The sequence below is a fragment of the Pongo pygmaeus genome, chromosome 14 (assembly GCF_028885625.2).
Source record: "Pongo pygmaeus isolate AG05252 chromosome 14, NHGRI_mPonPyg2-v2.0_pri, whole genome shotgun sequence".
In the NCBI taxonomy this organism is placed as follows: Eukaryota; Metazoa; Chordata; class Mammalia; order Primates; family Hominidae; genus Pongo; species Pongo pygmaeus.
Window position 1 is genome coordinate 67934398 of NC_072387.2, and position 72089 is coordinate 68006486.

The 72089-nt window shown below is 37.2% G+C and overlaps 1 long non-coding RNA gene across 2 annotated transcripts; it reads left to right on the forward strand.

The window, feature by feature from the left end:
• Nucleotides 1-43540: 43540 nt before the first annotated feature.
• Nucleotides 43541-53446, forward strand: LOC129011779 (uncharacterized). Of its 2 annotated transcripts, none has more exons than XR_010123504.1 (4): nt 43541-46132; nt 46902-46952; nt 49750-49802; nt 52964-53446. It is a non-coding gene; the product is annotated as an uncharacterized LOC129011779 (long non-coding RNA). The 2 variants fall into 2 exon arrangements; XR_008493434.2 differs by having other exon boundaries at nt 52967-53438.
• Nucleotides 53447-72089: the final 18643 nt, after the last annotated feature.

The following is a 72089-nucleotide window of genomic DNA, read 5'->3' on the forward strand; positions in this document are numbered from 1 at the left end:
ATTTCTTAATTGTGAAAAAATTAGGATGACATGACTCTGAAATTTTTTTCTAACTGTAAGGATTTATCGCTTTATATTTTACCTGATTCTTGGTATATATAATAGGCCCCAGGTAAATATCTGCTCCCAATTATGCTCTTGTAAGTACTAATGAACATGTCTCTTTTTTTTGAGGGACAGACCCTCAGATCTTACACCTCTGTTCCTGCTTGGTCTTTGTATCTATTCCATAGGCTAGAGGTATTATCAACACAAGATACTAAGAATATCTTAGCAACTGATAGACTCCCTCCCTGTGTAACCAAAACCAAAACAAGACGAACAAAAACATAAGAAACAAATTTGGAGTTACGTGTTTTCTAAAACGTGTGTAACAGTTTTTCATACTTAGGAGACTAAAAGAACAGCCTTTTTCCAAGTTGATAAGGAAGTTTGGAGGACAATGGTTTTTACTCCAATAATTCCTTTGATATTCGCCCTAACCGAAAACCATGTCAACAATGCATAGAGCCAACAAATCATTTTACATGAAACAACCAATGCCCTTGGCTATTTTTTTCACTTCCAAGATTATCTGCCTAAAGTTTCATATTCCTCAATGCTTTGTCAGTTTTTAGCATTACTTCCAAACTCTATGTTCCATATTCTGCAATACATTTTTTCCACTTATTCTTCACTGGCAAACTCCTACTTAACTCTCGCTACCTTGCTTAATTTTCCTGTCTCCTACAAAGTTTTGCCGAGCTTCCCTGGGTAGAAATGCTTATTCCAGCTTTGACATCAATAGCTTCCTTCAAAACTCTACTATGGCACTTGTGATGCATTATTCACGTGTGAGTCTTCCCATCTAGGTTAAAAATGTTTTCTTGAATACAATTTCACTTTGTTAATTTTTATGTCCTCTTCAGAACCCAACATGAGGGCACCTAGGACACTACAGGCATTAAACAAAAAACAGGAGAAATGACTGAAGCAATACATACAGTAGATGAGTAGATATAGGAAGAAATAAGAAAAACTACATATAGGAATTATGAACTTAAAATTATGGCAAAATATTATTACATGGAATAAAAACACACCTAAAGGAAATATGGTACACAGGATATCTGAAAAGAAACTAAATTTTTGTGCTCTGCTATTATCCACTGTCACTTATGGGAGTAAACATTAAATGATGGATATCTTATCAGCTAATTTGTCTAATTCTAGGGAAGGTATTCAGATAAGAGAAGTACGCAGATAATAAAATTTTACTTGTTTTATCTATTAAATTTTCATTCTTTCCCAACAAGAAAATTATAAACAAAACTGAGTAATTTCAATCACTTTAAGGCCACATGTATGTTTGTTCATCTTTGCATCTGAGTCCATATATGTAGGAAACAACAAATACTTGGTAAATGCATTCATTGATTATTATGCATTCTGTGACAGGTTTCTTCTCTCCTTTCTTTAGCTAGCACTTCTATTAAAAATGTCTTCCTAGGCCGGGCATAGTGGCTCATGCCTGTAATCCCAACACATTGGGAGGCCGAGGTGGGCAGATGGCTTGATCCCAGAGGTTCAAGACTAGAATGGTCAACATGGCAAAACCCTGTCTCTACAATTAAAAAAAAAAAAAAAAATGCAAAAATTAGCCAGGCATGGTGGCACATGTCTGTAGTCCCAGCTACCAGAGAGGCTGAGGTGGGAGGATGGTTTGATCCATGAAGGCAGAGGTGACAGTGAGCTGAGATTGCGCCACTGTGCTCCATCCTGGGCAACAAAGTGAGACTCTGTCTCAAAAAATAAATAAATAAATATTTTCCATGACCTCCTCTTTCAAATTACTGTCTTCATAGATGAAGAAATTAAATAATATGGTTACAATTGTGTGTGTAATAACATTTTTTAAACTCTGAATTTTGTGCTTTTCAGTGTATTAAAGTCAGAGTTTTACTTGGATGTTTTCTTGATGGTTACTAGTATTGCTTATTTTTAGTCATTGCTACCTCTCTTTTGTTTGATATTGTTTGAAATCTGACTGAAGCATGAATGTTTTCAGGTATCTATTGCAATCAGGTACCTACATGAGAAGAAAGTATTGTTACTGTAGTTCTTCAGACAGAATCTTCTGATTTCTGCATAAAAGTGTTGTTGGTGAATACCAGTATTTCTAGAAAGTTTAACTCCTTATATGTAGATTTGAAAAATAACCTATTATTTTCTCTGAATGAATACAAATAAATTTTAATACCATTGAGCATAAAAAACAAGAGCCATACATAACGGTTAACAAAATTTTTGTGACATTACTAATTAAAGTTTCACATATTTCACTGCAAATATGGGCAATATTATGTGATGGGAATATTATCTATAGAACTATGCTGTGGTGGGTATATGTTTTCTCAGAAAGAACGTTGCCTAGGCTGTATCACTTAGCAGCATAATGTTATTTGAAATGTAAATAGTAGGTGCTACACGGGGTACTTGTTGAACTGGACACATTCTTATTTGAGAGCATTTTAATCAGTGAAATTCATGGAGTAGCGGTATAACACCCTTATGATACCTATGCATTTGGTGTTATACAGGCAGCAGTACTGTTGTATGCTTGTTGATTGCTGAAGTGAGAGGTATGCCACACGTTATGTGTTACTTTCTTAGCAGCTGAAGAACACTCTAAACGCTATACTGGAGATGAAATACTATGTCTCCTGAGCAAATCACATGACTCTCACTTCCTTAACACTTATAACACATGTCATAAACGGATTTCAACTATATCTCACACTTCAGATGCGCTTTATAATTTTGTTTATACATTCAAGCCATAAGGTGTTGCAAAACAAGTTAAAGGAACTCTTCTTATTAAGGTTACAGAGATAACTCTTAGGTAAGAGAAAATCTACATAAGTGAACCAAAGAATTCGTCTCTATTTCATTCCAGGTCTAAATTCAGTGCCATTTGGAAGTCATTTATATTTTAATGGCTTTGCATGTGCTTTTATTCCTATGTATTTGCACTATATTAAATTATTTTAGTAGTTGCAAGTGAGACCCTGTGTGTTTGAAATTATTTGCCAGCTTCTTGGAATATAAAGTTAAACACAGGAAAATTAATAACATGATCAAAAAAAGAGATACGTTGTTAATTGAGTGACTTTAGATGTGCCAATGCTATTCATTTCTTGTCTACTTAATCCTAACAACAATTCTATAAGATACATAGTGTTATCTCTAACCTACATACAAGGAAACTGGGCTTTAGAGATGAGTGGCCTGCTCCAAATCACAAGGAGTTGTACAAGGATTTGAACCAGTACTACTTTTCCCTACATCACAAGGCAATAATCTCTGCCCAGTGCTATGCCTGAGAATAATATAACAAATATGTATGAAAATATGTTTCATTCTAATGCTGCTTAATATTGATTTAAAGAAAAGGCTAAAAATATACCCAATTACTTTATGTTACTCTAACGTGTGAGATTGTTTGTTCCATATTTATTGACAGAGAAATATAGAAAAACAGTGAAAGGGGAGACAGTAAATGTTAATCCTGACTTTATACCCATCTCGAGCCAATACTTTGTCTAGCTTTAAGATCTTTTGAAAGTTTGAACAATGATCAAATGACACTCCTCAACCAAATTGGCAGGAGCTTTCCTGGATCATCTTGTTAGTGTGCTCTTGAAGGGCATCCTGACCTATGTTGCTTCAAGTGTCCAGAAAGCATCAATTTTCTACCTTGATTTTCTATGATTATTGGCAATTTTCTCTGCTAGGGGCGTTCGGGTGATGAGACAAACTTAATGTGATTGGCCATGTTAACAAAGTGAGAACATTCCAGTCACTCAGTATGTACCTCATTAGTATCACTCTTTCGTAATTCATGAAACAATACCTTGAAATATACAAAAGAACCTTATCATAAGGTAGAAAACACTTGCTTGTTTGTTCTCACCCAAATCATGGTCTGTAGTATATTATTTGATGATAAAAGTCTAAAAAGACTTTTTTCTTTATCTTTATTCCTAGGTCCCTCTGCAATTTTTTTTATTATCCTTTCATACTTGGAAGTCTTTATTTCATCAACCAACATAGTATAAGTATTTAATATTTAAATCTCTTTTAGTTATATATTGCTACGCACAGCAAAATAAAGAGCCACAAAAATCTTGAAAAAAGATTTCAAAGGCATAGTCTTCCAATTTATTTTAAAATATAGTTACTTATTTGTCAATAAAACAGGAAGCTGTATTTATAATTTGGAGTAACTAGTAGGAAATATTGTCATTTGATAACAGCAGAGAGTATTTATTTCATTATAAATTTTCTAGCTTTGGCAAGAACCCTGGTCTTAAAATAGCATTAAGCTTTGAAAAATGGCCAAGAATGTATTTAAAAGCATAGAGAGTATATACCTAAAAACAGATAATAAAGCTTAATGTAGACTAATGCTTGACTACATAGTCAAACTAGTATACTGTGTATCTGGAATAAAATACCATTATTCATAAAATGGCTGTATAAGTAGGCTCCAAGTAGAGTCAGATAAATGGCACTATATAAATTCATAAAACCTGATGGATTACTATTGACAATTATCATCAAGCTTTATTTTACCTACAAAAGAAAATAATTTTTAAAAATGGCATGCTGTTGGTTGCCACAAATGTCACCTATTTTTCTTGAGAAATGTAATCGCAAATCAGCTTTTAATACTCATCAAACATCTCTACTTAGTTTTACCTATTTAGATGATATGCTAAAGGATTCTGGAAATTTTAAATAATTGAAAAAGAAGAAAGTGTTGCAGAGGAGAGGTCTTTATAAGAGTAATAAACTAAAAAATATTCTTTTTTAGACCTTATCATCTTTCATGAAATATTCAGAAAAAATTTTGATTAAATAAGTTTACAATTAATAGTTAAATATTTAGGGACAATGTACTAACTAAGCTGTGGAAACAGTACAAGTATTTAAGAATGTTGACTGGTGGTGAGGAAATGTCAGCTGCCAATAAATATTAAAAGGCGAAAGAACAGGACTTTAAACAGAGCTTACTTAGCTATGGGTCTCCTCCCCACACACAAAAACTCCCTGACTGGCAGATAGGCTACAGTTCCTAAGACTTTGGCTCTTCACTCTAAAAGAGTTAGCTTTCCACCAGAAAAGATCCTCAGGACCCACAATTCATACTGCCAGCTGAGAATCCACCCTGGGGGACAAGGTAAGCAGACACTGAGGCAGCTGGGCCATCCTGGCCCTAATTCCCCCAGCAGTGTCCACACTGAGCACTGCTGCCATTGTAGAAGGCAGTCATTGGCTCATCTGCAGGGTGAGTCTTGTGCTGCATGAAGTGAACAGGAGGGTGTTCGCATTGGGGACATGGCTGGGCAGGACAGTGGACATTCTCCTAGGCAGTTGCTCTCCCAGGCAGCTGCTCCCCCAAGCACATTATCCACTTCTTTCAGCTTTGGATCCTTCCAATTTGTGATCTTATAGGTGATACTGTACTGGAAGGGCAGGTGTTGTAGGTGGAGCAGTGACAACACTGTCCCTCCTCCAGGATCAACTCATTTTCCCAGCCTGGGCAAAACAGCATTATTGTCTCAGACTCCGACTCACAGGCTCCAGCTCCCAGCCAGAAAATATTCTTTAAATAATTTTATAATTCCCTGATTGATTGTATTCTAAAAATTTTATAGGAAATATTTTGCTCTCTAGTAGAAAGTCAGTCATTAGATTGAATGCTGAACCAAAAATTCGAATATCTATTTGTGTTATCAGGATGGCTGTCTATAATATTTTAAGTTAGGTTAATTCCTCTTTCATTGTATTATATACAAAATTGTGGTGTTTATAGTTGCAAAAATTGTTTTAATATTCTAGTTTATAAGATTATGATATCTATGAATTTTAAAAATATTTAGAAGTAGATAAAGCTTATATTTTATTTGACTATATTAATTATTTTAGAAGAAATATTTTAGAGATCATAAATTTAATTTTGGAAATATATTTTTGAAACACATTTTTGACAGGTTTTCTCAAGAAATAATACTTGAAAAAAATTAGTTGCTTGCTGGCATTAGCACATGGGTTGAAAGCTGTGTGAATGTTTATTAAAGTGTAGTAGCAAATAACAGTTTATCAAGTTGATTGGAAGGATCCTGTATGTGTCACTGGGATTGTTGTTAGGTCCAGTTAGGCTCTTTTAACAGCTTCATCAATGATCAGGCAGAAGAAAGAGACAACATGTTAATTAAATCTCTGGAGCTATTACGCCCAAGTATCAATCTATAAAAATTGTCAGCCCAGAGTGCTTAGTTCAAATATGCTCAGAAATAAACTTTAAAACAAAAGACTGCTACAGAATTTGTATTTCAACAAAAATGTAATGGAATAATGTTTTAAATTTTGTATTGCAGAGATACTTTCTAAATTATCAAAGAAATTGGACAAAGGTGACTTTTTGTTTAAATGTAATCAATATCCTTAATGTGTTTTTATTTGCCCATAGAGAGGAAAGTGAAAATTTTATAAGAAGGTGTGCAGAGAAATTGCAGACAAATAATCACATGCAGACTTAGACCACAAAACTCGTTTGTTGTTGACCATCAGCTTTTCTGTATAGCTAAGGACTATGAACCCTCACGGCATTGCCAGTTTTGCTTCACTCTTTGAACAATGCTGACTATAGCTCATGGGCCTGGAAGAAAGTAAGTCCTTCCAATAATCTAGAGCAAGATGGACAGCCCAGAACCTCTCAGCTAATCTGGGCTAATGTAGCAGCTCAGTTATAAAATTGAGTTCCTGCTGTCTTCCTGAGTCTAACTTGAAGCTCTTTCTTTTCCACCTTTCTCCCCTGTGCTTGCTTTAGTCCCATCTTTATAATATGATGGCCCTCCAGTTGCTGTGGCATGAGTGAGTTTTTCCTTCTTCCTACTAATCATACATCCCCTTCTCACTCTAGGAACCGGAAATTTCTGTTTCTGCATCCCAGTCTCTGCTTCATGCTGACAGACACCTGTGACACTATTTACGTGGCTGCCTATCTGCTTCCCTGAATAGAAATATCTCTAGCTGCTCCAACATTCCATTTTCTTGTGTTCTATCTTCATGCTTGTTGAAATAGTCTATTATTCAATCTTTCTAATAGCAACAATTTACTACCACAAATGATGAGTAACATATACATAAGTGTAACAACTAATAAACAAAATTACAAAGAAATGTTTCCTTAATTTTAATACAAAATAGCAATGTGAATTTATTTCACTATTATCATTAGACGTACATATGAATTTTAAATGGAATATTCCACATTAAAAAAATCCTAAGTGAACGTAACATATTTATTTGCTATTAGGCCAGTCTCATTTACTAATTTCATTAAGGGAATACATGTATTGTTTTAATCTGAATAAATTTTCTAATATTTGAAATTTTTCTGATTGGGGCAATTTTCCATTACATCCAGGCTTTTTAGTAGTAATTAATTAGAATTTTGCACTCAGTAATATGCTATGTATCAGTGCTATTTTAAAAGTGATAATCTAATAGTACTAATTCTTTTGTTGGGAAATAAGGCAGAAGAAGTATCCTATTGCTCACCAGTCCCTGCTCCACATAATATGCCTGGGCACCTACCAATTTATTATCATACTTCAGCCATGCTTATCTATCCAAATGGATCTTTTCTGGGCATGAAGCATGTAAGAACTCTTCAGTTCTCTATTAAGCTATCTTCTTGGCATCCTTTGCCTATTGTCCAAATGCTTTATAAGGCCAGTTACCCTTCCTTCCCAAATATCCTTCTTGAATTTGTTCTCATATCTTACTATCTATGGGAATCCTGCTTTCTGACTTCCACAATTCTGAATTTTATATGCATTGCTGTGAGTGTAAATATTTAACAACCAGCTCTCCTAGAGAAGCAAAAGCCCCAATTCATACCATTTAGTAGTTTTAATGACAGAAACGTCCACCACCATGGACAATTTCAAGCTACCAAAGTGACTTCCCTAATTAGGAGTTAGGACATGTATGTTATTTATTGCTGCCTAAAAAAACTAGTCAGCTAGTTTAACAGCTTAACAGCTTAAAAGAACACATATTTATTATATCACAGTTTCAGTTGGTCAGAAATCCAGGGTCTCTCAAAAGACTGCAGGCAAGGTGCCAGCCAGGGCTTTCGTCTCAAATGAAGGTTTAAATGAGCTAGTATACAGTTTCAAGTTCACTCACGTGGTTGTTGGAAGAATTCAGTCTTCTTAACGTCATCATTTCTATGTGCTTATTGCCCACTTGATGAAATCCTCTTCCCTGGAACTCTTGCCTACCTGAGTTAAAAACTGGTCAGGCAGGGGACTTGTTCTGGCAGATCCTGTACTACCTGGACTGGGTTGTCCAACTCTCCCTCATTATACCTAAGTCTCAGCAAGATGACAATGAGTCCAAACACCAGGGTAGAATCCCATCCTTTTCCCCACCACATACATACCAAGAAAATCTTTTCATCTCAAGGCAACTGTTTAAACCTGAAGCTATCTGTATTAGTCTGTTTTCACACTGCTGATAAAGACATATCCGAGGTTTAATGGGCTTACAGTTCCACGTGGCTGGGGAGGCCTCACAATCACGGTGGAAGGCAAAGAGGAGCAAGTCATGTCTTACATGGACAGCAGTAGGCAAAGAGAGCTTGTGCAGGGAAACTCCCCCTTATGAAACCTTCAGATCTCCTAAGACTTACTTATTCACTATTATGAGAACAGCATGGGAAAGACCTGACCCCGTGATTTAATTACCTCCCACTGGCTCCTTCCTACAACACAAGGGAATTCAAGATGAGATTTGGGTGGGGACATAGCGAAACCATATCATTCCACCCCTAATCCCTTCCAAATCTCATGTCCTCGCATTTCAAAACCGACCATGCCTTCCCAACAGTCCCCCAAAGTCATGACTCATTTCATCATTAAATCAAAAGTCCACAGTCCAAAGTCTCATCCAAGACAAGGCAAGTCCATTCTGCCTATGAGCCTATAAAATCAAAAGCAAGTTAGTTACTTCCTAGATACAATGGAGATACATGCATTAGGTAAATACCATTCCAAATGGGAGAAGTTGGCCAAAACAAAGGGACTGCAGGCCCCACGCCAGTCTGAAATCCAGTGGGGCAGTCAAATCTTAAAACTCCAAAATGATCTCCTTTGACTCAATATCTCACATCCAGATCACACTGATGCAAGAGGTGGGTTCCCATGGTCTTGTGCAGCTCCACCTGTGTGGCTTTGCAGGGTATAGCCTCCCTTCTGGCTGCTTTCACAGGCTGGCATTGAGAGTCCACGGCTTTTCCAGGTACACAGTGCAGACTGTCAGTAGATCCACAATTCTGTGGTCTGGAGGATGGTGACCCTCTTCTCGCAGCTCCACTAGGCAATAACCCAGCAGGGACTCTGTGTGAGGGCTCCAACCTTACATTTCCCTTCCACACTGCCCTAGCACAGGTTCTGCATGAGAGCCCCACACATGAAGCAAACTTCTGACTGGGCATCCAGGCATTCCATACATCTTCTGAAATCTAGGTGGAGGTTCCCAAACAACAATTATTGAGTTCTGTGCACTGGCAGGCTCAACACCATGTGGAAGCTGCCAAGGCTTGAGGCTTGCATCCTCTGAAGTCGTGGTCCGAGCTCTACATTGGCCCCTTTCGGCCATGTGGAGTGGCTGGGATGCAGGGCACCAAGTACCTAAGCTGCACACGGCACGAAACTACTTTTTCCTCCTAGGCCTCTGGCCCTGTGATGGGAGGAGCTGCCATGAAGTCCTCTGACATGCCTGGAGACATTTTCCCCCTTGTCTTGGGGATTAACATTTGGCTCCTTGTCACCTATGCAAATTTCTTCAGGCAGCTTGAATATCTCCTCAGAAAAAAATGGAATTTTCTTTTCTATCACATTGTCGGACTGCAAGTTTTCCAAAGTTTTATTCTCTGTCTCCCTTTTAAAACTGAACATCTTTAACAGCACCCAAGTCACCTTTTGAATGCTTTGCTGCTTAGAAATTTCTTCTGCCAGATACCCTAAATCATCTCTCTCAAGTTCAAAATTCCACAAATCTCTAGAACAGAGGTAAAATGCTGCCAGTCTCTTTGCTAAAACATAACAAGAGTCAGCTTTGCTCCAGTTTCCAACAAGTTCCTCATCTCCATTTGAGACCACCTCAGCCTGCATTTCATTGTTCATATCATTATCAGAATTTGGGTAAAAGTGATTCAACAAGTCTCTAGGGAGTTCCAAACTCTCCCACATTTTCCTATCTTCTTCTGAGCCCTCTGAACTGTTCCCACGCCTGCCTGTTACCCAGTTCCAAAGCTGCTTCCACATTTTCAGGTATCTTTTCAGCAGCACCCTACTCCTTGTACCAATTTACTGTATTAGTCCATTTTCACATTGCTGATAAAGACATACCCAAGGTTGGGCAATTTACAAAAGAAAGAGGTTTAATGGACTTACAGTTCCATGTGGCTGGGGAGGCCTCATAATCATGGTGGAAGGCAAGGAGGAGCAAGTTACATCTTACATGGATGGCAGTAGGCAAAGAGAGCTTGTGCAGGGAAACTCCCCCTTATAAAACCATCAGATCTCATGAGACTTATTCACTATCATGCAAACAGCACAGGAATGACCTGCCTCCCTGATTCAGTTACCTCCCACTCGCTCCCTCCCACAACATGTGGGAATTCAAGATGAGATTTGCATGGGGACACAGCCAAACCATATCACTATCGTTGGTTCTCCACATTAAATTATTTTAAATTTATTTCATTGAGTAATAGCATTACCCAATTCAATTCACCACCGTTAACTTTAACTTGGCTTTTGCTTCAAGAGGCATTTATTGCATCATTTTCATTTTATTTTTCTCTTTTTTATATTTTTTAGAGATAGGGTCTCACTCTGTCACCCAGGCTGGAGTACAGTGATGAGATTATTGCTCACTGTAGCCTGGAACTCCTGAGCTCAAGCCATCGTCCCACCTCAGACTCCCAGGTAGCTAGAACTATGGGCATGCACCACTATCCCTGCCTCATTTTTTAATTTTTAATTTTTTTTTTTTTTGTAGAGATGGAGTCTCACTATGTTGCCCAGGTTGGTTTCAAACTCCTGGGCTCAAGCCATCCTTCCACCTCAGCCTCCCAAAGTGCTGGGATTACAAGTGTGAACCAGCACACGTGGCCTCTGTTAAGTTTTTAATTTCTATATTTATTAACATTATTCTGAATATACACTCAAGGTTGCTGAAGCAGAAGAGATTATTAATTACTTATCAAAAATAATACATGTGTAGTTCTCTTGTGCCCCAATTCTTACCTCTGGAGACGTGTTGAAAGCCACATGTTGTCCTGCACATAGGAAATCAATATTGTAGGTGAGAAACAAAAAATACATAAATCTGGACATTTACATAAGAGAGAGACAGCTGCTTCCTCCTTTCCTGAGAATGTTTCCTTAGAAATATAGCAGAAAGGACTCTGGATTCTAATCTTTTGGACAGTAAATAAATTTTCCAAAGGAAAGGTAAGACCAGCATATTTACAATCCAAGAGTATCTCCACAGTCTCAAGTCTCATCTCCTCTTAAAATATAAACTCATGGCTCTGGGGAGGCAAATCTCTCTGGATAGTCTCTCATTATCTACTCAGTCATAAGATAAGTTAGGCTTGTCTTATAATCTAGGTCCCAAGTTCCAGAAAAATTTGCTCAGAACTCCCTGCCTGTGCAGAAACATAAAAATATTTTCCCTACAGTCTCCCACACTTCTGTTTCTCTGGAACTTTCAATGCAGGATTAGCAAACTTTTCTGAAGCCTCACACTCCTCTGAGTAACTCCTATATCCCTTGCCTTAACCCTAACCTGGATATTCTTTGAGGTCACTCTTTCTCCTTTAGTCCATACAAGTAAAGGATGTTCTTTTTCTTAATCTCAGCAAGATCTCATCCATTCAGGAGATGAGGGTAAGTGTCCTTCTTGCTCTCCTGTTGCTTTCAGGTCATTTCTCCCCCTTCCTTTTTGATAAATTCTGCACTGTTGAAGTGCAAGTCATTTTAGCCATCTTACAAATTTCCCATCTCAATCCTGCCATTTTCTTACTTCCCAACTACTTCTCTTCACTCAACAAAAGCCTTACCTTCTGGCCCACAGCCTTTCTTTCCATAGCAACTTCTGTTGTCATTCTCAATAACAGTATCACATTCTGGACTCCCAGTCCATTGATCTATTCACTAGAAACAATGTTTTCATCCCTAATCCAATTCAGTTATCCATTTTCATGAGTTTATCGTGAGTAATATCATGAGTTTGTCATCAACAAAACTGTGTCACTTCCAAAATAATTCCAAACATTCCATTCTCTGTTGACCTGTTCCTGCCTTTCCAGCTCACGTTTCATTACACCAAGTCCAATGTTCTTCCAGTTCTTCATGACCTCCAATGCACGAACTTCCCCAAATTTTCATCATCTATCATCTGTGTGTCTTCATTTCTCTCTTTACTTAATGCATACTTAATAATTCACTCAATCACCATCTTACCACATTCATTTGATGTTTCATCTCAAATTTAATAAGTCTACAATTTCGCTCATGATAGTTCCTATACCTAGGCATCCTTAGAATCCTTACCTCAATAAATGACACCATTGTACTTTAATAAATCTCAAAACGTTTCTCTATTTCCTGTATCAAGGCCATTCATTCACTAATTCAAAAAAATTTTCCAATCCACTTTTAAGCACCAGAGAAACCATAGTTGAGAATCGGAATCCAATACAAATCTCAAACCAACTCACTGCCAATGTTCTCTCTGTGGCCCAAACCTCTATTATTATTTAGTCTGTAATTCTGAAATAACTCCCTAACTAATCTCTGCTCTTCCACTCCTGGCCCATCCAAACCATTCTTCATGTGGCAGCTAACATGTCTTTTTACAGAACTACTGAAGACTTCTGTAGCTGTTCCTTGCACTTATAACTTCATAGACACGTGTTCCCATGAACTAAACCTGTGTAATTTAGCCCTTGGTCACCTTTTCTCCTCAGTACATGACACTTGCTCTCTGGGTCTCCATCTAGCTCCAACTCTCTATGCAACAGGGTAGCACAGTTTTTCAGGTCTCAGAACTCAACAACCTCTTTACTTCTGCTGGTCTTTGGGCTTGCTGTTCTCTCTGAACAGCAAGATATTTTTCTTTCTGATCCTTGCATGAATGACCTCTTCTTGTCCTTCAATTCTAAGAGTAGATATTTCCTCTTCCAAAAGGCCTTTCATAAAGAATTCTTCAGCTTTCCCTTATTACCCTCAATTACAGGACTTTGCTTATTCCATCCATTGCATTTATTGCAACATATCATTTTATTTCACGTTTATATATTTATATATATATAATTTATTTGTATAAATTCATTTGTTTGTTATTTATTTCCTCATGGCAGTGCAAGCCTCATGCAGACAGACATAACAATATGCCATGGTTACACCTGCAGTTAATATGCCAGTAACTGCATATTAATTGGAATATATGGAATATGGTGACCCTAAATTCCACCAACATCTGTGGCATGAACAAAGGATCTCCCTCCTTTCAAAAACCTATAATCTCCATTCAACCAATAGGAGGACAATATGTTTTTAAATGGTTTCCAGAGCTCAACAGCTTTCTGAAGTCAGCACCACATCTCAAAGGTAGAGCACTTTTCCACATATCCTAAAAATGATTATTAACTGGACAGGGCAGCGAGAGGTAATGCCCTCCTGTCCAGATATATAATTGAACTCTTCTAGGTACGTGGAAGCAGAGGCAATTTGAATAAATCCCCAAAGTCATTCTGAAACATCACCTCCTACCTCCATCCCCACATTATCCCACTGGTGAAGAATCAAGAAATTCTAGGCAAAAATCTGATTTTGAAACTTCCTTGTTGAAAGCCCACAAATGGTTCATTAAGATGGCACACGTGATTTTCGATGATCAAGTCTGTGTTCGTGTCACCAGCTTCAACTCACCACTCCCTGACTCATGCCGTACTACTCTGCATCGATGAAAGACTGTTATCTTTCCTGCACACTGTGTATACACACACACACACACACACACCATATATATAGTATTTATATTTAGTTACGTTAAATTTCCAAAGATACACAAACACACACCTTGAATAATTTAATGGTTTTGAGTGGTTGAACTTTACAATCATTTGTCATCCAAGTGATTCAGTCTCCCAAACATTCACATGAAGAATATTTTGTTCAATTAAGCCAACCCAAAGCAATGAATTTCTCAGTTACTGAAATACAAAGACTTGTATAAACCATTGGTTCTGGAGGCATCATGCTACCTGACTTCAAACTATACTACAAGGCTACAGTAACCAAAACAGCATGGTACTGGTACCAAAACAGAGATATAGATCAATGGAACAGAACAGAGCCCTCAGAAATAACGCTGCTTATCTACAACTATCTGATCTTTGACAAACCTGAGAAAAACAAGCAATGGGGAAAGGATTCCCTATTTAATAAATGGTGCTGGGAAAACTGGCTAGCCATATGGAGAAAGCTGAAACTGGATCCCTTCCTTACACCTTATACAAAAATTAATTCAAGATGGATGAAAGACTTAAACGTTAGACCTAAAACCATAAAAACCCTAGAAGAAAACCTAGGCATTACCATTGAGGACATAGGCATGGGCAAGGACTTCATGTCTAAAACACCAAAAGCCATGGCAACAAAAGCCAAAATTGACAAATGGGATCTGATTAAACTAAAGAGCTTCTGCACAGCAAAAGAAACTACCATCAGAGTGAACAGGCAACCTACAAAATGGGAGAAAATTTTCGCAACCTACTCATCTGACAAAGGGCTACTATCCAGAATCTACAATGAACTCCAACAAATTTACAAGAAAAAAAAAACAACCCCATCAAAAAGTGGGCAAAGGATATGAACAGACACTTCTCAAGAGAAGACATTTATGCAGCCAAAAGACACATGAAAAAATGCTCATCATCACTGGCCATCAGAGAAATGCAAATCAAAACCACAATGAGATACCATCTCACACCAGTTAGAATGGCAATCATTAAAAAGTCAGGAAACAACAGGTGCTGGAGAGGATGTGGAGAAATAGGAACACTTTTACACTGTTGGTGGGACTGTAAACTAGTTCAACCATTGTGGAAGTCAGTGTGGCAATTCCTCAGGGATCTAGAACTAGAAATACCATTTGACCCAGCCATCCCATTACTGGGTATATACCCAAAGGAGTATAAATCATGCTGCTATAAAGACACATGCACACGTATGTTTATTGCGGCACTATTCACAATAGCAAAGACTTGGAACCAACCCAAATGTCCAACAATGATAGACTGGATTAAGAAAATGTGGCATATATACACCATGGAATACTATGCAGCCATAAAAAATGATGAGTTCATGTCCTTTGTAGGGACATGGATGAAATTGGAAATCATCATTCTCAGTAAACTATCGCAAGGACAAAAAAACCAAACACCGCATGTTCTCACTCATAGATGGGAATTGAACAATGAGAACACATGGACACAGGAAGGGGAACATCACACTCTGGGGACTGTTGTGGGGTGGGGGGAAGGGGAGGGATAGCATTAGGAGATATACCTAATGCTAAATGACGAGTTAATGGGTGCAGCACACCAGCGTGGCACATGTATACATATGTAACTAACCTGCACATTGTGCACATGTACCCTAAAACTTAAAGTATAATAAGAATAATAATGATAAAAAAAGAATTAAAAAAAAAATTGGTTCTCACCTTGTTGAGGGAGTCTGCATCCAAACTATCTGGACAGCTTTTTTCAAAGTATAGCTTCACATATCCCTATTCCCACCTCGCTCCACCTCACAGCCAGATTATATTATTCCTTAGTTATGTGGGTTGGGGAAGAATAGGTATTTTGAAAAACCCTCTTGGACATTCTGCATTGCTCTGAGTGTTCTGCCCTAGATAAAAATGGCCAATATAGACTCAATCTTAATGGATGCTTATATATTAGAACAAGATAGAAAAAGCAAAACAAAAATTATTTTGCATCAGGAGTTGAATCTAATCAGTAATTCTGTGTATCTGGATAGCTAAGTTTTTCTTCCAGATTTGTTTACCATAAATAGCTGCACCTCTGCTTTGTATCACCTGCCAAGATTAACTTATTAATTACACAAATATTTATAAAAGCATCCACAATGTAATAGCTCTGTGCTATGTGCTGGTGATACAAGCAATGAGCAAAAAGTACGTAGTCCCTATACCTAACAAGCTTCCAGTCTAGGAGGGGAGTCATATATTAATCAAATAACCACATTGATGATATATAATTATCAATCAAGATAGGTATAATGAGGGAAATAATGACAGTTCTGTGAGAGGATATTTCACATATATCAGATTTCTACTAGGAATCAGGGGAAGCTTCCCGAAAATAATTGGGCTGTGACATTAAGGATGAATGAGTTAACACACAAAGAAGGAAGAGGAAGGGTGTGCTCATGACAAAAAAAAAAAAAAACAAACAAAAAAAAAACAGTGTAGGTAAAATCTCTGTGGTGAAAGTGAGAAGTCAGGTCCCAGGTATTCAAGATTAATAGGGTGAACAGCAGAGGCCCAGGGGGAAACCAGAGGCATCATGGGTAGCAAGGGGCTACACTATCAGGGCCTTGCTGGTCATTTTAAAGATTTTTTTTCTAAGATCAACGATATCTCATTGAGAAGACAAAATATAGAAAAATCTGTTTTGAGGCAATTCTGTATTCTTGGCAAAAGATAAGTTTAATTTGGATTATGATGGTGGTAATGGAGATAAAGGGAAGTGGATCAATTCGTGAAAGAAACACAGATTGGGCTTGATATGGCAGTTGAGGTAACAGAGGAGTCAGGGATTGCTTCCAGCTCTCCTGTTTTACAAGTAAAGTGTCATTTTCTAAACTTGGGGGGCAGTTTGGTGATAAAGAGTTTAATTTTGTACCTGATAAATTTGAACTATTTTGAGTTAGTCAAATAGCAAAATGTTAAGTTGGCAGTTAAACATTTAGGTCTGAAGCTCAGAGAAGAGAATTGAGCTGGAGATATATTCAAAGATGTTCATTTTACATGCAGTAATTGAAATCATAGCATGGATGAGGTTGCATAGGTAAAGAATACAGAATAAGAATAGAAGAAATCCGGCCGGGTTTGGTGGCTCACGCCTGTAATCCCAGCACTTTGAGAGGCTGAGGCAGGTGGATCACGAGGTCAGGAGACAAGACCATCCTGGCTAACACAGTGAAACCCTGTCTCTACTAAAAATACAAAAAAAAAAAAAAAAAAATTAGCTGGGCATGGTGGCACGCGCCTGTAATCCCAGCTACTCGGGAGGCTGAGGCAAGAGAATCGCTTGAACCCAGGAGGCGGAGCTTGCAGTGAACCGAAATTGCGCCACTGCACTCCAGCCTGGGTGACAAAGAGAAACTCTGTCTCAAAAAAAAAAAAAAAAAAGAGAAAGAATAGAAGGAATCCTATAATAAACCTTAAGAAATTCCAACATTGAAAAGCCACTTTAAGGAAGATGACCCTGACAAGAGAGACCAGAAAAGAAGGCATAGAGGCAGGAAGAAATCCAGGAGAATAATGTGCTGGAAAAGCCAAGGGAGGAGAGAGGTTTAAGGATATGAACAGCACTGTTAAATAATGCTGGACGGTCAAACCAGAAGATAAGTAAAAAGTGTTCACTGAACATAGAAACATGGAAATCTTTAGTGACGTAATGAGAGCTTGTTTGTGGAATAATGGAGTAAAAGTTCAATTGAAATAACTTAGGAGTGAAAGATGAAATGCAAACAGCATGCATAGATAATTCTTTCAGAAAGCTTGATTGCAAAGAAAAAATGGGCAATAGCTTCAAGATTTATACAATGAAGATGGTGTTTTATTTTATTTGTTTTAATAAGAGGCATTCATATATATATATATGCACTCACACACACACACACATATATACATAACACACGACACAAAGAAAGGAGGAGCAGAGAAAAAGGAGGAGAAAGAAAGGGTATTACTGATAATGAAAGATTCCTGAGAAGATAGGGCAGCAGGAGGAGACCAAAACACAACTGGAAGCTCTGGCTTCAGACAGGCATTCAGGGAACTTCTCTATTGTAAAAGCAGTGAGGGATAAGAGATGGGAAACAAATGCAGGTAGATTGGGACATTTGATTAGCATGGCATTTAAAGGTGAATTCTACACGTTTTGTAAAGTGGGAAGATACCTGCCAAGAAATGGAAAGATATTGGGGGAGGTTTGATGATAGTGGAGAGGACTTGAAATAGTTTGGGCTGTGATTAGAAGAACCTAGAGGAACTTCCATGCTTTATGAAGTCCTGGGCAGGACAAGGAACCAAACTCAGGTTGTTGATCCTGAGGGGAACACCTTTTATTTCTTCAATTTCTGTTCTTCCCAAAAATTACAACCCTGTTTGCCAGCTCAAATTTGGGATCTTAATTTGTACCCCTCTTTTACCATACTATATGGCTCTGTGTGTGTGTGTGTGCGTGTGTCTGTGTGTCTGTGTACTTCTGTTTATCTTCCAATAGGATCATAGCACCTTGAGAAACTTAGCATCAATTTGCCATTCCAATATACGCTTGGTTTAACACACTATGTACAAATTCAACGCTTAATAAATATTTGCTTCGAATAAATATATAGGTGTTTGTTTGAATATAATACAGGAAACATAAAAGGTTTCCAAGGTTTTAAATCTCAAACATCAATTCCTAGATTTAGTCCCAGACATACAAAATCTTCAATTTCATATATAATTCCAGAATGCCAAATATCTGAACTCACATACACTATGACTCTTGTCTGACTGTAGATATATTTGAACTAGTTATTCTATAAAGTGTGTGCCTGAACGCTTTTTGCAAATCTTTCTGCAAATTGTCTCTAAGGCAATAACATCACCGAATCAGATGTATACTTAATAAACGACCGCTAGTAAGAGCATTTTACATGGAAACGTAAATGTCTTTTTAAATATGCAGGTAGAATAAAAGGTTCAGCTATAAGATATTTTGATTTAAGTTTTATCATTGAAATTAAAGAATCTCATACTTAACCTTCAAGAGCTGCCATGCTGGTGAATGGAAAATTATTTTTGATTACAAAACAAGCAGTTAATGCACTTTGCTTTAAAAAGATTTGCTTCAGAGACAGTGAGGTTAGCTGCTATTTTGAATTTCAAAATGAGGCCCTGATTTCCTGTAGTGGAGATTCTTGCTGACATGTCCCCGGGTTCCACAGCTATGCCTCGCTACTTGAGTTTTGCTTCACTGTGTCCTTCTGCCCACATACTTGAGGGCTCTGTCCTCCATTTGCCATCGAGCAGCTGCCTAAGAATCCATCTGTCATCCGTCTTTCACACGTGCACCACCCAAAGGAGTCCCTCCTGCAATACATCAAAAGTACTCCTGTGCTGAGGAACTGTCTGCATTCAAAATCCAGCAGAAAATAAGTTCAAGGGGAGACACTAAGAATACATGACTGGTTTGAAATACCAAAATAATTGCAAATGGAAATAATTTAGCAAAAGCATGATAAGTAGAATGGCAAAATGACTAGTTATGTACACCTAATATATTAATATTCAAGGAAAAGGGGTGAAAAAAAGTAATACAACACCAAAAGGTTTTAAACGTATGAATAAAAAGTAGAAAGGTAAATTAATATATAGGGTGAGCACTTTGATTACTGAATACAGAAATACTTCTACTGTTAAGGGATAGAAGAAATTAAAAAAATAAAAATATAAAGCAGTAAACTAATTTTTTAAAAAAAGATATTCCCAACAATAATTATTCATGATAATGCCAATATATAAAAAAGGATTTTAACATCTATGTTTCGGTATAAAGTTTGCACTGATCTATAACCTGAAAGAAATTTGGTGACAAGTAACCAAGTCACTGTCTTCCTATTGTCTCGTAGGTCTCAATAGCCATCAGCATCACTAACACCTCATAAAATGTCCTGTGTTTTAAATGGGTGGGGAGCTCATTTGATATACTGTTTATCCCCTTGATATTAAAAAGAACTGGCAGAAGTGAGTTTGTGCAAGGAAGGGCAAACAGAATAAAATTTAAAAAACCAAGGCTATTAGTCAAAAAGAATGAAAAAAAGAACCCTAAGTTCTTCAAGGAAAAGTGATTAAAAGCATGACACTCAAAGGTCCAAAGAGAATAAATGATTCAAACAAGGCTAGAGTGTTAAAATATACATCTAGAAGGATTTGACACCTACATTTCTAAAGGACCTGAATGATTTTCACCAGACCTCAGGCTAAAAATTTGTAATGAGAACTTCTCAGAAGCAAATACCAAGGGGAAAAAGTCAGTTGTTAATAAAAAGGAATTTGTATTTGATTTTCATTAGTTCACATTCATTTAATTTTCCTAAAAGAATATGACTTTAAAAAGAATAAAAGAAAATAATAGTTTGTATTGACTAAATAGAATATTTCTGATCATTTTGCAAACATTGGGATATTAAAGTTCTTTATAACTCAGTGACATTCAACAAATATCACAGAAGAAATAACAAACCAAACAATGCAAAAATAAGCAAAACTGTCTACCTATAGTCCTATAGACACTGAGGAGACATGATTTGAAAGCCACAGAGACAGTGTGATTAGGAATGTCTTTACAAACATAGGGGAGAAAGTCAGCCCACTTACAGAGATTCAGAGGACAAGCATGAACACCTTCCCTAACTGTCTACCACCAGTTACAATATTTGAAATTCAACCAGCATTATTTCTTTTTATTAATTTAAAGGTATTTGGGATTTAGTAATCATGTCTTTGAATTCTAGAAAAGAGCAGTTTATAGCAAAAGAAAAGCAAAAAGTCCTGGTAAAGATTTTGACCGATAGGGCTTGTCTATTGGAGCATCTTGTAAGGATGGGTCATCAGAAAGCAGAGTAAGGAGGGAGTCGAATGTAAAAAGAGTTCAAAAAGAAGCATTGAATATTTCCCAGTTTTACAAGGCTTGCAACATTTTCAGCTTTATAACATCTGTAGGCAAAATGGAAAAACGAGTCATTGAAGGAAAAAGGTAACTCTGTGCCTATTGAGAGGAGAATGCTAATCTCATTCCATCATTTTTCAAACTATTGTATTTCATCAAAGACACCCTTAGCATTATAGCACAGGTATGCACCACATAACAATGTCTCAGTCAACAACAGATCCCTTGTATACTAGTGACCCATAAGATTATAACAGAGCTGAAAACTTCCTAGAGCCTAGTGAGTTGTAGCCACAGTAATGTCATAGCACAACACATTACTCACATTTTTGTGGCAGCGCTGATGTAAACAAACCTACTGTGCTGCCAGTCATAAAAAGTTTTACACATACAATTATGTACTTGATAACAAACGACTATGTTACAAGTTTGTATCCTTACTAAACTATATTTTATCATAATTTTAGAGTATACTCCTTCTACTTATTAAAAAAAAAAAGTTAACTGTAAAACAGCCTCAGGCAGGTCCTTCAGGAGGTATTCCAGAAGAAGGCATTGTTATCATAGGAGATGACAGCTCCCTATGTGTTATTGCCCTTTAAGACCTTCTAGTGGGACAAGATGTGGAGGTGAAAGACAGTGGTATTCCTGATGCTGACCCTGTGTAGGCCTAGGCTAATGTATGAGTTTGTGTCTTAGTTTTTAACAAAAAAGTTTAAATAGTAAAAATAAAAATAAAAGACTTAAAAATAAAAAGCTTATAGAATAACAGTATGAAGAAAATATTTTTGTACAGTTACACAATGTGTTTGTATTTTAAGCTAAGTGTTATTACTAAAGAGTCCAAAAGTTTTAAAGAATTAAAAAAGTTTATAAAGTAAAAATTTTACAGTAAGCTAGGAGTAACTTCTTATTGAAGAAAGAAGAAGTATTTTTATAAATTCAACTTAGCCTAAGTATACAGTGTTTATAAAGTCTACAGTAGTGTATAATAATGTCCTAGGCCTTCACGTTCACTCACCACTCACTCACTAACTTACCCAGAGCAACTTCCAGTCCTGCAAGTTCCATTCATGCTAAGTACACTATACAGGTGTACCATTTTGATGTTTTATACCACATTTTTACTGTACCTTTTCTATGTTTAGATATGTTTAAATGCACACATAATTACCATTGTGTTACAATTGTCTGCAATATTCAGTATAATAATACGATGTACAGGTTTGTAGCCTAGGAGCAACAGACTATACCATATAGCCTAGGTGTGCAGTAGACTATACTATCTAGGTCTGTTAAGTACGTTCTATGATGTTCACACAATGACAAAATCACCTAACAACCATTTCTCAGAATGTATCCTTGTCTTTAAGTGATGGATGACTGTATTTACAATCTGGTAGGAGTCTTTTGAGCTCTTATAAAATCTCCAACATTTTACTGATGGGAAACACCGATAAAGTGTTCCTTACTAAATTCATAAACCACTTAGTTATACAGCTAAGACAAGCAGCTGATTTTCTCAATTCTAGTGGATTCACAACATGTCTCATTGATTTCTTCCTAAATTTTTCTCCCTCAGATAAACCTATTGATGTAGGTGATGTCACCATTGTTATTAGAGCATATCGCTGTGTTGTATCTACCCTACTGAACTGGCATCCAAAAGTACACTATGATTCAGCGAATGGAAGTGGAACATTTCATTGCTTATTTCATGAAAACATTGTCATAAATTTCATTTTATTTCTAAAAATAATGGATGCCATTGAAACTATTTTCAGTGTAATTTTACTTTCAGACTTAGAAATATTTCACTTGCAAAAGGACTGTGCCTACCATAGAAAGGTATCAATGGTGAAATATTGTAATACTAGTAAGTAAATGGAATCTCTAACTGAACTGTAGATTGTTGCAACGCCTATCATGAGTTGACCATTCAATTGTGGTTGAAATAGCTGTTTTTTGTTTGCTTGTTTTTGTTTTTTATTCAAGTTGACATCAAAAATAATAAGAGAGATTACATGATTGAACCAAAATGTTCCACACCCAGGCTCTTGTACATACTGTCATCTGTGTGTTGCTAGCACTGTGTTGTCATTAATTTCAAGGTTACACTTGGAGTACACAGAATAACCGTAGGAAATTTTCTCCATGTGGGAGCCTCTTTACTTGTTGCTTTGGAAAAGGACTTGATATCCATAACAGCCATCCAGTGCTAAAAGAGTGATAAGGAATGTAGTCATTCTTTAGTACATTGGCCACAAAATGACACCCTAAAAATGCAAAGGGCTTCGCCTGTGCCTGACTCTATACACAGTGTCTAACATGATTAGAATTCATTCACTTATAAAACGTCCACACATCCAATTTTTCATAAACTTCCACAGGCAAATAATATTATGCCATCCCTGTTTCACCCCACCTTTCCCATTATTTGAGTGATTAACTTTTAAAAATGAAACCATATAAAGAAGTTTTGTTTAAATAACAACAAAGTCACAGATTACACAGATGTCTGACTTACAAGAAAAAGAATGCGTAAAAACAGTGAAAATTGTGGGTGCCTTTGGCCTCCAAATTCATTTATCACATTACAACAAGCAATGACGTTCTCTGCTACCCAGAAAAAAATGGAGGCCTTGGATGACCCTCTAAATCTGTGTTCAGTGTTCCAGGAATTTCCAGAACTCCACTACAGAAAGAGTACCCAGTAATTCCCTTCAAACTGCATCTCAGAACTGATCTCTCCTCTTGGCTCTCTCTGTCAGTTCAGGTTGTTGCCTGATGCATGCCTTTCAGGGGCTATGTGACTCATGGTGAGTTCGCCTTACTTTACTCACCACTTCAAGGGGCAGATGCCAAAATAAACTCTGTACCATCACAGGGAGAAGCTGTTTCCGTTCACTGGAAATGGAAATCTTCATCTAGTTTTTACTTCCTTTAATTCTTATGCTGTTATTACCAGAGTACTCTGATAACCTCCCTGGCCTGTTCTCCACCGTGTCCCTATACTTCTTGTATCAAACTTTTGTTTCACTTTCATTTATTTATTCAACAAATATTCAAAATAGTACTATGTGCCAGATACTTCTCTAGATGCTTCAAAAACATACAACAGGAGAAAGCACTCCTTGTCCAAGAAATTCACAAATTTTGGGGATCTACAATTTCAATAATGACATTCTAACACAGGAGAAAGAAGCCACTCTTTGATAGAACTCTCTACACAGTTATCTCTAAAGTCATTCATTACTCTTAGAAGATGCAATTATTTGCTACAATATAGATTGATGGTCTGGTATAGTAAAGAGTGATGGAAATAAAATTAGGCCACCCAGTTCAAATCTTATCTGCCATTTTCTGGCTATGTGACTTCACAGGTCTCAGTTAAGTGGTTATTCCCTAAGCATGAGTGTCCTTAACTGTGAAATTGTTATAACAATGACCTACTCACAGGGTCATGTGAAGACCACTTGAAATAATTTATGGAAATTGCAGCACAGCTTCTGGTCCTTAGTAGGCACTCAATAAATGTTGTTTTAGTCAAATAAATTACAATAAAAATGATACATTAGATGCCAACCCTGTAATAACTCCTTAACTGTTTGAAATAATTTAAGACTTAGAGAAAAGTTGTAAAGCAATACAAGTTCTCTCATAGCCTTTCCTCTGATTCCTCAGATTATTTTATATATAGTATTCTCATATAAACAATATTTCAAAAATAAAATCTCTATATTTTTAAAGTAATTTTCAGACATAATATTCCTTCACTCCTACAGACTGTAGCATTTCTCAAGAACAGTAACATTCACTTATACAACCAGAGTAGAATTATCAAAATTAGAAACAAACATTGATACAGTATTATAACATATCTATAGACTTACTCATTTCATCAATTGTTCCACTAATGTCCTTCATAGCAAAAGAAAACAAAATGTTTTCTGGCCCCAAATTTAATTTAGGCTCACACATTCCATTTGCAACTTATGTTTCTTTAGTTCCTTCAATCTAGAAAAATTTCCCTACCTTTCTTTGTCTTTCTCAATCTTGACATTTGAAGAATACAGGTCTGCATTTTGTAGACTGTTTCTCAATTTTGGTTTGTCCATTTTTTTCTCATGTTTACATCAGTTTATGCCCTCTTGGCAAAGCAATACAAGAGTAATATTGCGTCCTTCTCAATGCATCATATTAGGAGACATATAAAGTCAATTTGTCCCACCAATAATGATATTAACTTTGACCACTAGATTAAGGTGGTGTGTGAATAATCTCCACTATAGAATTATTCAATTTCCTTTTGTAACCAATAAACATCTGTGAGGAGATATTTTAAGACTAAGTAAATACTCTATTGCTCACTATATTTTTGTCCACTAGTCCCACCATGCAATGATTTTACCTAAAACAGTTATTGCTATGGAAATTGCCAAATGATGATTTCTAATCACTTCTACATTTATTAGACATAATCATATAATAACATTTACTGTTAATTATGAACAAACTAATATTTCATTGATTCATCTAACAACCAATGTTAAGAGAAACAACCCATTTAGGCATCAGAGGAAAATGTTTTTTATCTGTTAAATATGCCTTTTATCAAGCTATGTTATCATCATAAAAACAGTATCTGTTTAAAACGTATTTTTAGAACTGCATTAAAACTTCAGCACAAAGAACACTAAATCCTCACAAAAATGACTGTCTCTGATAAGGAACAGGAAAATAGGACACACTAAGAACAAAATTAGCCAAATAACATTGTCTGAGTGACCCTGAGAAGTAAGAGAATGGTGTCTAAATATATTTATTTACTAACACACCCTATCCTTCTATTTTTCTTTCTTTTTTTTTTAAGTCATCTTGTTTCTGAAGGAATCTATGGGCCTATCTTCACTGTTAAGATCAAAAGAAAACTAAAAAAAAATCACTATATATTTGTGAAAGTAGATTTGTTATTGGTTAAGGGTAAAGAATCCAGAGAAAAACTCCTTTTCACTAGAAAATATGTGAAGAAATATCTTTGAAGGTGCTTTTCTATATGCTTGGAAGTTCAGATATTTCTTAAATTTTGAATTTATACTCTTCTTTCTTAAGGTTCATGTATTTTGGCTTTTATAATACCACTTTACTCCTAATTCCCAATACTAATTTTCTGAACAGTACAATGGAGCACCAAATGAGTAATAAGAACATTTGAAAATTCTACTACTTTATGATATCGGGTAGTTTATATACTTCTTTGTTGTAGAGCAACATTTTACTGAATAAAATAATAGTGAAAAGTCTTAATTACATATTAATTGTTGATAAATTAAACTTTCAGCTTTTAAACATTTATAGTAAAACAAACTAATTGGTCCTGCTAGATGCATTTTGCTGTCTATATAGATTAGAGATGATTTGGATAAATAGATGGAGTAAAGCACTGGTACCTAACAGTCAGGAGACCAGTGTCCAGATTGAGCTCAATACTAATTAGTCATGTGATCTTGTGTGAGTAACATAACCATCACTCACCATGGTTATTTATCTGTAAAATGAGAAAGTTGGATCATGTGATCTTTTATGGTTACTTTAAGACTTAAAATTCTATTTATTGTAAAGAAAAAGTGTTTTGATTCTTATTATATTTCTGAAATTCTCATTATAGTTCCACTTAGCACATTATATCCAAATGATGTGTAACTCTAGCCTAGCCCCTTATCAGAGTACCGTTTAGTCATAATCAAAAAATGAAATTTCCCTGATTCAAATTATTAACATCCAAATCATAATATTTTACTACACATAGCCTGCATGTATTTCCTTTATGTTAGTAAACATTTGCATTACTCAACTAAATTTTTCTCTTTTTTATTATCCCCAAACTGCCTTCTTATTATAATTTGGCTTCCATAATAATTTGCTTTCACAGGCACTGCACAGACATTCTAATCTGCCTGATAATTTTCACAATATCAATAAGATGCATTCCGTTGAATATTTTATCCTTATGTGAGTTTGGTTAATATGAAACAACTCCTTCATGTTCTGATTTCGCTACAAAACTGACAAAAATCAACTTTCTGAACCACTGGATCAGCAAAGCTATCATCCCGGGCCCTGGTAAATTCACCAAGACGCTGAGGTCTGATAATAGAGAGTCAGCAGACCTTGCCCTGGTGATAACTCCACTTCACCATCAGTTTCTCTTGGAATGTATTACTTCCTGAGTTCTGCATTGGACATTTCTGCAGGCTTCAAGCCAAATATCGGGGCTATTCAGGTAGAAAGGGCTCTAGTAATTTTCGACCAAATTCTTAGAGGTTTACTTGATAGAAAAATACTGTTAGATATGAGCTGCCAATCAAAAAATTCAACCTTTACCATTTGAATATTAAGAAAATGTGAGCAAGATATAATCATAAAGGCAAACACTCAAAGTGATGATTCTAGGGAACAGGATATTAAAGTGAATGATGGAATGACTCAAACTCAAATCATTAAGTTATATCGAATATTTAGTTTTTAGTTTTATCTAATAACTTATATGTCTAACACCAAATTCAGGCAGTTCACTAGGTGCACAAAGCCTAAAGACAAACTATTTTACCTCAAAGTGTGGATTTTTTCCATTTAGAGAAACCATACATCTAATTCTCAGTCACCCCTGCCAAAATGAGCAGGCATCTACATCCTGGACCAGACTTTTTCTGCCATGCTACTTTCACGACCTGCTTAGAGTCCACTCTAAAATTTGTACAGATGTATCTAGGTAATAACCATCACTTATCTCATAGCCAGGTCATTGTCATGCATTGCTGAAGGGTCTAGGGATGTGTTAATAGTTCAAGCCATTTTGAAGACACCTTCTACAGTCATCTTTTGATATGGATATAACTCTCACCTAGGTCCAGCCATATTTGTTCCTTCTGCTTTGTTTGTTTGTTTTTTAAGACAGAGTCTCCTTCTGTCGCCCAGGCTGGAGTGCAGCGGCATGATCACAGCCGACTGCAGCCTTGACCTCCCAGGCTCAAGCAATCCTCACACCTCAGGCTCCGGAGTAGCTACAACTACAGGCACATGCCACCACAGCTGGCTAAATTTTGTATTTTTTGTAGAGGCAGGGTTTCACCGTACTGCCCAGCTGGTCTTGAACTCCTGGGCTCAAGTGATCTGCCTGCCTTGGCCTCCCAAAGTGCTCTTTCTGTTTTTCATCACTTACTTCTCAGGATGCCTTCAGTCTCCTATATGAAAGCTCTGCTTCTATTTTTAAAATAGTACACATATAGATATATTCCAAATATATGCCTTTGCACCATAACACATGATAGATAGATGAATGGAGAGATAGAGAGATAGATAGACAGATATCTTCTTATGCATTTTGTCTATTTTGTTCTTTTTCCTAAGCACTTTTGTCTCCCCCAAATAGGTTAAAGCAACTATCCACTATCACAACCTAAGTCCTAGGGATTCTTGTCCTAAAATTAATAGCTCAATATTCTAAAAGGCATAAATCATAGAACTTTCTTACCAAGCTAGAAGATAACCTAGTAGAGCTTTGGGCTTTGAATTTTTTTCCAACTCCTTTTCTCCTGATTTCTGCACTCTATTTCTTGTTTCCGCCAATACCATGATCGAGAACAGACGTTTGCAGTATTATCTCATGTGATATTACCAACAAGCATACCAGGTAGTGAACATTATCCATATTTTATATGCAATGATGCTGAAGATGAAAGAAGAATGGTAGCTGTCCAATGCATCACAGCTCATCAGCAGTAGATTCGGGTCTGCCTGACTCAAATGTCCATGCCTTTCCTACTATAAGAGACTGTCTCGCAATGAGAGTGTCACCTGTATGCTTTAAATCTATCTGTGGTATCTAATAAAAAATAGATCAGAGTCAACACGGTCCTAAAATGTGACTTTGTCAGTTTCAGTTTTAATTATTTTAAATACTACATTATAAGCAAATAATAATTACATGGGTGTGTGTATGAGTGTATTTGTGTGTAAAAAAAACAAGCTCTAGATGGGCTTATTTAGGACGTCTTTTTAAATTATTACGGACTTAACATTTGTAAGCATTTTCATAGAAGAGGTTTGACTGAGTGTAGCTGAATTTATTACATGCCAATCAAATTAGTGCAGTACACAAGTAACTTTGTGCTTCAGGATGGCTCTGGGAATCTCCGTTTGATTTGGGTATTGCCATTTACCCATGCCTGGAAGGAAAGAATGATGGCTGAGGTGATTGTGGGTAGACAATGACCCCATTAATCGTTGTGCTATAGATATGAGTTGTTCCTTGCAGTGACTCATTACATACTGCATCAAATAATAAACACCGACAGCTAGCTAGGAGTGAGGGAAGACTGACAGATGGTCAATAAATTCAGAACTGGCATATTTTTGTAAATTGATTGTAGGTTTGAAGGCTTGCAGTGCTTTTCACTACAACTTTAAATCATCAAAGTTGTCTTCCAGATTAAGCAATTAAAATTTAAATATGAAAAGTTCTAATGATTCGAGAATGAGATATTGCCTATTCTCTCATGCCACTGAAATTTGCTCAATTATTTTTACCAGAAAAAAAAAATCATCTTTAGAGTTTATGGGGAAAAAGTGTAGTGGCTAAACTGCAGATAATTTTCTTTGAATGCCATGAAATATCTATGTAAAATTTTTAGAAATCATCACAAAATTGTGAAACATTTTTCCTGAAAGTTATGATTATTTCTAATCTAAACAGGTAATATTAAAAGGAAAATAAACGCAAAGCTTGAATAATGTGCGGTACTTTATAAAATACATTTCACAAGTCTAAATATTCTGCCATGTAAGATGTAGTTACCACGGTTGATATAGTTCCCTCTTCCTATAACATCCAAAATTGCATAAGTCTTATTTTAGTGGTTTGGGGAGATTTATAAAGAGCATGCCAATTCCATAGCCTAGGGCAGTACAATAAAGGCAACAAACTTGTCTTCTGTGTTGAGACAGCCTGCACCAGTTACTTGGCTTTGATAGCCTTTTCTTCACAAAGCATAGATTACAAAAGAAATCTGTTCTCAAAGAAGATGAGAAAATGCTCATTTCATTCATTGAATTAGTTGCAAGCTTATGTTTAATATCAACATTATAAATAAATACCCCATACATACCTTTCTCTTCCCATGGTGTTATGTGCTGGATCTCTTCTATTTGTCCTTCCTAATGTACTCTGCTTCCTGTCAATTATGGGTTTGTGTCCTGCAAAAAGGTTTGTTTAAATCCAAACCCCCAGTAACTGTGAGTGTGACCTTATTTGGAAATAGGGTCTTTGCAGATGTAATCAAGTTTAAGATGAAGTCATACTGGATTTGGGTGAGCCCTAATGCATATGATTGGGGTCCTTATAAAAGAGAAAACACACAGACACATGGTGGTAAAACATTATGAGATGACAGAGCCAGATGTCTAAGCAGCAGCTGCAAAGCAAGGACCATCAAGGATCACCGCAAACCATCAGAATCTAAGAAGAGGTGAGGAAGGATCCTCTTCTCTAGGCTTCAGAGGAAATATAGTCCTGTTGAAACCTTGATTTCAAGCTTCTAACCTACAGAACCCTAAGACAGCAGTCCCTAACCTTTTTGGCACCAGGGACTGGTTCCGTGGAAGACAATTTTTTCATGAACTCGCGGGTTGTGGGGATGGTGTCAGGATGAAACTGCTTCACCTCAGGTCATCAGGCACTAGCTTCTCATAAGGAGCATGCAACCTAGATTCCTCACTTGAGCACTTCACCATAGGGTTCGTGCTTTTATGGAAATCTAATAGCTAGCTGATCTTGAGAGGTGACAGCGTGCTGGCAGTCCTCACAGCCCTCGCTCGCTCTGGGCGCCTCCTTTGCCTGGGCTACCACTTTGGCGGCACTTGAGGAGCCCTTCAGCCCACTGCTGCACTGTGGGAGCCCCTTTCTGGGCTGGCCAAGGCCAGAGCCCACTCCCTCAGCTTGCAGGCAGGTGTGGAGGGAGAAGCACGAGCGGGAACCGGGGTTGCGTTCGGCGCTGGTGGGCCAGCTGGAGTTCCGGGTGGGCCTGAGGTTGGCGGGCCCGCACTTGGAGCAGCCGGCCGGCCCTGCCGGCCGGGGCAATGAGGGACTTAGCACCCAGGCCAGGGGCTGCGGAGGGTGTACTGGGTCCCCCAGCAGTGCCAGCCCACCGGGGCTGCGCTTGATTTCTCGCCGGGCCTTAGCTGCCTTCCCACGGGGCAGGCCTCAGGACTGTAGCCTGCCATGCCTGAGCCTTCCCCTGCCTCCGTGGGTTCCTGTGCAGCCCCAGCCTCCCTGACGAGCGCCGCCCCCTGCTCCATGGTGCCCAGTCCCATCGACCACCCAAGGGCTGAGGAGTGCGAGCACAGGGCACGGGACTGGCAGGCAGCTCCACCTGCAGCCCCAGTGCGGGATCCACTAGGTGAAGCCAGCTGGGCTCCTGAGTCTGGTGAGGACGTGGAGAGTCTTTATATCTAGCTCAGGGATTGTAAACACACCAATCGGCACTCTATATCTAGCTCAACGTTTGTAAACACACCAATCAGCACCCTGTGTCTAGCTCAGGCTTTGTGAGTGCACCAATCGACACTCTGTAGCTAGCTGCTCTGGTGGGGCCTTGGAGAACCTTTATGTCTAGCTCAGGGATTGTAAACACACCAATCAGCACTCTGTATCTAGCTCAAGGTTTGTAAACACACCAATCAGCACCGTGTGTTTAGCTGAAGGTTTGTGAGTGCACCAATCGACACTCTGTAGCTAGCTGCTCTGCTGGGGCCTTGGAGAACCTTTATGTCTAGCTCAGGGATTGTAAATACACCAATCGGCACTCTGTATCTAGCTCAAGGTTTGTAAACACACCAATCAGCACCCTGTGTTTAGCTCAAGGTTTGTGAGTGCACCAATCAATACTCTGTATCTAGCTGCTCTGGTGAGGCCTTGGAGAACCTGTGTGTGGAAACTCTGTATCTAACTAATCTGATGGGGACACGGAGAACCTTTATATCTAGCTCAGGGATTGTAAACACACCAATCAGTGACCTGTCAAAACAGGCCACTGGGCTCTACCAATCAGCAGGATGTGGGTGGGGCCAGATAAGAGAATAAAAGCAGGCTGCCCAAGCCAGCAGTGGCAACCCGCTGGGATCCCATTCCACACTGTGGAAGCTTTGTTCTTTCGCTCTTTGCAATAAATCTTGCTACTGCTCACTCTTTGGGTCCACACTGCTTTTATGAGCTGTAACATTCACCGCGAAGATCTGCAGCTTCACTCCTGAAGCCAAGGAGATCATGAGCCCACCAGGAGGAACGAACAACTCCAGATGCGCTGCCTTAAGAGCTGTAACACTCACCGTGAAGGTCTGCAGCTTCACTCCTGAGCCAGCGAGACCACGAACCCACCAGAAGGAAGACACTCCGAACACATCTGAACATCAGAAGGAACAAACTCCAGACGCGCCACCTTAAGAGCTGTAACACTCACCGCGAGGGTCCGCGGCTTCATTCTTGAAGTCAGTGAGACCAAGAACCCACCAATTCCGGACACGGTCTGACAGGAGGTGGAGCTCAGGTGGTAATGCTTGCTCACCCACTACTCACCTCCTGCTGTGCAGCCCAGTTCCTAACCAGCCAGAGACCCCTACCAGTCCATAGTCCAAGGAGTGGAAAATGCTGCTCTAAGACAAGAAATTCCTGTTGTTTTTAGCCACCTGTTTTGTAGTACTTTGTTACAGCAGCCCTAACAAATGGATGCACTGTTCATTCTGCTTAGTGCCCAGGAAGATCGCCCACAGAGACAGCAACAGTGAGTCTCCTCTCACGTCTGGTTCAGGTAGGTCAAAATAAAGCTCTGGAAGGAATGTAAGGACAGTGGAAGACTAAGACTGCTAAGTATTCTGCCGGTTCCCTCCTGCTAAGTTGCTTTAACTTGTTTGTTCCTCTCCCAACAGATACAGCTCCAGTCCCTCTCCATAAAGCTGCCCTCTGGAGTCTGGTAACTGCTTTGTCTCCTTCCCCGCTCAGACCTGGATGGTAGTGGCTCCCACGTGTCATCATCTATGTTAAGTATCAATTGTAGCATAATCAATTAACATGAATTTAGTGGCTTAAACCAACACACATTAATTATCTCAAAGTTTCTATGGGTCAGGAATCAGGCATGGTTTAGCTGTATCCTCTGACTCTGGGTGTCCCAGCAGAAGCAATCAAGGTATTAGCCAGGGCTGGTGCTCATCTGAAAGCTCCACTAAGGAAGGATTTAGTTCGAATTCATTGTTGCTGTATTTATTTCCTTTTGGATTGTAGGACTGAGGGGCTCAGTTCCTTTCTGGCTATTGACCAGAGGGTATCCTCAATCCCTTGCCGTGTAGCGCTATCCAGCGTGGCAACTTGCTGCTTCAAAGCCAGCGAGGGCAAGTGTCTGCTAGCAAGATATAAGTCAGAGTCTTTTGTAATTTAATTGTAGAAGTGGCATACCCTCAAAGTTGAGATATTCTGTTGGTTATATACAACTTAATCAAGGGGAGGAGATTACATGAGGCAGTGAATAGCACAAGATCAGGATCATTGGGGTCATCTTGAAAGCTGCCTACCATCCTATGTCTTGTTAGAGAACTTAAATTCTGCCCACACCTTAGTAAATAGCCCCCTATTTAAGTGTGCCATCAAATAGGGGACTATTTACTAAGCCCCCTATTTGAGGATGATAAATTCAATTTAATCACTCTTCTTTCTATTCACACTGATGAATTACTGTTCACTCTGAATAATGTGCTGGTTTCCAAGATTCACCAAAACTAAAGAAATCTATCAGTACTGAACATTCTCAACATATTCAGTCATCCAGGCCAACATGGTCTATAAATGTAACAATTTGCCTAAGTCATGAAATAAAACATTTTTTTCTAAAATAATTTACATTTATACCTGATTAGATCAAATGATAATTAGTTCATGAGAAATTGTGTAGGATATCAAGGGTCTTGTGATGGTTAATATTGAGTCTAGACTTGATTGGATTGAAGGATGCAAAGTATTTTTGGGGGGTATGTCTATAAGGGTGTTGCCAAAGGAGATTAACATTTGAGTCACTGGACTGGGAGAGGCAGACCCACCCTCAATCTAGGTGGGCACCATCTAGGCAACTGCTGGCATAAAAGCAGGCAAGGAAAGAACAGACTTGGCTAAGTCTTCTGGCCTCCATCTTTCTCCTGTGCTGGATGCTTCCTGCCCTCGAACATCAGACTCCAAGTTCTTCAGCTTTTGGACTCTTGGACTCTCATCAGCGATTTGCCAGTGGTTCTTGCGCCTTTAGCCACAGATGGAAGGCTGTACTATCGGCTTCCCTACTTTCGAGGTTTTGGGACTTGGACTGGCTTCCTTGCTCCTCAGCATGCAGATGGCCTATTGTGGGACTTCACCTTGTGATCTTGTGAGTCAATACTCCTTAATAAACTTCCCTTCACAGATTCATCTATCCAATTAGTTATTTTCCCTTAGAAAACCCAGACTAATACAGGCCTATACAATTGGGTGGTAGATTCAGCAATAGTATGACTAGAACAAGTGAAAATGCTGTAATCAAGAAAACTATTAAACATTATCATGGAGAAAAAACAGAAGTCAAAGCTTCTGACTTCTTTTGGGGCTGGAGTGGCAACACAAAATATCATGGCCAAGAGATAAACAAAGACAATAAACGAGTAGATGATTCAAGAAAAGAGGAGATAAGAATGACTGGAGAAGCCTGGGAGTGTGCAGGACAGGACTATCAGAATGATAGGGAAAGAAGCTCGTGTGCCCTTCGGACAAGTGTATGCCCACTGTGTTAAAGACTCTTGCACAGACATTTAAGCCCTATGCAGGAGAAGCAAGTATATTAGTGACTCTCTTTATAAGAAGACAAGTAAAGGGTGGTTTGATTTTTCTCTCTTTTTAAAAAATTTCTTAAGTAATACATTACAAATACAGTTTCAAGGAAAGAACACCAAGCCAGAAGCAGAATTGAGAATACAGTTCCTTCTAGCTCCAACATAAATGTCAAGGTCCCATGTGATTCAAAGCAATTTACTTAATATTTTAATTTCCTCATCTAGAAAACAGAATAACATCTACCTTGCCTACATCACAAGAATGTTGTGAAGATCAAATAAGACAATGAATACTAAAGTAAAAAGTATTAAATACTTTTTGAAAAGTAAAAAGCATTAAATAAATATTATTAAAAATATTTTTCAAAACTCAATCATGTAGCATACATTTATGACAGTTATAGGTCTGTCATAATTTCAAAAGACTAAAATTTTCTTTACTTGGCTCATGATTGGGGCACTTTAGTAACTATTGAACTAAAACATATAATATATAAAAATATATCAACTTAATGGCACTAGAAATTTTTTTCTAAGATATGATCCAGTGATTTCTGTGAGTTTGATATTGTAAAAAATGAGGATAATATTTTCTAATATTTCCTGACATGGTTTCCTTCTCAGTAAGTACATCCCTGGAAATGCTATCTTGGAAGGAGAAAATATGACACAGAAAATATTCCTGAAGACAAAAAAATAAAGTAGGAGTTTTTGCAAGGGTAGAGGGCAAAAGAAGAAAGATAAAAAGAGAGATGCTGATCTCATTCTCTGCCCACCTCACATGCTTGAATAGAAAGTTTCTAGATAGTCTAGAAAGTTCTAGATAGTTTAGGAGGAAGGTAATCCAAGGAGCTTAGTTCCCTATAAGGGATCTTATGCCCTACTGGGAAAACATCTTCTAGAAGGCCTCCCATCACCATGTACCAGCCACTGCATAGAACCGGTGGCATGGGAGGAATAGAGAAAGGATGATCTGGGACTAGTGCTGCAGAAATTCCCCACCTTCCATGGCGTTTGATATTCCCAGTGGAGGCATCGGAAGTAGCTGAGAGGTCAGAACTAACCTGCCTACTGTAGCGACACTGAGGTAAATAACATGATGAACCTATGTCAGGGTGGAGAATAAAAGCCTAAGTCAGCAAATGTAGAACTTGGTTAAGCCTCAAAGGAGTCAGAGAAACAAGACAAGCCTAGGAGAGGCCAACTCAGCCCAGGAAGTACTCCAAATGTCACCAGCTGTCCTAACTCTGCCGGAAATGACAACAGGATGCCTGATGAGCAGCTACAACAAAAGCCTTGTCACAGAGACCAGCAAGGAATCAAAAGAGCCTCACAAGGGCCTGTGTGAGAGCTAAGCTCCTGACCCTCACACTGAGAAAGGGCTCAGCAGTCTCCCCCTCGAGCCCACACGGTATCTTGGGAATTTGCAAAGAAAGAAACATCTCTGAAATAGAGATGAGCTCTGTAGCCTCAATATTTATCCAAAAGGAGAGAGGCTTAAGCCAGAAGAGACTGAAATACATTAACTTAGTAAGTTTACATATTATCTAACACCCTGTGGATAGAGGTTTTGAGAAAGTTCAAATCAGTTACAGAGGAATTTTTGTACATCTGAGTGTAGTGTATAAATTTGCAAACTTAACCACATTTCCAAACCTGTTTCACATATACATTTTAAAAGAAGTATCACATTTCAGACCCATAAAGAATTTAACCTTTCAACATGAGCAAACATAATTTGCACAAATTTCTGCCTTACTGTGGAATGGCAGATTCTGACATGAATTCATATGTGTAACACAGTACATTATATGTGACAAGTATCAAGAGCACAGGGCAAATGTCCTCAGGCAATAGTGCCCTCCACTTTCCAATGAGATGTGAACCCTGTAAACCAAAGGGCAGTGGAGGTGCAGCCCATATACTTATCTTCCAGTTCACAGACTTTTTCTGTGCAGTAATATAGTTATAAGCCCTTTTAAGTAGAAATTTTGAACTAGAATTCCAATTCAGCCTTGAGAAAAACCTCACATTAGGACAATATCAATAGGGAATAATTTAGGACTTAACTCCTTTTTTTTACTCCATTCCAGATTTATTCTTTATGAGATGTGAATATCAGAAACATGTGGAATACTGAATAGATTTTTGAAAACCTGAAGCAAAAGAGAGCATGTATTAAAAATGGAAAAAAATGTCCAATTCTGGCATCGAAAATCATATTAGTAATCTTGTTACTAATCTTGTATTAGTAATCTTGTTATACTTACAATTAAAACATTTTATCTTCAGAAGGTCATAGGAAAAAAAGAAGTAATACTAGCTCATTTTTTAGGAAAAATTTTTGTGTTTAAATTCTTAGAAGATATTACTTCAGAAGCTAACCTAGAATGTGTATGTCTGTAGACAATATCAATAACACAACGAAACAGGTACAAACAAAGTCTAGAGTTTCTGGTTGATCAGTAGTCTCAGTCCATAAGAACCAATAGTTGCTTTTGTTGATTTTTTTCATGAATAATGTCAACAATTTCAAATTTCAATGCTATTGACATTTATTATAAAACCTACCGGTTTATTCAACTAAAGGGAAGATGTCAAATGTTCCTGTGATAGTAACCATCTGTACCTTCCCTCAAGTGACTTCATGTTTTCCTGAGGTCCAGCTGTAATTATAAGATTTTCAGAAGTGGAAAGAGTCTTAGAGAAGATATAACACCTAGAAATCTCTTAATAGAAATAAAATTTTTGATTTATAAAATACTCTATACATTTCCATTCCCTATAGCAAGAGATGGATTATGGCTAATACTCAGCTAACACGGCTACTCACAAACTCTGTATGATAAACACTAAATAGTAATCACTTGATTCATTTATTTTCCCCTGAAAGTTTTGAAGCATCTAGTACTCACCTTTTGGGGCAATTGCTCTGAAACCAGTGACATAATTGGTTCCTTGATTTTCAGTTACAAAAGCCAGTTATCAAATGAAGATGGAATTTCAGTTGCCAGTATTATACTTCTATAGATTTTGTATATTTGAGGGAATTGCTAGTAATTTTGTGGCATACATTTGTAAAAATCATTCTTTATTTTTCTTATATGTGTGACATTCAAAAAATAAGAAAGCTTGAACTTGCCTGTTCCTTCAGCTAGGGAGTAGCCACTTTTGAAATAGGTGCTAGCTATGAATGAATTTTAAGAGTTAGTGAAAATGTTGAAGAAAAACACATAGCTAAATGGAATAGAAAATATTGGGTCAGACATAAATGATCATGCTTGCTTTACACATTTGTTTACACTTGCACTAGTTCTGGCTTCTATCTTACATCTCAAGTTACTTCAGAAGTAACCAAAATATATTGAAAATAAATTTTCAGTAGCTCAGGATAAACTGTATCCAGGCTGGATACTTTAAATATTTTAATTTTTTTGAAAATTCATGTATGGTAGGTCACATTCACACTCCAAAATTTATAGTCCCTAAGTTGCAGTAATTCCTGCTTCGGCTGCTGACTTACAGCCCTGACAATTCCATTTTTATTTTTTTTTAATATCATGAAACTTAACACTGCTGGCTCTGGCAGGAAGGTAAGACCCACAGTTATTTTCTCTTCCACATTTAGTATTCACAAACTAGACTGATTAAAAAATTGCTATGGATGTGACTTATCACGTATGGTACTGCCTTCTGACTAGCAAAGAAACTTAAATACTAGAAAATATCAACAGCATGATTACATATAGAAGAGAAAAGAGATGATACTCATTTATCCTTTTGAAAGCCATATTTAGCTATGCAACATTATCAGCAAAGTACAGATGAGGTATCTCTGGAGGGTCACTCCATTTTACTTTGTTTAATTTAGAGCAGCAGTCTCCCATCATGGTCATTTCCAGTCTCTAGGGCTGGTGATCACATGAAAGATAAGATTACACTCCTTTTAGGGAGTGTAAAAGGAAAAACATAAAAAGAGTTTATTTTTGTTTTCATATATCAAGGAGTTTACTTGGTAATTAATACTTTCTATAAATATTCATATTCCAAAAACTATTTCTTTCGGGTCTAACTTCATATGCTGGGACATAAAAGTGTGATAAAAATGCCAGTGTATGAGGAATTCTGTTTTGTTTTGTGTTGTTATTGTTGTTAGTCTTAGTCACTGGGACATAGTAGAGTACAGGATGACTGGTTAAAATCAGACATTTCTTTCTTATAATAAGCTCACTTTATGCCCCTGAGGAAATAAGTTTTAAAAAATCCTTGTTCTCTCCATTTGTTAAATAGGTATGAAAGTAACCATCAATTTCAACAGTATGTGAGGTATATTTTAATTGGTTTATGTAGATGACTTTGAGATCTCATCTTAGAATCTTCTATGGAAGTATCAAGTAAGACGACATGTTTATAATTCCAAAGTTATTATATTTCATCCTTTGTTGTATTTCAATATCTATTAAAAAGTAGAGGTCTAAAGCAATGGTTTTCAAACTTGAATGAGTATGAAAATCATGTAGAAATCTTGTTAAAACATATAATTCTTGGCCTGTCCTTAGAGTTTCTGATCCAGAAAGAACATTCTGAATAGAAACTAACATTCTTAGATGAATTTACATTTTTAATTTGCAGACTAGCTTTGTTTTGTGAACACACATAAAAATAGTAACTATAAAATATATAAAATGTGGCTATAGAATAAGATAAACATTTTTTTCTCCCTGCTTATTTCAATGTCAGTTTTTGAGACCTTTGCTAAGAAGTGGTTTGGACCACAGGAAAAAAAAAAATCATACAGCCTGGGTTACTTAGATGAATTACATGCTTAGCAAGAGAGATGTCTGGCAAGCTATCAACATTAGATCATTGTACCATAAACTGTATTTTCTCCAGCACACAATAGCTAGTAGTCCAGCTAACTCAATAAAAACAATATTAACGCTGTTACATTACCAGACAATCACATTCCCATTAGCATCGGCCTCTGTGAAAGGTATTCCCAAGTTGGAAGTTAGCCAGACTCCTTCAGACAATCTCAACTTACAACACAATGTAATTTGGAAATGGCCATATGGCAATAAATATGGCTGCAAAATATTGCACAAGCCCTTGCTCAGCCTTCTTATGTGACAGAGAGAACTGAGCATCTAGAGATTGCCTTAATAGTAGCCTGTCTTTATATATACATGGAACATATTAGCATAATCTTTGGCCCTATAGCCACAGAAAAATAAACATTCTTTCTGAAATTGAATAAACAAACATTTTATCACTCGAGTCAGTTTTAATACACAAATCCTTGCCTGTGCTCACGAAGATATAAGCAGTAGGGAAAATGGAGAGGATTACAAATAGTGTTTCTTATATTGTACAATCAGCCACATTTTCTTCCATGGAAGAGATTGTTTACACATCATTTTCTTGTATTTGGTGAATGAAAAACATGAATGCTGAAAAGATTAAAGCAAAAATATTTAAAACCTGATAGAATCTACAGCGAGGTCTGTTCCGATTTTTTGCTACCCTGTGTCTATCAGGTAGGCAACTGTAGTGGTCTACGGTCATCATAAGGACTAGCTTTTCTATTCTCTTGCCTTTTTAGCATTATCCTTCAAGCAAGTATCCACCTGCCCAGACAATCAACCTGACTTTCTATGACTTCTCAATAAATGAAGCTCACTCCACTAATCCAACGGTACCGTCAATCGAAAATATCGATATGAAAGCTTGAATTGCACATTTTATGATCAGCCAACTGTACTTAGGCAACAGCCATATTTAGAAGAGAGCCATTTTCTTGTCTTTTATAATTATATTCTACTTTGCCCTCACCAACATTAGAACACTATCGTTTTGCATATTAAATGCCACATGATCAAAAACACAGCAGAATAAATTGGTGACTCTCTTTCAACCCACAGAAATCTCCAGAAAACAGCATAAATATTTTAAAAATGTCTTCCTAAAAACGTAGCTGAAAAATACAAAATTGGCAAGTATGTATTCTAGACCATTAGCCCTATGCTAATTCTCACTAATGTTTCTCCTTATTAAGACACTTATTTTCCAGATGCATTTATAGCAGGGATTGCCTACTTTGTTGGTGGGAAGATAGGGAAACACCACCCAATATTTTTCAGCCCTTTGTAAGGGCAAGCTAGATTTTACTACACATTTTTCTACCCATTTACCTACCCTTTGTGTATCTACAGGTTGTCAGATACTTCCCTCAAGATAGAACATTCTGATTCAGTAAGATTGAATGCATATTAAGTAAGATGGTGGTATTTTAATTTGCATTTCCTTCTTTACCTAAGTCAATTTTTAAAATATCTATCTTTCCACAACAAATGAGACTTAAGCAGAAGCTAAATCATTAGCAAAGCAAACCACAATGTGGCTAATACTGTATTTTCTACCATCTTAAATGTGAACTGGTTCAGTTCTGACTACATCAGTTGAAAATACCAACTCAAAATTACTTCAGGCAGTGTTACTGCCCCCACTGAAACTCAGCTGTTATTTCCTACCTATCATAATACTAACTTTAGAAAATTTCCCTTTGGTCTCAATGAAAGCATTGAAGGAGAGAAAATTTTCCCACCATGTCACGAGTATAACAACACATGTATGAGATATTAGATGAAATTAGCTATGTGTGGTCACAATGCAGTTCTGATATAATGAAATGAATACTAAACTTGTAATCAGAAGACATTGGTTTGTGACTAGGATCTATTCCTTGCTATTTATGGAAGCCTCATAATTTCCCCAAGCTTCAGTCCTCATAATAAAAGGAAAAAGTTGAGCATAATAATGCCTTCTTCATAATATGGTTATGGGCATCAAAAAAAGATAATGTATTTTTAAATACCTTTGAACTATAAAATGTCCATCTATGTAAACATTAAGTTTTCCTGCCCCACTCTCCCCATCTCACTTTCCCCCTGTTGTCACATAAAAATGGTCCCCTAGACAATCTCAACATTCAATTCATGGCTTCAGATACTGGCTCCCACATTTCCATTTCTCATTTAAAATTCTATCCCATTCAAAACCAACTACCTACCACGCATGTATATTCTATAGTCGTCTCAAGCTCCTCGAAAGCCTTGTGTCAAAATCAAAATCCACCACTTCTCAATACCTGCCCATTTTCTTATATTTCTTTTCTTGGTGACTAGAACCACCATCCATTACTATCCAATTGTCCCTACATTGCTAATGCTAGGTCATTAGTACTGACCAGTTTGATATTTTTGCCTCAAACACTATTGTCACTGTTGAAATTCAAACCCTCACCTCATCTCTTGTGTTACTAACAGATTTCCTTGTCTCAGTCTCCTCATTCCACTTTATCCTTAATGGTACTGTCAAAATGCTCTCATTAAGCACATATCTGCCTAGGTTATTCCTTGCTTGAAATCTTTCATTAACTGTTCATCATCTTGAGGGAAAAATACAAATTCCTTCTTGCAGACTTTCCGAGATCTAGCTTCCTTCTAGAGCTTCCTCTCCCCTCCAGCTCCTCACCACTCACACCCCAATGTCCAGTCATGCTGAAACTAAGACCTCTCCCAATGCATCTCATAGCTACACTAAGCTGTTCCTTTCCACTGGCCCCTCCCATTCCCTAAGAGTTCTCCATACTCATTTTTTGCCTTTTTTTTTTTTTTTTGAGACAGGGTCTCACTCTGTGGTCCAGGCTGGAGTGCAGTGGTGCAGTCACAGTCCACTGCAGCCTCAAGCAATCCTCCCACCTCAGCCTCCTGAGTAGCTGGGACTACAGGCACATACCATCACACCTATTTGTTTTTGTTTTGTTTTGTTTTGTTTTTTGTAGAGGTGGAGTTTCAACATGTTGCCCAGGCTAGTCTCGAGCTCCTAATCCCAAGCTTTCCACCTTGTGTGAGATCAGGAGTTCAAGACCAGCCCAGGCAGTATGTGGCCTATTCTTGTAAAAATGTGGCCTGTTAATGCAGCCTATAATAATGTGGCCTATTATTCTTGAGGAAACATTAAGTAGATGCTCTTCCAAGAAATTTTGCCTCAGACTGAGGTCTGTGCTGCCAGGTCACCCTCCTCACCCTATGATACGGCTAAGCTTTGTGCCCCACTCATATCTCATGTTGAATTGTAATCCCCATAGTCTCCACTTGTTGATGGATGGATCTGGTGGGAGATGATTGGATCATGGGGGTGATTTTCCCAATTCTGTTCTCATGATAGTCAGGGAGTTCTCATGAGATCTGATGGTTTTATAAGGGGCTCTTCTCTCTTTGCTTCCTTCACATTCTCTCCTCTCTCAACTGCTGCCATGTAAAACATGCCTGCTTCTCCTTTGGCTTCTGCAATGATTGTAAGTTTCCTGAGGCCTCTCCAGCCCTGCAGAACTGTGAGTCAATTAAACCTCATTTCTTTATAAATCACCCAGCTTTGGGATTTTCTTCATAGCAGTGTGAAAATTGATGAATACAGCAAATTGGTACCACAAAGAATGGGGTACTGCTATAAAGATATCCAAAAACATGGAAGCAACTTTGGAACTGGACAACAGGCAGAGGTTAGGGAATAGTTTAGAGGACTCAAAAGAAGACAGGAAAATGTTGAAAAGTTTGGAACTTCCTAGAGACTTGGAGGGCTCCGAAGACAGGAAGATGTGGGAAAGTCTGGAACTTCCTAGACACTTGTTGAACGGCTTTGACCAAAATGCCGATAGTGATAACAACAATGAAGTCCAGGCTGAGATGGTCTCAGATGGAGATGAGGAACTTGTTGGGAACTGGAATAATGGTGACTGTTGCAATGCTTTAGCAAAGAGACTGGTGCCATTTTGCCCCTGCCCTAGAGATGTGAGAGAGAATTTAGAGCATCTGGTGGAATAAATTTCTAAGAAGCTCAAGAGGTGACCTGGGTGCTTTCAGTTTATGCATTCACAAAGAGGTGGTTTGAAATTGGAACTTATGTCTAAAAGGGAAGCAGAGCACAAAGATTTGGAAAATTTGCAGCCTGAAGATGCAGTAGAAAAGAAGAACCCATTTTCTGGGGAGACATTCAAGTCTGCTGCAGAAATATGCATAAGTAACAAGGAGACAAATGTAAATTGCCAAGACAAGGGGGAAAATGTCTCCAGGGCATGTCACAGACTTTCAAGGCAGCCCCTCCTATCACAGCCCCATAGGCGTCAGAGGGAAAAATGGTTTCATGGACTGGGTCCAGGTGGGGAACTTGGTGCCTTGTGTCCCAGCCATCCACCTGTGGCTAAAAGGGGCCAAGGTACAGCTCAGGCTATTGCTTCAGAGGGTGCAAGCCTTATACCTTGGCAGCTTCTGCATGATGTTGGGCCTGCGAGTATGCAGAAGGCAAGAATTGAGGTTTGGGAATCTCTGCCTAGATTTTAGAGGGTGTACGGAAATGCCTGGATGTTCAGGCAAAAGTCTGTGCACGGGTGGAACCATCATGGAAAGCCTCTGCTAGGGCAGTGTGGAAGGGAAATGTGGGGTGGGAGCCCCCACACAGAGTCCCTACTGGGACACTGCCAAGTGGAGCTTTGAGAAGAGGGCCACCATCCTCCAGACCCCAGAATGGTAGATCCACTGACAATGGTAAATCCACACTGCCAAGTGGAGCTTTGAGAAGAGGGCCACCATCCTCCAGACCCCAGTGGTAGATCCACTGACAATGGTAGATCCACTGCACTGTATGCCTGGAAAAGCCACAGACACTCAACACCAGCCTGTGAAAGCAGCCAGAAGGGGGCCTGTACCCTGCAAAGCCACAGGGGAGAAGTTGCCCAAGACTGTGCAAGCCCACCTCTTGCATCAGCATGACCTGGATGTGAGACATGGAGTCAAAGGAGATCATGTTGGAGCTTTAAGATCTAATGACTGTCTTGTTGGATTTCAGACTTGCATGAAGCCTGTGGGCCCCTTTGTTTTGGCCAATTTCTCCCGTTCTGAAAAGAAGTATTCACCCAATGCTTGTACCCTCATTGCATCTAGGAAGTAACTAACTTGCTTTTGATTTTACAGGCTCCTAGGTGGAAGGGAATTGCCTTGTCTTAGATAAGATCTTGGACTTGGACTTTTGGATTAATGCTGGAATAAGACTTTTGGGGACTATTGCGAAGACATGATTGTGTTTTGAAATGTGAGGACATGAGATTTGGGAGGGGCCAAGAATGAAATGATATGGTTATGCTTTGTGTCCCTACCCAAATCTCATCTTGAATCGTAATCCCCATAGATCCCAAGTGTCAAGGGATGAACCTGGTGGGAGGTGATTGGATCAAGGGGGTTGTTTCCCCCATGTTGTTCTCATGACAGTGAGTTCATTCTCATGAGATCTGATGGTTTTACCAGGAGTTCTTCCCCCTTCACTCTCTGCTCACTCCATCCTGCCACCCTATGAGGAAGGTGCCTGCATCTCCTTGTCTTCTGCCAGAACTGTAAGTTTCCTGAGGCCTTCTCCAGTCATGCAGAACTGTGAGTCAATTAAACCTCTTTCCTTTATACATCACCCAGTGTCAGGTATTTCTTCATAGCACTGTGAAAACAGATTAATATACCCCTTTATCATTCATGATGCACTCAAAGTGTTTCAATTATTAGCTTCTTATTTTTCTCTCAATTAAAATGTGAGCACCAATTTTTCTTTTAATATCTAATTTACTAGTGTTAATTATGTTGCCCAGAATATTATATTCAATATATTATTGCTGAAAAGTAAATTTTGCCTAGTTATTTGTCTTTCTTATTCTTTAATTTTTGTTAAAAAGTTACTAAAATGTTATAAGAACTAAGTTCTTAAGATACCTGATCTACCTGAAGAAATGCTACTTACTTGCCTTCATATATACCAAAACAAAATCTTACCAATACAAATCTCATTTATGCATGGAGTTAGGAATTCCAATTCAGGAAAGTAAGTTGAATTCTTATCCCATTCTATCATAATAATTCCAGTTATAGAAACACTATCTGATTTCCAGAACACTGAAATGAAGATTACCAAAAACTTTGCCTCATTCCAAGCTGCACTAAAGGTTGAGAGGGTGTTTCTCCAGAGAAGGGTGACTCAATGTACTAAAATTGAATCTGACCTTGGAGATTTCTTTGATTTGTAAGAATATTTATCTTTTACCTATTAATTTTGCAAGTTTAAATGGTAATAACTGTAGTGTGGTAAAATGTCTCTTTTTAAAAAAGATACATTTCACAGTAAAATGTGTCTATCTTGCTTCACCAATTTTCCAAATTTCTATACCAAAAAAATTCTAATTTTTGTTTTCTTTGGGTTAATATAAATGGTGACAATCTCTAACTCGTTTAGGAAAAGGAGGATGCTGTCATAAGGAAGATGCTTTTAATAAGTAACTCCCTTATTCCAAAAAATGATGTTCCAAAGAAATAAAGTGAGGAAGAGGAAACCAGATAGTATGGAAAATCCTTCTTTAATGTAGACAAATAAAGCAGACAGACAGAAACAGGAAAGCAAAACATAATTAAGGTGGTCCACAAATTATGTTTCAGTTGACATAAACAACTTAAGGTCAAGACTCAAATTTACTGATTGTTTTCTATAAATAATTTTCCTTATGTTTCTTCCTCCTTTTTCATCCTGTGACCACACAAATCTCACCCTAAACACATTCTCCTATAAAATTCTGCCCCCTCCAATGAAAAACAAATCTATTTATGTAACGAATCCTGTAATTCAATTTGCTGTCCTTAAAGATTCTTTGAAAAAAGGAAAAGTTTGCTTTACATTCCCACTTGCTCTCTGAGAAAAACACAAGTGTCTTAAATAAATTAATTCACTTTCATCATATATGTTCAGGGCTTTGTGTTCATGTACAAAGCTAACCTCCACAATACCACTTATTTTGCAGTAATAAAAGGACATCATGGAATATGAAGTTTTTTCAATGACATCTTTTAGGGTAAGTGTAGTAGAACTGAATTTGGTAAAAAAAAAACTTCCTCCAAATATTCTTGAGCACTCCCATCATTAAACTTTTTATCAAATCCCCTGTTAATTAAGCAATAGTCAACTGCTAGATAGAAAATTTCTCATGTGCTAAAATAACCACCTAAACAATTTTCTGATTAATAGTCAAAATGCCCTTTGAGATGCCTTTTTGATACTACTATTTTCATTTAAAGATAGAGGGGTAATGAGCCTGACTAAAAAATACTCAGAATCTTCAATCCCCAATTTCTTAGATAAAGAAGTAATTCTCTCAGCAGCCTCTGAAAAATAAACTAAATAGAATTGACACAATCAAGAAAGAAGAGTACATATATTTCAATACATAATGTGTCTGTAACATTTGTGTATCTGTTTGTCACTAATAAAACTAAAAAAGTAAAAATATTCACAAAATAAATAAACCTCCGCCATAGATTTACATTAAACCCTTTTGTTTTCACACTGACAGTTATTTATGTATACATTAATTCACTGTCTTGATAGGTTCAGGTGTTTGTATTCATGCATAAAACTACTTTAATTGAGGTTTGAAATCACTATATTTGATAATGTGGATCTTTGAAGTTTCTGTGATACATATTATCATAAGCTTTAATTTTCTAAGGCTAAAATCTTTACAGCATGACCTCAGAGAGATCTTGCAACACAACTTAATGACGGCAAGGGTAAAGGTAGTATCTTTCAGAAATGGGGGAAAAAAAGGAAAGAGTAGGATAGCCCTAATTGTTCAAATCTCTTTGAAGATAATGGCTAAGCCCATTAATTGCTTTTAAAATAAAGCAAATTTGTGGAGAGAGAGAAAGTGTGACACATCATGTAAACAGATACTCTCACTTTTTGACACTGGTGTTATAACCCCAAATACATGGATACTCTTTGGATTGGAATAAAGGGCACAGCATTACACAGAAATCTAAATCCCTCATAAGATAGTAATTTACTAGGGATTAATTAAATTCTAAGAAACATAAAACCCTGCTTATTTACAGACTAGATCTGAACTAAAATGAGGTTTTGGGGTTTTTCTTGTTTTATTGGTTGGTTTGGTTTTAAGAAAGAAAGAGAAAGAAAGAAAGAAAAAAGAAAGAAAGAAAGAAAGAAAGAATGAAAGAAACAAAGAAAGATCCAACCAAATGTGTTAGGAGCTAATCTAAAACTGTTTTTCTTGAAAAACAACCATTTCCTTTGAATAATGATAAATATCAATAATTTTCTTTCCCTTTTAATGAAAAATTAGCACATTCAGAATTTTCTTTAAATTTCCATGCAGTACCCATAAACATGTATATATTTATATTGTACTTTCTTGGGGAGGTACTTACTCCACCACCATGCTTCCACATCTCATTCTTTTATTTCTTTTATTTTTCTTGTCTCTATTTTAAATTTTCTTCTTCTTTTTTTTTTAACTTGCTTATTTATCCATCTCCCTCCTCTAGGAATGTACAGACTACAAATGTAGGACTACATCCAGCATCTTAAATTCTGTATCCCCAAGGGCCTATTATGTGCATGGCACAGTAGTAATGCAGTGAATGATTTAAATCTCCTTTTACCCTATGCACTTTCTGATTTCAAACCTGTCTTTTGTGATGATATCATGATGATTTTCTGCATGAAATTAAATATGCTTTCAATGTCCTAATGTGCACTCAGATATACAAACCAAGGTTCTTGAATTCTTTTCATTCTTGGTGTTTTTCCTTTATGAAGTTTCCTGTGTAGGGCCTGGAATGAAATTCATTGGCTGTGACAGGCTCTAATAACAACACCAGCCTTCTTCCAACAGCAGCAACCAGGCTGACCACTGCGGGAGGGACATATGTGCCCTCATGCAGGGAAGATTTCTTCCTAACCTTCCACTACAATCAATACAGAGAAATAGGCAGGGCTGCTAACATCAGGCCCCATTAAGATGACTCTTTCTACCCTCCTGATATTTAGACCCCAAGAGAAGTGTGAAGAAAAAAAGAGAATAAGAGAGGATGGATGAGAGAAAATAAGATTGAGGAAAGGGGACGTGGTAGCTTTTCCCTAAACCATCAATTGCCAAGCTTACTTTTGGCAGCGAGCAAAAGAGAAAGGGGCAGAATGTGCCTGTCTGAAGCTTTCGTACTTCTGCCCAGACTGTGGGGAAAATGATGGGATTAAATAAAAATGCCAGCGATAACAAAAAGGAAATCTTCCCAATAGTTTTCCTTGCCTGAAGGATGAACTGCTTGAAGTTATGACCTCCCTGCCCGTCTCAATGAGGTCAAGAAACTGTCACTCCTACAATTGTGATTAATGATGCTCCCGCTGGTGACATATCTCTAACCACAGTCTCTGGAGTGCAGCAAGACTCAGTTGCCTTGTGGTGTGTTGAGTCATTGCTCTGGCGAAAGATCTGTTTGCTATAGCAACAGGCTTAGCTTTCAACAAGGCGTCCTCTTGATTCTTTGCTGCAACATCCTATCATGAAAGAACAGAGAGCCCAGTACAAAGAAGGACTGCTAAGAAGGATGAAACATTAAATTAATTTAAAAAAAAGCTTTTGTACTGAATGGCAAAATGCAGCATAATGAATAATTAAACAATTAATAATGTAATCCTCTTAAAAGCACACAGCCACTATGGGAGAAGATTAAGTGTTTAACAGTTTCCAGTATAATGCAAATGGTAAGGAGGAGCCTTTCTTCCCCACTTTTTAGGGTAATAGAATTGAAAGCACATTTCCGGATTTTAATTAAATACTATTAAATTTTCAGTATTAAGCCGGCAACAACAGTGCTGCAATATGGAAGGATTATTAAATGCAAAGGTAAGTACACAGTAGCAAGACGTTAACATTTCTTGGTTCTGTTTTTATAAAAAGAGTTTACTTGAAAGGGTGGATTCTACTTCTAAGCTACTATGGTGCACATCACCAAACATCAAGCTAAATGCTAATCTGTGTAAGTGACTGTAAGATTGAGATTTAGATTAGTGTACTTCAATGACAGTCCAATCGTGGAGAAAAAAAGAAAAACTAGAAAAGCAACATAGAATAGTTGCAGAGGTTTGCAACAAAGTAATTGATACATCCAAATTCTATTACATTCTCAAACCAACAATTAATATTCTCTATGACATAGCACCTGGGCTGCTACAATTATATTTGCAGTAATTCCTAAAGTATCATAGATATGGGTTGCCTTAACTCTGTGTCCCTAGAAGCAGAACATGACAGAAGGATTAAGAAAGTTCTTCCAGGTGAAACAGTGAAGCAGTGAAGGAGACACCAAAGGTGTGATTTCAGATGAACCTCAGCTAGCCTGATCATGCAGAGCCTTCTGGAGCATACATTATGCCACAGAGTTTGCACTGGTAAGGGACTCCAGCAGCCCAAAGTCATCCTTTGAAGAAGGAGGACATACAGAAACAGTACTGGGCAGTATAAAGGATTCCAGGGATCCAAGCAGAGCACCAGCAGTATCTCTACAGAGTTGTAGTAAAGAAAGATTCTGAGGCTGGGCATGGTGGCTCAGACCTGTAATCCCAGCACTTTGGGAGGCCAAAGCAGGAAGATGACTTGAAGCTAGGAATTCGAGACAGCCTGGGCAAGTTAAGGAGACCCTATCTCTACAAAAAAATAAAAACAAATTATCGGGGCGTGTTGATATGCACCTGTAGTCCCAGCTATTCGAGAGACTGAGGCTGGAGGATTGCTTGAGCCCAGGCGTTCAAGGCTGCAGTGTCACTGCACTCCAGCCTGGGTGACAGAGCAAGATCCTGTTTTTTAAAAAAATTAAGAAAAAGAATAAAATAAAAATCTCAAATTAATTCAGGAACAGAAAACTAAATACTACATATTCTCACTTACAAGTGAGAGCTAAATATTGAGTACAAATGGACATAAAGATGGGAACAATAGACACTGGGGACTCCTAGAGGGGAAAGGGTGAGAGCAGGGCAAGGGCTAAAAAACTTCCTATTGGGTATTATGCTCACTAGCTGGATAACAGGGTCATTTGTACACCAAGCCTCAGCGACATGCAACTTACTCATGTAATAAACCTGCACGTGTGCCCCCTGAATCTAAAATAAAAGTTGGAAAAAAAGAAAGATCTTTGCTTATAATTATTCTTGAACTCATTTAGCTGTATAGTTGACTGCAGTTTAAGTTAAAAATGCCGATTAGGCCCAGCACTTTGCATGATCAGGCTAGATGAGGTTCATTTGAAATCACACCCTTGTTTGGTGTCGTCTTCTTCCACTCCCTCACTGTTGCTCCCGGAGGAACTTCCTTAATCCTTCTCTCATGTTCTGTTTCTAGGGACACTGAGTTAAGAGAACACATTCCTGTGATACTTTAGGAATTAGTGCAAATGTAATCACAGGACCACAGGTGCTATGTTACAGAAAATATTCTACTTGCCTCCACTCCCCATGGCTAGCACGTACATGAAAATTTATCCCCAGACCCAGACGGGGCTTCAAGCAGAAGCAATTTTTGGAACTACAGGTTGTCTCTCCCTCATTCAAAATACTGGGAGACAGAAGTGTTTGGACTTTGAATGCTTTTGGATTTTGGAATATTTGTACATACATAATGAGATATCTGGGGCTTGGGGCCCTAGTCTAAACATAAAATTCATTTATGTTTCACATGCACCTTATATTCATAGCCTAAAGGTAATTTTATACAATATTGTAAATAATTTTGTACATGAAATGAAGTTGTATTAAGTAGTTATGTGTGGAATTTTTCAATTGTGGCATCATGTTGGTGCTCAAAAAGTCTTGGATTTTGGAGCATTTCAGATTTTGGATTTGCAGATTGGGGATGTTCAAGCTGTTTTGTCTGACCCTATAGACTCTGGGCTTAAGTAACCCTATGTCCTGTTCTGAGAACTAGGGTACATGCCTGAATCTCAACCCCACCTGCACTCCTGTAAGGTTTCCCCTTTGTTTAGGATTCCAGTGTGTTGCTTAGATCTCAGTCCCGCTAAGAAAAGATATTATGTTTCACTCTTGCCATTCCTCCTCTGAACTTTGACTCTCAATCCAGACTTAAGACCTTACCACTTCCCATTTGGTTACCTCCCTTGAAGTCTCAGGGGATGTGCTCCACATATAAGTTACTGAGAATCCATCATCCAAACATGTTGCTGCTTTCTGCTGTTATGGCCTCCAGCTTTTGATTCCACATTTCAAATTCCCTTTCCTCCTGTCTCTGTAGGTGGAGCTATATGGGTCTCTTCAGATGACAGATTTTCCTTTTGTATCTTATCTGGTAGCAGTGATCTGGGCCCTATATAACTACATCTTAGAAGATAATACCTGTTATGGTTCTAAAGATACCCGATTAGAAAAAATAATAATAATACACTCTTGAAGTTATTCAATAAGCAATTATAGGGGGAGAAGGAGATCCAAAGGAAAAAAATTCATAAAGTACTCCAATATAAAAGGATAGCTTAGATACTTGAAACAAGGTTTGCTCTTTAAATTTTCACTCTAGGGAGTAATTCCTCGAACTACACCAGACTTGGGAGAGAAGTTGACCTGGAAATGAAAAGTAGCACTCATGATATGCAAATTTTAACCATAGAACATAATGACAACTTAAATTATTTAACCTTGAAGATGTGGACACATAAACAAAGGCCAAGGATCAGGTGAAAGCCTGAGCCAAGTAAACTAATTACAGTTAATTTTAAAATAATGTTTAAGAAGCACAGCTCAATTAATTGGTATTACTTGGTTTGTTGGCAATAATAAAAAGACAGTTAAATTTTATATTAGTGTAAACACATTTTAACATATAAAACACAAGTTTTGGAACTGCCTGGGAATATTTCATATTTGTTTTTAAAAGTTCATCCTAAAGTAAGGTCCATAGATCTTACATTTTCCTTCTCCACCAGGTAGGGCAGGGTTGCTTCATATCATCAGTACAGAGTTCAAGCCCACTAAATTAAGGCAAAATCTTGTCTTCAGCAGGTATTTGAGGTCCAGAAGATGATGGGCAAGATGAAAAACCTGATCACTGAAGAAAAAAAGAATCAGAAGTACAGCCAGGACCAGATGCTGAAGAAGATCAATTTGATGTGGATTCATAGACTCTATGGGATAAATCAGGCAACAAAGCCAGTGGGAATTAAGAAGCAGGCAGAAGTACAGCCAGGAGGTACACAGCTGATTTAGCATCTTTATAGCTATGAGTTTTCTTTTAAGCTCATTCCCCTCTAAGATACATCTATTGGTTTTGAAGTTACTGCTCCCTTAGACCAATCTCAATGGTGTTCTTGAACTTGAAATCAAAAAGATCTGCATCCTCCTTCCAGCTCTGACGTGTATTAGCTGCATAAACCTAGACAAAATGTTTATATTATTTGAATTACAATGGGCAACATAATATCTCACTCAGAAATATTATGAAGATTAAATAAAATATTGAGTGTCAGCTACATGGCACACTGTAGGCTTTTCATGATGTTATTCCCTCCCTGTGCATTCATGCTTACAACACCCCTGAAGCCTTCTGGAATAGAAAGTATCCAGGTTTCATATTGTGGTGATAGGGGAAAATGGTCATATGATAGAGGTGTTATTACACCGGTGGAAAGTGTGATGCCAGGTAAGCCACTTAAAGATGCAACCCGCTCCTAACTTAGCAGGTACTGAGACCAGCTTCAGTGCCAGCGAAGTTTAATACCCACTCCCATGAGCATCGGACCCAGCAGGGTCAAATGTAAGATAAGTTCGTCTAAGTCAGGGTGAAGGAGAACTCATGCTATACAAAGCTTACGTGGAGAAGACTAGGAGCAGGAAATACAAAGTGTGCAAGTCAATCATGACTGTTAAGCATATATATATACACACACACACACATATAAATATGAAACTAAGCACCTGCCATGTGCCAGAGTCTGTGCTGGGAGTTTTACATCTCATTCATTCTCATAATTCCTGCACGGTAAGTATTAATATTGCCATTTTATAGATGGGGACATTGATCTTCAAAGAGGTAAAAATAACTTGTCCAAATTACACAGCCAGCAAGTAACAGTAACGAATCTGTTCAACTCTGTATCCTTGGATCTTATTTTTGATTCACTGATTTATTTTGGAGGCTGAAATAATGTGGGGATTTTGATATGGTTCTTCTGCTACAGGGACCTGCTACCAGTTAACCAGAGATTTAACCTGAAATTTTGGTTGCTGTTGTATAGACCCCTCCAAATTTAACTAGGTAATAATTGATAATGAACACAACAGTGAAGCAGTTGAGTGTGGGGAGAATATGGGGGAAAAATTATCCTAGATGTCATATGTATACATAAGATACATACTTTAGCATCAAAAAATTTCTCTGGATTTAGAAGATTTATTTACCATGGAGAATACATTTCTAGAGTAGGGAAAGTACTAAAGAAAAAATATATATTGCATAGGAAACAAGAAAGGTTCCCTTGTCCCCCTCGAGGGCAAGGTGTGTGATGGGGGTGTGGCTCACTGAAGTGCCCCTGCTGCTCAAACCTCTAGGGGAGCATATAGAAGGGCAGGTTCCGACCCCACGGCAGTGTCCAAGGGTGAATGTTTACAGCTCCTGAAGCCCCAGTGGGCGTGTGTCACAGGGTGCCCTTTTAGTTTACCTGTCCCTAGGCAGCTTGTGTTAGTCAGTTCAATTAGACCCCTGCCTTATGGCAATGACAAAGGCCTTTCTATATCCAGGGATTCTTGCTTTGATATATCAGAAGTATCAAGGGGCTTGGAGAATTAATGCAAGGTTTTATTGAGTGGAAGTAACTCTCAGCAGATGGGGGAGCCAGAAGAGAGATGGTTTTCCCCCGGAGTCAGGCCACTGGGAGTTCTAGCTTTACTCGGAGTTCCAACTTTTCTCCAAACCATGCCTCCCCCGCAAATCCGCATCATTCTGCTCCTTGATGGCATGCCAGCGTGCCAGTGTGCTCCCACGCCAGTGCATCCCTCTCAACGTCCAGCCCTGTGTGTTCCTCCACTGATGTGTTCCTTTCAATGTCCAGCCACCTCTGTGTCTGCCCACTGGGGTCTCGGGTTTTTATGGACACACGATGGGGGCGTGGCAGGCCAGGGTGGTCTTGGGAAATGCAACATTTGGGCAGGAAAACAAAAATGCCTGTTTTCACCTAGGTCCTTGGGCACCGGCCCAGGGGTGGAGCCCTAGCCAGGGACCACACCCTCCTCTACCCAGCACTTCCCTTCCCCTCTTCCACATTGTTTAAAGGGACCAGCCCTTCCCTTCCCAGCACTTCGGTATCACATAGAGGAAGTAACTTCCAAAAGTTCTAATGATGTTATTGTACTTTAATGTTCAGCATATAATATTATAATCCTCTATCTCTGTCCAAAATTTTCAATGCAGTCTCAATTTCTTTTTATTTGTCTAAAAAATGTAATTCCAATTTCTAATGATAACTGGTGAAAAAACCTAATTTGCTTGTAAGGAACTATTTTTCCAATCAAGTTTGCTGGCATTCATCTACATGCTAATGAAACATGAAAGTTCAGTTCTCAACATGTAACTACCCCATATTGACATTTGAAACCATTTTAAAGATAAAGGGTATCATATTTAGATGTGAAGAGAATTGGAATAGGTGTGAAAAGGCTAAGATGTCAGAGCTTCTTAAGAAAATTAGCATTATTGATATTCACTCTTTAAAGAAAGAATGGCAGAAGATGAGTTGTGAAATGCAATCTGTGCATCAGATACCACCAAGAGCTTTGCAGCCAGCTTAAGTAAACCAAATTTGAATAAGGTCAGAAGTGCAAGCACATACCTGTAATCCCAGCACTTTAGGAGGCCGAAGAGGGAGGATCACTTGAGCCCAGGAGTTAAAGGCTACAGTGAGCTATGATCTCGCACCTGCACTACAGCCTGGGCAACAGAGCAAGACCCTGTCTCAAAAATAAAACAAAATAAAAAATCTGTTATCACATCTGAATTAGACGAGGCTCCTCAAATTTCAGCCAAAGTGAAAAATCCAGGAAATAATATTACTAGTCAAGGATGTGGATATTTTTGCCCAGTAGAACTGATTAAATTTTTCCCTGAGGAAAGACTGAGGTTAAGATAAGACTAACACTTTGAGGCAGGTAACATAAATAACAAATTTATTCAAGTAGCACTCTTTGTTAAGGACTGTGATCTGTTTGCACCAGTGCCCACGTGTGGACGCTCTCATGTGTGGGGCCCCAAAAGCATGCCATCCGCAGGGACAGAGGGCAGAGAGCCAGGGGAAGAGCAGCCAGCGGGAGAAAAGCCCATTGTTTCTCTCCATCCAGCTGCTACTCACTTTCTCAGCCTAAACACAGAACTCAGGTAATGGCTGTTGAATTCCTTTTTGAATGACAATATAGATACTTCAATCTCAACTAAATCTCATTTTATGCTCATTTCACTTTGCTGCAGCATTTTTTGTCTTCCATGCTGCATTTTTCTTGAACAATCACCAAACTGGCAGACTCTGACTAGCTTGTCAGAAAGGAAAAGGAATTTATGTTTCATAGGAAATTAATCCAATCAGTGGAACATTTATGAGAAACCAAGCCAGACTTGTTTACAAATGAACAATACCTGAAGGGAGAGATTTTAATCTCATTATAATATGACCTTCCAAAGATTAGGACACAACTGTTTAATTCTCCTTGTTAACTCATTGTGTTTAAAGTTTACTGTGTCTTATGGTTATCAGGAAAAAAAAGGAAACTAAAAATCACCTTATTCTAATAAAATAGGAAGTGAGAGGAGGTAAACCAATAATAACCTTTAATACTGTGATGAAAAAAGCCTTCCATAAAACAAGGATAAACAACGTTGCAGTCTAATTTACCTCTGCATAAAATGTAAACTAGAACTCAATGTGCAATAAAATATTAGTATCTTTACCGCCAGCATAATCTTAACTAATCATTTCTTATGTTATTTCTGTAGTTACAGTAAGTCATCTGCATGAAATTTGACTGAATAAGGTTAGCCCAGCAACTGAAAGTACCGGGGCTTTCCTCTTTTTGCATTTCATAAAATCTTTTTCCATTAATGTTCTCACACATTTCTAAGCTATCCCCAAACTGGATCAGCCTCTACTCTTTTCAGAATGTCACCAACCCAAAACAGTTTTCTTCTTAACAATCCCCTTCTTTGTAATACATAAACACATTCTTCAGGGGCACTGTAATTATCCAAAATGAGCTTTAGTACTGCAAATTACTTCAGCACCCCTATGATTTATCTGTAGTAAACATAGTTTATAATATTTATATTCCCATTAAAACTGCCACTAATAATGAATCAACAGTACATAAACATTTATATGATAGGGCACGGACAAATACCAGATGCCCCTATAATAGTTACATTCCTTGCTCTTCCTATCATGTTGGGAAAAACCAAGCCTTGGCATTTCGCCATGTTTATGAAAATACCTTTGAAAATGGCTCAGCACATTGCACTTCACATTTGCAACCACTTCCTTTAAAAAGATGGCATTCGTCCATACTTATGAGGTCTGGGTTATTGCATTTCCATATTATGCATCATTACTCCGAGTAGGTGTCTTATCAGCAGCTCCAGTTGCTGTGGAGAAGATTGGAATTAAGCACTGGAAGCTTTTTATTTATTTTACATGCTTTATTCCTACAAGATTTTCTGCGTATAAGCTCCTTTGTTCAGCTGAGAATTGGATACATTGCCAAGGCATTGTAAAATTTACATCTTGCTTTTTCTCCTGTATTCTTTCCAAAATTGGATTGAAAACAAAGTATAGTTTTTAATTAAAGCTCTGACCGACAACAGACATTTCTCCCCCCTAAGCATTGGCATTCTTGATCAGTGGTGAGGTTTCATAAAAGCCTAATAGAAGATGTTCACTACTTAACCACAATCAGCCTTAAGCAGTTTATATTTCAGTTAAAATCTGGGATATTCCTGACGATATTAATTTAAAGATAACTGTCACTAAAGTTGATCCAAATATAATCAACAAGACCATGGACAAATCTGAAACAAATTCACCTTTCCATTTTAGCATCATGTAATCCAAAGTGATGTTCCTGCTGACTTCAATAGAGAAAAACTGAAAGAGAAGTCTGTTATTTTTTCAAGCAGTTTCAGAATAGACTTCTGATTACTATTTTATTACTTGGAATAATCTATCATGGCTTATTTTATCCTGAAGTGGAATCCAAAAGTCATCATTTTTTGGCCTTCAAAATGTCTTAATGACTTAAATATCCTCAGTAAGGCCAGTAGTAGCCAAATCATCTGAACACAGGTTTAACAAATCTGAAGATCATAGTAAACCTTGTTATGTGATTTAAGGCTAAGCTGGTCAAGAAATCAGTGGCTCTGTCTTCCCATTTGTAAAATGAAATTGGCAAACACTCTTCCTACCTGGGAAGAATTTGCCCTTCTTTACCGAAGTTTTGGGTCCTTTGCCTTCTGTAACACCACGAATTTCCTCTCTCTCCCTGGGCTATCTGCCTCCAGCACCCAACATTTAGATCTTGAAATTCTTCAGGACTGAGTCACAGCTCTTTATATTCTCTTGCCATACTTTCACCTGAGGTGATCTCATCCATTTTTCAGAACTTTGTAAACACCTAAGCCAATGATACCTAAATTTTAATGTTCATTGCAGGGCTTCACTGAGATCCACACTTTTTTTTTTTTTTTTTGAGACGGAGTCTAGCTCTGTCACCCAGGCTGGAGTGCAATGGCACAATCTCAGCTCACTGCAAGCTCTGCCTCCCGGGTTTCAGCTATTCTCCAGATTAATCTATGCAAGACTAGATTATTACATTTCTCCCTAAAGGTGAATAAGATATTTTCTTCATGCCAAATGAAATTGCTGCTACAAAAGAAGGTTGAGATGAAAAAAGAAATGAAGAAAAAATAAAGTGGTAAATTTGTAGGCAGCTCTAAATAAGTATTAACTGTATAAAACAATATGTTTAAGAATTTAAAAAGATAGTGAATATGACAAATATATCAGTTACCACATTAAATATAAATAAATTAATAATGATAAAAGAATCACCAAGAAAGTTTAACAGTTTAAAATATACATCCACTCAATTACATGACCTCAAAATGCATAATTTTATAAAATAATAAAATTATAAGAAGAACCCAAATGCACAGTCAGTGGCAGTTTGCATATATAAATTCAAGAAGGATACAGAGAAAGAAAGATTTAATAAATATTATAGCATCCGAATGCAAAAACATAAAAATTGGACAATATCCTATGCCATAAAGTAAGTACAAATAAATTAAAAAGGTATATGTTTTAATAACTATTAATAATCAAAATATACCTAGAAAATTACTATATGTTTGGACATTATAAAAACACATATCGAAAGGAAATCATGAGAGAAAAAAGAAAGTATACTAAACTAAATGATAATGAAAATACTACATATTAAAATTTGAAAAGTACAGCATGTAAAATGTATAGCCTTAGAAGCACACATTCAAAAGAAAAGATGGCTTAAAAGTAATGCTTTAAGCATCTGTCTTGAGAAATTACAAAAGAACAGCAAAAAAGAAAGTAGAAAGAAGAAACCATTAAAGAAAAAGAGCATTGATGAATGATGATGAAACTGATAATTAAATATAATAGAGAAGACAAAGCCAAAAATTGGGAGGCTAGTAACATTTATATATATATACACACATATATATTTTTTTCAAGAGAATAATGAAGAAGAGAAAATTAACTTATATCAGGAATAAAACAGAGGAGATTCTATAGATATTACAAAGATAATAACTGTATGTAATAACTTTATTTCAATAAATTGAGAACTTCAGAAGAAACTGTCCAGAAAATTTCTAGAAAACTACCACTTATAAATTTGACAAAAGATATAATAAAAAACTGAGATAAACATAAAGAAACTGAAACAGCAATATGAAACTTCCTCCAAAATAATGTTTAGGTTCAAACATCTTTACTAACAGGCACAATGAAAAATTAATATCAATCCTACATATTTCCAGAGAATGACAAAATAAGATAAACTCTAATACATGGTATCAGACTGGATTTTCTTGATACCAAAAACCAATAAAGAGAATATGACAAGGGAAACATACGGTCCAATCTCATTATGAACATAGACCCCAAAATTCTTAAAAATGTAAACCCAGCAGTTGGTAAAAAGACTTCATCATAAGCAAGTTGGTTTATACTAGAAATTCAGGTTAGCTTAACATTAGAAAGGCAATGCAATTGGTCATATTAAGAATAAAATAAAAAATAGATATCACCTCATTGATCAATAAAAAGCATTCAATGAGTTTTAAAAATCCATTCATGATAAAAGTTAAAAATAAAAACTCATGGCAAACTAGAACTAGAATGGAGCTTCCTCAATCTGATAAAGGCTAATTACAAATTTAAAAAAAAAATCCACTGCAAGCATCTTATCTAATGGTGAGATTTTCAAAGCTTTCCTTTGAAGTCAAGGATGTGAAATATCATCACTTCACTTCAATCTTGTACTGAAGGGCCTTGATAGCACTGAAAGGCAAGAAAGAGAAATGAAAGATATAACGATTAGGAAAGGAAAATTAAGATTGTCATTATTCTCAGTTAACATAATTTCATTTGTAGAAAATCTAACAGAATCTACAGATTAATTAGAAGTATTTTGTAGCAAGGTTGCAGAAAAAAATCAGTTATATTTATATGCCAGTATCAAACACTTAGAAAATAGATTTTTTAAAGTCACCATTTCATTGGGGAAACTTTAAGGACATCGGTCTAGGCAAAGAATTATTGAGTAATACCCCTAAAGCACAGGCAACCAAAGCAAAATTGTACAAATGGGATCACATCAAGTTAAAAAGCTTCCACACAGCAAAAGAAAAAAATCAACAAAGTGAAGAGACAACCCAGGGGATTAATAACCACAATATAGAAGGAACTCAAACAATTCAATAGAAAAAAGAAAATATAATAATCCAATAAAAAAACGGACAAAGGATCTGAATAGAAATTTCTCAAAAGAAGACATACATATGGTAAACAAATATATGAAAAGGTGCTCAATATCATTGACCATCAGAGAACTGCAAATCAAGGCTACAATGAGATATCAACTCATCTCATTTAACATGACTTTTAGGCAATAACAAATGCTGACGAGGATATGGGGAAAAGGGAACCCTCGTACACTGTTGGGAATGTAAATCAGTACAGCCACTGTGGAGAAAAGTATGGAGGTTCCTCAGAAAACTAAAAATAGAATGACCAGAGCCAGGCATGGTGGTTCCCACCTGTAATCCCAGCAGTTTGGGAGGCTGAGGCAGGAGGATTATTTGAGGTGAGGAGTTCGAGACCAGTTTGGCAAACATGGTAAAACCCTGTCTCTACTAAAGATATAAAAAAAAAAAAAAAATAGCTGGGTATGGTGGTGTACACCTGTAATCCCAGCTACTCAGGAGGCTGAGGCACAAGAATTGCTTGAACCCAGGAGAGAGAGGCTGCAGTGAGCCAAGACTGCACCACTGCACTACAGCATGGGTGACAAAGCGAGACACTGCAAAAAAAAAAAAGAACTACCATATGATCCAGCAATCCCAAACCTAGCTATATACTCAAAAGAAAGGAGATCAGTATATCAAAGAAATATGTGCACACCCAGGTTTATTGCAGCACTATTCACAATAGCCAAGATTTGGAAACAATTTCCAATTTCTGTAATAATGACCCAGTGAGAGCCAACACCTAAAATCAGTAATGAACTTATATGCAGAGTATATTAAAACTTCCATAATCAACAATAAAGAGCCTGAAAACCCAATAGAAAAATGGGCCAATGACTCCAACAGGCTCTTCAAAGAAAATAAAATGCAAATGGACAACAAACGTGAAAAAGTGCTCAAACTTATTTATAAGCAGGAAAACGTAAAAAAAAAAAAAAAAGCAGTGAGAAACTACTACATACTCACCAGATTTAGGGGGGAAAACTAACAATAACATTGTCAAAGAAGTGAAGTGATGGCTTTCTCTTACATGCTGTTGGGACTGTAGATTAGAACAATCACTTTCAGAAACACTTTTGGATTATCTACAAAAGCTGGAAATTGACCCAGAAATTCAAATTCTAGGCTTATTCCCTAGAAAACTCAGACATGTGCACCTGGATACCTACAAAAGATTGCTTATAGCAATATTGTTCCATTTGGCTTTATACTAAAAATAAATAAAATGGCCATCAATAATAAGATGAACAAATAATCTGATGTTTATTTATTAGATGGAATACCATACAGTAATGAAAATGCACAATCTATAGCTACACCAACAATGGAAATAATTCCTACATGCATAATTCATTTGATAAAGACTCAAGAACAGGCTGAACTAAACCATATTATTTAAGATTGCATACTAGGCAGTAAAACTGTAAAGAAAAACAATGAAGGAATTACCAAATAAATCTGGATAATACTATTCCCAGGAAGGGGAGAAGGGGATTGTGATCAGGAAGGTGTTCAGTTGCTTCTGGAGTGAGGGGAATGTTTTGTTTCTTGATCTGATTTCATGGTGTTCACTTTATAATGCTTCGTGAAATTGTAAAATTATATTTATGCACTTTTCTGTAAGTCTGTTATAATTCACATTAACAATTAAAAGAAAAAAGAGTTATTCTCTCACTGCAAAAGGCCATACAGAACAATAAAAATCTTACTCTTTTATGAAATTGTTTTTTGTTGGAGGTTGGGAGGTTGTTATTAGCTATAATTTTTTGAACATGTGAGAGGGGAACTCAATGAGAAATGAAAATGAGACATTTTTACTTTACTGATGGGCATTCTAAATGATAAAATATACTTTAAGAAATGTATTCATATTTTCAATTAATTCTGTAAAGAGATATTTCAAACTAGGTTAACAGTTGCCTTGAAGAAAGGCTTGTTTTAGTGAAGAAGAATAATGGTTAACTACGCTATCCATTTAAATAAAATAATGGACACTTTGTCTCTGTTTTCTTCCATTCAGTTTCATAATTTCCTAATTAGTGTCATTTGAATTGGTGAAAGTGTATCATCCTGGCCCTCCCCATCCCTCCACCCCACTTCTCATGTGCACTCTCTCTCAATATTCTTTTGTATTTTGTTTGACTGTTTTATTGAAAAGCCATAAACAAGCAGTATTAGTTTGCTAGGGCCACCATCACAAAATACCACAGACTGGGCGGCTCAAACAACAGAAATTTATTTTCTCATTCTTTTAGAGGCTGGAAGTCCAAGAACAAAGTGTCAACAGGTTAGACTTCTCCTGAGACCTCTCTTTTTGGCTTGCAGATGGGCCACCCTCTTACCGTGTCCTCACATCACATTATTTCTGTGTGCATTCCTCCCTGCTATCTCCTTCATTTCTTATGAAGATGTCAGTCACACTGGATTAGAGCTCCATCCTTATGAATTCACTTAAGCTTAATTACCTCTTTAAAAGCCCTATCTACAAATATAATCACATTATGGTTTAGGACTCTCACATGCAATTTGATGGCACACAATTCAGTCCATAACACGGGCTCTTTGATTTTGATAATATTATACCTAACCACCCTTCAGAGTATCCAGTGTGGTACAATAAATGTGAAATTTGGCAACTCTACATTGTTGCTCAGAAAATGACAAATCATAAGACCTATCATCTAATCCTCTCTCCTTTCAATGGTAAAATACAGATAATACATTTAAATAAATTGAGTATATAAAATGGGACATAAAGCTTTTTAGAAGTTCCAATTGAAGATTGTAGATACATTTCAAAAGGACCTGGAGAGGAAATGGGCAATAAATTATGAGCTGTAGCTCTTCCTAAAGTCATCAGAAAGGCCTTTCCTTCTTCCTTTGAAAATACCTCCTGGTAAGTCAACCTGTTCTTCCTTTCTGATACCTACTTCAGATAGTGGATGTAGCCCTTAAAAAGAGAATCTCATTTTCACACAAAGGGAGGAGAACACAAATTTAAAATACAAGAAGGATACTAGGTCCCCACTCACAGCCCACACCATAGCCCACACTATCTTTATCTCATGCTTCCAGGCTCTTTCCACTCACTTCAGCCTTCACAATGCCAAATTATTGTCCAAAAAATAAATCTAATCATGTCATCCCCTGTTTAAATATTTGAATGTTTCATTGTTTCCAATAGAATCAAGTCTATATTTGATAGCTCGGGATATAAAGCCCTTTATAAGCATACTCCGGCTTACTTTGGCAAACGTATTTCTTGCTACTTCACTACATGTGTACTCTGATCCAACTGCATAAAACTCCTCAGCAGCCTCCAGGTTCGTCCACTACCTTCCCTAGAATTCTCTTTCACTGCCTCTGTGCCCAGGACACTTCTCAGCTTTACGACACAGCTCAGAGGTTACCATATGTGGTGCCTCCTTACTGCCCAAGCAAGCTTAGTCTTGCTTCACGCTACCACAGAACATTGTTCTTACCTCAATTATAGGGCTCATGATGTTACACTGTAATTGTTTATTTATAACCAAGCCCTGCACTCTAGGCATACCCAACTTGAACACTGTGTCTTGTATATATTTGCAGTCTCAGTTCTTGGCATATGGTAAGAAATAAAACCATGATAACTCCCACTAAATATGGTTTTAATGTAAAAATCAATGCATTCTTTTATTCCATCAACAAATATACATATAGATATCAAGGGTCCCCTACAAAAAATACTCACTGAAGCTGTGGACATACAGCTGTGACTGTCAGATGTATACATGAATCTTACATTCTAAAAGAGAAAGATATCGAACAACTTACTATATGATTAATTATTTCACTGATAACAAGTTCTACAGAGGCGGAAAAAAAAGATGTGATGTTATTGAAATATATCATAGGTAGCATGATTTCACCTAGGGAAGAAATGGCTAAGCAAGTTTTTCTTATGAGTTACCACTAATAAAAAAGAGAGAGAGAGAGGTGAACTAGGCCATTATACCCAAAATGCAGTTAAGTGTAAATGATATAAATTATTATTACACAGTGTATTTTAGTGTATTTGTTTTTAATAACTTTCTCTTAATTATGGCATATAATCATGATTTTATTTTACATTTACTGCAATGATATTAGATTTCTTTTTCTAGTATATTAATTTTAGTAAAAAGAATGATTTAAAGAAATTTAGCAAATTAAAGGAAGATAATAGTATCAGTATATAGAGAGACACGGCAAAAAATTATATATAAATAACTAGTGCTAAATTCCACACAATGCAGAGGAAAAGGAAAAGAATTTCAGGTAAATGGAAAAAAAATGAGTGAATGCCTTACAGAAAGAGCCTGGCATGTAGAGAAAATGAGAGAAGTCCAGCATGAATGAAGCTCTGAGGGAGAAATGGCACGTGTTGGAAGATGAGGCAGGGGACATCAGTGGGGAGAATGAAAGTGATGAGAAGAATATTTTGAGAAAGTCATATGAAGGAGGTGGATGAACAAACAACAGAAGACTGAGGAGGAATTAACGGAGAACCAGCTTAGCATTGCATCATGCCGACCAAGGGAAAACGTGTTTCAAGAAGGGAATAATCAACTGTGTGCAACAGTGCCGACAAGATGAGAACCCAAAAGCATCAACTGCATTTGACGACATGTGGGTCATGCATGTCCTGAGCCAGATAAATGATCCTGCCTGAAGTCTCTGATGTATCCTTCTCTGGATTTTGGATAAATGAAAATAAAGAGGGTCTCAGGCAGAAGATAGGCCTTGATCTGTCTCCTGTGTTACGGCCCAATTTTTCTGAGAAATGTATTTTTCAAATTCATTTCTTTGGACATGTATTGCATGAAAAGATCATAATTTCTTATTCACCAATTATTGATGATTTTCTTTGATGACAAATTAAAATTCCTTTACTAGATGTTTGATCCTGGGCAAGTCATTTATCCATCTGAAATTCCAGTTTCCCTTTCTGCGACATGCAGAAAATGATACTACAGGTCACAGTTTTTATGTTTAAGGATAATGTACAACCAGCCCCTTGCATAAAGCAGGTACTGCCAAGTAGCTTGGATTCTCATTCAGCTACAGTAGGACTTTATTCTCTTACCATTGTGCTTCACTCCCCTTCTTCAAACCATAAGGAGAAAATGAGTCTGAGGTTTTATTCTTGAACATCACATGCTTACCCATGAGGTTACACAACCATTCCCATATAGGATCAGCGTTTGATGACAATGCAGTTTTCTGCATGTCATTGAGTTCCAAAAGTAATCAGTACTCAATAAAATACCTTTAAAAATATATAGACAAGTAGCTGACTTCCCCAAATAGGCAGATCCCTTAAAACAAACAGTAACTCCATGAAACTCATGAAATTCTATTTCCTGAGATTAACATTCAAGAGATGTTAAGTATGCCATAAACATTGTTTAGAATATTACAGTTATTTTAACTTATTCTTTTTAAGAGTAAATCACATTTACAGAAGCACACTTACAAAGGACTGGAGAAGACAATGCCATGTGCAATAAATAGAATTGTTGTTTTTGTTTTTACTCTTGTCAGTGAACACTTATTAAACACCCACTAGGTACTGGACCTCATGGAAATGAATGTGAGTTAACACATTTCTTCTCCAAAAAGACATTTTTCAGTGACTTAATTTTTTTCTAGTATTTGGGGTAGACAAAACTGACTACATCACATTAGAAGTCAATCTGTTATCAAATTTAAGTTGTTGGCAACAGCAAACATTTTTAGATTACATGAGTGTACACACACACACACACACAGGCACACACAGTAAAAGCATCTGAAATAGGCTATATTCTATTATTGTAAATGTACTCCCTGACTGAGACCTTGTATGCCAGCCTGAAGCAAATTATTATAGCCTAGCTATTAACTCCTAAAAATAGGGAGCTATAATGGAAACACTTGGAGACTAAAGAGTGAGCAAAACTACTATCCCAGCAATGGTGCAGCAATGAGACACATTTGTATAGTTTGCCATGTCACGGCAGGGATTAGGTGTCAGCCATCCCTGCCTTGTCGCACCAACCTGTACTTTCGATTCTTTTTTTTTTTTTTTTGTCCTTTTACTGTATACTTAAAAAAGTTTTTGTAATAGTCTCTTTCTTAGTTTCTTTCTCTTCTCTCCTCTCTGGCAAAATTCTTAGGTCAGATTTGTCTTTTAAAACTGCACCCTTTGTCCCCACCCAAGAAAAGGGTGGGAGCATTTGTTGAAGCAGAAGTCATGAGTAAAAATTGCTAAAGCGATCGGAAACAAAAATGCCAGAACTGTGACCCCTGGCAATTTTGTAGCGCCCTTGTTGAGTGACTATATATGTGAGTGCACATTTTCTAATGCAACCCAGTGGATCCTGACCATTTTCTAGAGTGTAAGACTATTTTCTTTGAGCTTATGCTAGGGCGATAATCTATTGTCATCTAAATTTATGCTGTGAGACAGCTGTTTATTATCTTATAATTAGGTGGGCCAGTAGAATGTGTTTGTATATCTATTTGACATACCCGAGACTTGAAATAAATCATTTGTATAGTGACATATTGTTAAGAGAAACTTGAAAAAATTAAAATATCCTATTTAGCTTACAGATTTCAAACTATAGGCACAAACAGATAACCGCAAAGTTTATCTGAAATCACAAAGAAAATATAAAGAATTGAATGATGTCACATGTACCTCAATCTTAAATTGAGATATAATTTTCATACAATAAAATGCACACAGACCTCATATGTGACAATTTGATGCGTTTTGAGCAGTGGATACACTCACTTGTGTAACTCACAAATCTACGATAATAAGGAACATTTCTATCATCCCAGAAACTCCTATCCACTCATTCTGTTCCCCTACCAACCCTCTTTCCACAAGAAGCAACCACTGTTCTGATTTCTCATACCATAGATCAGTTTTGTCTTCTCTAAAATTACACTAAAACGTGGAAATAAACACTTTTGTGATTGACTTCTGTCATTCAGCATAATGGTTTTCAAAGTAATTCATGTGTTTACACATACAGTAGTTCTTTTATTTCACTGCTGAGTAATATTTCATTGCCTATATTGAAATTGATTAGGCATTCACTCATCAATGAACATTTGAATTGTTTCCAATTTCAGGTTATTATAAATGAAACTTCTATGAACATTATTGAACAAGTCTTTTTTTCAACGTATGTTTTTATTTTTGTTGAATAAACACCTAGGAGTAGAATTGATGAATCATAGGGTAGGCAATTGTAACTTTAAAAGATACTGCCAAATGGATTTCCAAATTAGATGTATCAGTTTTACACCTCCTCCAACATATGAGGTTTCTGGTTGCTATAAATACATGTCAATTTCTAAATATCATTTTTTTCAGCATTTTAAAATTTATCTCAGTATGTACTAATATCTCATTGTGGTTTCAATTTTCATAAGCCTAATGACTAGTGATGTTGAACATGTTTTTATGTGACATTTATCTCCCTTTGTAAATACCTGTTCAAGACTTCCATCCATTTATTAAAAATTGTGTTTTTGGGGTTTTTAAATTGATTTATGAAAGTTCTTTACATAGTTTGGCATAAGTCTATAATCAGCTATATATGCACAAATACTTCCTTCCACTTAGGTTTTTGATGAGCAGAAATTTTTAATATTTATGAGGAATAAATTATCAATTTTTCATTTCAGTTATTGCATTTTTCAGTTCTAGAATTTCCATTTCTTAAAGTTTTTATTTCTCTACTGGGATTTTCCATCTGTCTATTTATCATGTTCATCCTTTCCTTTAAATTCCTAAACATAATTTAAATTGCTATTTTAAATTCTTTGCTAATTCCAACATATCTTTTGTCTCGGTATGTGTCTATATTATGTCTTATTTCCCCCTGGTTATGGGTCACCCAATTTCTTGTTTTTTATGCCACTTAGTAATATTTTATTTTATGCTAAACATTACAGGCACTATGTTGTTGAGAGTCAGAATTGTTTTTAAATCTTTATTTAAAGCGAATTGAGTGTTATTCTGGCAAGAAATTAATTTAATAGTGTATCAACTTGATTGCTAAAATAGGTCCATATTATTTCTTATTCTAAGTCTAAGGTAGCCCTATTCCCAATATCTAAACTTTTAGGAACTAAGCTGAATGTCTACTGTGTTTAGCAAAACTTCAACTTGTCATGACCCCACCTCTTTAGAAATGTGCATCCTCTAGAATCCATATTTATTTTCACAGTTCCCCAGCCTCATTGCCTCTTTCCCTGTATACTTACAGCTTAATAGTTAGCAAAAAACTTAAAAACAATTTCTAGGAAAATTTCATTTTTACATAGTTCCTTTCTCTGTGGTCTTTGGCCTTAAAAATTCCAATCCACCCAACAGCCCTGTACTGCAATCTCCACCTCCTAAATTCAGCAGGACTATCAAGCTCTGTTTGGGCTCTACCTTCCTGCTTTGCAATCTGGAAACTGCCTCTAGATAGAGAAAGTCATGGTGATCACGGAGCTTACTTTGTGTGTTTCCTTTCTAAGACCACAGCCCTGTGTTGCCTCTTGTCGAACGTCTCAACAGTTGTCTCATATATTGTGCCCAGTTTGATAGCTGTTTGTGGTGAGTGGGCTATCCCAATGTCAGTTACTCTCCATGGCTGCAATAGAGTCTCCCAAGATCTGTTATTCATGACAGGTAACATGCACCAGAAACACAAAACATGGGTGCTAGTCAGGAAAAGGCCAAGACACACAAAAAGACCTCAAAGGTTTTGTTTTCATTTTGTTAATAAAGACTCCATTTTAAAAACCTTGCTTGCCTGATTTAAGCAACCGAAAGAATAACAGATTCCTTCTGCATTATACCCTTCAGCTAAGTGGGGTTTCAAAGATAATATAAGCAACTCTTTAAAAAGCCATTAGTATTTAAAAAGAGCCAAATACATTGTATACATTCAGGAAAAATGAAAAACAATACTATGAGATGTAATTTTTGGAAATGAGATCTGAGCTATATACGACATTTGATCTCATTTCTTTTTCTTTTTAGTGAGAGCATACTCAAAGTTGAAAGTGGATTCTGGACTCTTGTCATTTTTATAGTTTAAACTAGAAATATCCCAAGTTTTCCTAAACTGAGCTCAAGCTATTTTGCATCCTGCTTCTGTGTATAATCATGCCCAACCTCTGCCACCCTCACACTTACACACACTCCCACACAGATGCACACAAATGGCCCTGTGAGAGCACAGCCCTCCCTGCCTTTGCAAAGGATGTAGAAAGGCAAGGATCATAACACAATTTGAAACAGTGTCATTTCCATGATCATTATCCCTTTTTCCACATTCCATCATGACTTAGTGTTAGCTGATTTTTCTGACATAGTATACACTGAGACACACGCACGCACACATGAACTGAGAAATACAATATTACTGATTTAAATTTAAATCATTCAAAAATTAGAATAATCTTGGATAAAAAATAAAGACTCTAGGTACAGAAATGCATTTCAGTTGTTGCTTTTGGAGGGCCAATTCTGCTCCCGTGTCTCCTGACTTTCTTAGTGGTGGCTGTGGAGCTGTGTCGGGAGCAGCAGTGGTTACAGACAGTGTCTAAAGCCTCCTGGACAGAGGACAAAATATAATCGAATCATGTTGGAGGAGAAAATAACTAAAATTCAAACACTCTTTTACTAAGAAACCTTCAAAGGAAGAAAAGAACAGACTGAAAAATGAGCTGAAGCAAAAGAGCGGCAGAGACAGAGCACAAGAAAAAAGATCAGGAATAAGAAATCCCTTCATCTAGTTTAAAGTCAAAATGTCCCTTAGTGAAGTAGACCTTTAAGTGTAAAGAAGTGAACTAAACTTATTTGGGTAAATGAGGCAAAGGGGGCAGTATGACGGCCTCCTTACCTTTCACACACAGTTAACTCTGCAACAGAAGGCTGATCACCTCACTTTGAATTGCCAGTTAAACCCCTGTCTTCCCTTTCTCTGTCTGCAGTCTTTAGTTCAGGTAGTGGACTAGATATTCATTCCAGTTCTTGTTCCATGATTTGCCCATGGTGCTTCTGGGTCTTCTTTTGTGTTGTCTGATCAAGGTAAACAAAAAGATTGAATAAGGAAAGGATTAAGAAAGTGAAAACCGAGAGAATTGAAATAATCTCTCTCAATTCACAGAGCAAGAATGTGGCAGAGATCACATTGTCACAGGGTCCCTGTGTGGTTCGAGGTTGTATTCTTTCCACTGTGCCCTATTCTCTTCCCTCAGGTTCTGAATATTTTGGAATGGGAGTACAGTTGTGTGGGTGGTTTATGTTTGTACAAATTGGCTTTCCAGACCAAACATTGGCTTATGTTTGTACAAAATCTTTCCAAAACCAAACACTGGCTTATGTTTATACAAATTGTACAAATTGTAGTGTATGTCATGAGACAATGTCACATTTATTATTTGTTGTTAAATAATGACAACCTTTAGTCAAAGATTATGAAATTCAATGAAATTAAAGAATAAAATCTATCATGACATTAAAGCATCTAGTACAGCATCGTTTCTTTTCAACAACTGTCCGAAACTGTACAGAGCTTTTATAAAGTTATTAGTGAATGAGATATATTGCTCTGAAACTAACCTCTCTTAGCAGCCATGGAAAGTAAAGATCCCATCATTTATTTTTAAAGCAGAACTTCAATCAAAAAAATCCAGAAAGATATTATTTATCACTACAGATATTATGTTGTCTAAGAGGTGCCATTGACCTAGTTTTGCACTGAAGGGACCATAATCTTGACACTACTATTCATGGAGAGAGGATCCAGGAGTGGTTTTTAAGCCAATATGCACTGTTATGGCAGTACTGATTATTAAAATATTTAAATAGTTTCATTTTGATTGGTAAACATCACATGTAATAGGCAGTAACATGATTTAATAACATAAATTCTAGCACATATAGTCTCTCTCCAAAGCCAAACATACACTGTAATTCCAGAACCTTTTTTTCCTTGATCAGGCACTGTGCACAGAACTAAGGGTCCGCTCCCAAATTATGCTATTTATTCTAAATATCAGGACAGG